This window comes from Neopelma chrysocephalum, unplaced genomic scaffold, assembly GCF_003984885.1.
Source record: "Neopelma chrysocephalum unplaced genomic scaffold, ASM398488v2 Primary Assembly neopelma1_24, whole genome shotgun sequence".
Classification (NCBI taxonomy): domain Eukaryota; kingdom Metazoa; phylum Chordata; class Aves; order Passeriformes; family Pipridae; genus Neopelma; species Neopelma chrysocephalum.
In genome coordinates this window covers 19348365-19420453 of record NW_020897693.1, presented here as the reverse complement: position 1 = coordinate 19420453, position 72089 = coordinate 19348365, and the positions used below count along the sequence as shown (strand labels likewise).

Sequence of the window (72089 nt, the reverse complement as noted above, 5' to 3'; positions counted from 1 at the left end):
CTCAGCGAATACAACATCCTGAACAACTCTCAGATGATTATGCAGGCCTTGCAGATAGCAATGCAAAGGAGAAAGCAGAAGATGTGCTGATCACCCATCCAACTGCTCTTATCTTCTCAGAGGGGTTTTTCATGTTCTAGGACACAGAAGGAATATAGCTTTTTCAACACTGGCCATTCTGCACTGCAGAAAGAAACTACCCCAGGTGGTGCAGTGGTTTGTTGAGGGTTTTTTTTATTCCAAGAAGCGGCATCTATAGGCAAAGATATTGCCTGAGAAATTTTTACATATGTTTTGTTCTCTAAAGTAAGATTGTCTGTAGAACATTCTTTATCAAAAATACTTGTTAGATTTTTAAAATAGAGTGTTTTAGGCCTAACTGATTATAACATGACATAAAGGAAAATAATTTTTTACCACCAGAGTGCTGCAGTTATGCAATGCAGCCAACACACCTACAGGCCGTAAGAAGGGAGTATAAACTTCTGCTCCCACAATTCTTCTTCATGGAACACAAGGTACAACCTGGAAAACAAAGAGAACCTGAGACACAACTGGAAGCCGGTGTTGGATCTCTGGGTCAACTCTGTTTTGTGAGCATCTCGAAGAGCAACCACAGAGGTTGGAAATGGAAGGAGAGACAAGTGTGTGAACACAGACAGCCCTATGAATTTCATCCACATCCTGGGCTCTCTTGGGCTGTGAATGAATCATACATGATGGGAAGGAGCAACTTAGGAGGAAGTGGCACAAAACTTTTCACACAATTTTTTTTTTTAAGCAAAGGGTGTAATTTGGGCACATCAAAATTTCCTGTGAATTTATGTCAGTTTTGTTTTGTACTGAGATAGTATATAAAATCTCAACATTTTATTTCAAAGTTTTCAAAATAAAACACCCTTAATTTTTTTTCCCAGTTGAATTACTTCTCATATTAAAATACCCTTCTTAAATTAAAAAGAAAAGGTGCTTGAAAATATTTTACTTCCAATAGATAATGAAAACTTTGTTGTCTTACTCAATGCAAACAGTTTCGGACATATGCCTATCAACAAAACTGCTTATTTGTTCAATTCTTCCTGTACAAACTGTGTGGAAGTGAATCAGTAATCTGCAGCAACTAAGACTATCTTAAAACAGTCTGCACAAACCGTCCATGTCCATGGGATCTAGCACAAGATCATTAACAATATTTGTTGTAGTTTTGCATTTTTAAACTTTCTTCCTCTTTCCTTTTATGGGAAGTATCTTTTTTGAACTGTTCCGAACTGTGCTGAAAGTGTAAAAATTATAAATCCATAATAACTTTCGTATTCCAGGAGCAAGTAAAATTAAAAATACACTTTGTTGTCCTAGCAACAACTGCAAAAATTTTGAACAAAGAGACTCTTCAGTAAAAAAAAAAATCTGTCAACTAGATGTTATAATCTGTGGCTAAAACAAACCATGTAAAATGGTTGGGTAAGTTGAAACATTTCATGTTGATATTTTACAAAACATCTTTGTTTTGAAACATAAGTTCTTTTTAATAGACTGCCTACCTCGTCAACCCAGGGAACCCAACCTGAAAATAACAGGTTTCATTTACAGCCAAATAATGTTTGACTTGTTGCAAAATGACTCTCTGAGGATTTTTGTTTTGGCAAGAAGCAATGACAAATTATCTTACAAATTGGTTCACAATGACTTTTGCCAACACTTTTGTCATTCATGATGTCAAATCAAACCTTACGTTTTTGTGCAACTTTAGCCTAATGTTACAAGCCTAAAGATCACAGGATAAATATTAACATTCAAAGCTCTTTAGGTTTTGAATGACTCTGAACTTCTGCTGGTATCTTTTTTGTTCTATGGTAGTTTCACTAGTCATAATCAGAAATAGGATGCTATGTGCTCTGGCTATAACTCTGGGAATTGCCTCCATTTTTACTTGAAAATCCTGTTGTGAAAATACAAACACAGTTTTTAGCCATAAACTCATGCCGCCTCCAGTTCAGATGAAATGTTATTTGCATGCAAATACTTTGTGTATACAGTACTAGACAATAAAGGCTTGTTTGCAAAATGAAAATTCTGCCTTGCTCCACATATTCAGACATTTCAGTAACATGGTCCAGGTTCACAGTGTATTCCTTGTTCCTGGAAAACAAAACTGTTGTTATTTCTGCAAAGAGCACACCAAATGTTTGCTGTGAGCATCGTGGATAAAGGAATGTATCAGAGACAGTTTGCAGGGGTATACAGTGAGCCATGGTCCCTCCTTCCTGCAGGGGCTGTCTCTGATGTGGATTGCAAACACTATTCATGAAAATGAGAGTTTTTTGACCCCTGGCACTGTGGGAGTTACAGCCTCAGATTCCCAGTCCTGGAGGACAATCTGGTTTATAGCTTTGCCCTCCAAGGAAGTGTCATTATAAAGCACCATCTTTAACCATGACTGAAAGATGCTGATGTTATCTAATGAAAAATGCATTTCATCAAGCTACATCATTACAAATGGCACACAAATGAAACATGCCATATATGTAGACATAACCCTTTGTGGTGTTATGAAATACCATAACCTATGCCAAAAATTTATTCTACCAAGTTAACTGTGATGACTGTTGATGTTATTTTGCAGGGGAATATGCAAAGGGAAACTGGCTGGTGGCAGCATTTAACCAGTAAGCTCAAGTATACTCAGAGAATGAGCACTTTTTGCTCATAGACGATGTCCTGGGGGAGCAGGGAAACAAAGGAAGCTCCTCTCCCAAAGATTTTGTCCTGTTTTGACCTGTTGTAGATGCAACAGTGTTTGGCTGTCTTTTTTAATCTTTTTCTGGTGAGTTGGGAGTCACGCCAGTTTTGGTGGCATAGGAGTCAGCTGGGTGCTCACAGGGGCAGGTGTACTGCTCTGGCAGTTGTTTCACAGGTGTGATGAGGACTTTGAGGAAGGCAGCACACGGTCAGTGCTGAGTTTTGCCTCTGGCTGGTAGATTTCATTGGGTCAGATGTGGGCACTTAAATGCAGTTAGTTTGCAGCTGGAGTCAGTCTGAGCTGGAAAGTGATGCAGAAATATTCATGGTGGTGAAGCTAAGCTGAGGAAAGTCATTCCTTGAGGACTCTACATCTAAGCATGTAAGTTATAATAACACGCCATAAGAAAGAAGAGGAAAGGAATACAATGACTTTAGGATAGACCCAGCCCTGCTGGACCTAGGTTGAGTAGATATAAACCACCATACAAATGTATCTGTTCTACATGCCTAGATCTGGGATTATAGGGGCATATGGTTCAGAAAGTCTTAAACTGGTTTCTGCAATAACCCATTTAGGCTCAGAGCAATAGTACTGTGTCTCTTTTTTTTTCATTAGCTGTTTTATTCTATCTGCTTACTGTCACAGACAACCTAAATTCAATTTATGTACTTTGCTGTATCTTATTATAGAGTATGTACTTCTGCAGACTTTGAGGTCTTGCTTGTTTGAAAGTTCAGTGCTCAGATAAAAGGGCATCCTTCTCTTACCATTAGTTATAAACCTGCCATTGACCAGTACGGAGCAAAGTGACTCAAATACCATACTTCCACACACTATATAGGCAAAGTTATTTTTTCCTACTTATTTGACCACAGGATTCATCTTCCTACTGTAAGAAAATGGGAGGGTTTAACTGGCTTTAAGAAACCAGTCAGAGGTGGGGCTCTGAGTCAGTTTATAAAATAGTTGCTCACCTGCATATGAGACATTTGAACTATTGGTGTCTGTGGAAGCTGGGAGACGTGAAATTGCATTGCCGCAGATAACACAGGACTTGCATGTGACTGTAACCACAATGGAACAAGATGGCCTTTTGTCTCAGGTAAGAAAGGTACAGAACAAAGCAAGGCATCTGGGATCTCAACTGATTACACTGCATGCAGTGCAAAGATGATACTACTTTCTTGACCTACCATTGACTATGATAATTCTGCATAGGATGAAGAAAGTCAGTGCTTCAAGATCTCAATATCGAAAATTTAAAAGTTATAGTAAACCATAGGAAGGAAGTGAAAACTGCTTGGAGAGTAAGAACTTATTTACAAAGGGAGTATTTTGAAAATTTAGGGGTTTTCTCAGTTTTGGATATTGTGATATATGCAACCTTAGAATAAGTATTAAATAACATGGAGGTGCACTTCAAGGTGAAAGATTAATGACAGGGTGTGTTTTTGGGAGACGGGTTTGCTGTTCCTTTAACAGCCAGGGGCAGGAGCTGCTTCCCCTCCCCGTGTGTCATGCAAAGGGTGGACCTTAACTGGCTGCTACGCCTCTGCTCAGGCTTACTGGGGCAAGCGCAGCATAGGTAGTGGCACCAGGCACTGCTGGAAACCCCTGTACCTGCCAAGGCTCTACAGCCAGCACTGATCATGGGCTCCCTGTCACTGCAGTTCTGAAGTTCTCAATTCCCAATGAGGATTGCCTTTAAGAGACAGGATGGTTTTTCCAGAGATAACGTTGGCCCTTCTGGTTGCAGGAGCTGACCTCTCAAACCTCTCGGCTAGGAGACGGAACTATGTGGCTGAATCCTGAAGGGGAACAGTGGACTTCTCTGACAAAGGTACCACAAAGGAGAATTTCAAAAGGAAACTATAAAAGGGACTTTCCAGCTGGGTGGAGACTGGGTGAAAACAGATAGGGTTCAGCATCTGCCAAACAGTCTAATTAGCTACTGTAACCCATCCAGTTCCCTCCACGAAACACAGTCCCGCTTATCATTTTGATCACTCCACTTACATAGTCTTGCTTCATGTTAAAGTCCTAATGCGGTTTCCTGTCCTTGGCACATAGGAAACAACCTCTGTTTTAACAAGACTAATATCTTTTAAAGGATGGGTTTGAATAGGCTTTCTCTACATATGTCTTGCTAAGGCACAGGGGCAAAATTATTGCCAGTGTAGATTGTAATAGCTGGGAAATTATGCCATTTATTCTCACAAAGAGTATGGTAGAATGTTGAAGTGGATTTTCAACAGCTGATTTCCTCAATTAATCCCTTCTCTAGCTTCCACAAAAAACTAGTAGTTTTCAAGGAGACTTCAGACATGACATCTTTCCTCTATGAAATGAGAGGACTAGATATGCTAGAAAAGCTTTTTGTCCTTCTCTCTACTTTGAGGTCATTTAGTAATAACTAGGAACTCACCCTTGTTCTCTTTTGTGATGGGGTAATTTGCTGAGCAACTGTGCTTACAGTTTAAGGAACAGCCAACACTTTCTGTTCATTAGTTGAATGGAAACCCCAAAGATGAGAAAATACACCCTAAAATGCAAATCTCTATATGTCTGGGGTCATAGGTTCAGAAGAAGACATCAAACATCTAAAATTTTTTAGGCAAAACTCACAATGCTGAAGGGATTTTGGCCATTTGTTATTTATAGCTCTGTGATGTCCAAGCTAAGGCTCCCTGGTCATGACAGGGCACATCGACAAGCCTGAATATTTTGTTCAATCTGTACTGTCTTCTTGGCACTTTGGACTCATCACATACCATGAAGGTGGCTCCAAGGGACCTGAACCATGAAACTGAGTTAAGCCCTTCCAAGAATTGCCTTCTCCAAAGCCAGCCACTGGCAGCATCAGTTATAGGCTCTGTAATTACTGAACACCTTCTGTACCTGCCTCACTTCTGTGCCTTAGGTTTTAGACATGAATACAAGTGCCCTTGATGGTCTGATCCACAGTTACTCTTTGGACTCTTGTCAGTGGTTTGACATCCTTGATTTACACAAACGGTGACCTGCTGTGCAGCTGAACAGCATGAATGTCATTGGTGACTTTTCCTAGAAGGGAATACTTTAGTTACCTAGAGTCTGATTTTATCTGTTTTTTCATTAGTCTACTTGCTAATTGCCACCAATCTCAATGACATATGTTCATAAGTCCTGGTTGCATGTATTAATACATTCAGGTTAAACATTTTGAGAGACATCAAATGGACATATATTCCACCAAGCCTATGAACGCTGATGCACTTCACTTTTTATGAATGGTAAGCCCAGCACATTATTAACACAGTACATAACAAATTGCTCTGCTCAGACCAACTAGAGCAAAAGTCCTGCTCTCCTTTCCTGCAGTACCTGTGTCACACATATTTCTCAGTGGGTCTAATGAGGTCAGTGTCATGCTAATGCCACTTCAGGACAGGCAATCGTCTTTTATGTTAATTTTGCAGTATAGGAAGAGTATAGGTGGAGTCACTACCTGTGCATGGCCCTGCAGTTGTGACAAACACCTTTTAGGTCTTTTAGAGCAAATTTTTTCTGCTGATTTATATTCCAGCATTTTGTGTCTTTCCCCCCCCGTCTGTGACAGTAGAAATGAAGGGTTGAGTGGAAGTTATTTATTTGTTTATTTTATGGTAAAAGGAGAAGAGATATGAACTCACGTTTGGACTCCAATATGAGATCAGAGCAGCAATATGAGAGGCTAAGAAGTCATGCAGGTCATGAGGTCAGAGACATGGGCTAATATGAAAGAGGAAAGCCAAAGGGAACAAACAAGAATTTCCTATCAGGTGTAAAAGAGTTTGCATTTCTTATATAAAACAGTCCAAAGAAACTCCAGACATGAAGAGTTTATGAGGTTCAAAACTAGAGATAAACTTCTCATGAGAAGATATCAGAGGTGACCTTAGCTCCAGAGGGCAGTTATAACCCTGTAAATGAAAAACACATACACAGTGCATAGCATGGTGGAAAAGCAAAGCAGCAATCTCTTTCTCTGACCTTAAAATCAGTTGGGGGATCAGAGGTCAGCATTTAACTCTGGGAGTACTATACATTTAAAAGAGCAGGAATATGAGAAAATCATATCCCATAGCCCAGCAGACCAAATATGTGTAATAATTGGATAGGAGGTGATTACCATGATGATAATTTTATCACTTGTAAAAAGTCTAAGGCATCTTTTCTACACTGAACATTTAAAAAGCAAATCTTCTCCCAAGCTGGGTCTGAATTTTGTCACCTTATACAACTAGATTATAGATAAGAAGCAAATAAATTATCTAATAAGACAAATCCTCATATCATGCTATAGATGTAGAGAAGTCTTTCTGTCTCGTACTTGATATAGATGTTAGCAGGAGTAAACCTATTGGCCATTTCATAGCTGCATAGAAAATTCAAATAAGTTGTTCATGAGTTGGGTGTTTATCTCTCTTGATCACTTCTGCCTTCTAAATGCTACCTACCTTTAGCATTCATTCCTATTTTTTGTATGTTTGGTTTTGTTCCTGCAGATACAATCGTCTCTGTGTTACTTACTGACTGTAAGAGTCATACGAGCAAGAAATATCCACCAGGCAGATGTATGTAAGTATCTGTAGTGCTCTGTGGAGTCCCATTCACCTTCACAGGCTACTAGCTAGTCCTGCTTCAAGAAAAAGTGCTTTCTAGATTTCTTCCATGGACAGAGAAAGTCTTCTCATTGGTGTGCTGGTTCCAGCAAGGAACATAGTGTGTTGCTCTTCTTTGCATCAGCCCTTGTTCTGTGCAGAAGTAACTCTATAAGGTCACAGCTGTGCCTATCGCACATATTTCTCTGCGTCCCTAAAGGCAGCAGTGAAAGCTCTGCAGTCTGTTGAAAGCAAGAAATGTGGAAAGAACTCCCATGTTATCCTCTGGAGTACATTTATGTAACAAAGAAGACAAAATGGTCGGGATAATGGAGTAAATACTGAAAATCGAGTAGCCTTATTTCAAATTTAGTTTGTCCTCAAAGCTTCCTCAGTGCAAAGTAATACCACAATTCCCCATGTGCCAGCTTTCCCAGGCAAAAGCCCATCAGGTGTTGTTACATTTTGTAGCTTCTGTTATGCTGCCCTGCAACTAAAATATAAGAGAAGATTGTATATTGACTTATGCAGAAATCAGGAAACTTTTTTTAGTGTTTTGTTTGGGGGTTTTTTAATATTCTGTTTGGCTAAAAGAAAAACTATCACTTTGTTTCTTTAACCCTTGCTGCGTTTGTCCTGGATTATTTTATCCTGGGCTAAAGTAATTGCTTGATGACGTAGAAGGAGGAGAAACTCCTTTGATTTTAACATATTTATTGTATCTCTGATCACATCTATTCAGAGAAGAATGTTTTTTCTCCATTCCTATTACCTAAATTGCAATGTTTATGTTGGAAAAATAAGCCATCATGTATCATAGTACCCTGCTTTGAAAACAAAACTTCATGTTGTTCAATTCATTCTTTCTTCTGGAGCAAATCCTCATTTTAGATGTGTTTGTGTTTTTTAACACGCAGTAAGCCAGACTGATTGCTATGTGAGCGTGTGGCTGCCAACCGCTTCAAGTGACAAATTTCAGACTAAAGCCATCAAGAATTGCAAAGATCCAGTCTGGAACGAAACCTTCTACTTCAGGATCCAGAGTCAGGTCAAGGTACTGAACTGGAACTTCCCTGATTCCTGTGATCTAGGGAGCAACTGCCAGGTTTTGTCCTTCTGCAAAGGGGACACAAGCAATTTCCCAAAGAGGCAAGGAGAGATGCAGAAAGATGTGAGAATAAGATGTATCCTTATGGTGGTTTTCCATGACATGAAAGATGATTGTTTCTCTCAGCCACGGGTACAATATGGCATTTGAGATGTCTGTGATTTCATCTCATTCCACCTCATAGGCTGATGCCAACATGGAGTTGATCTTCTCTCCATCTCCTTCCCTTCCTGTCCTTTTTATGTCCTCTCGCACCTCACAACTCTTAAAACAGTTGTCCCCAGGACCTCCTGCTTCTAATAAAACCTTACACATTTTTAAAGTCCTTCCCTTCCTTTCCCAGAATGTGCTGGAGTTAGCTCTCTATGACAAGGATGTCATTACTCAAGATGACCATCTCTTCACAGTGTACTTTGATATAGCCAAACTTTCCCTTGGAGAGGAAGTCTTCATGCACTTCAAGTGTGATTCACAGGTGAGGTCTGAAATAAGAAATGGAATTGCTTGGCAAGAATGTTTGTCTGCTTTTCTGTCTAAAATGTTATTTGTAAAATTTCTCTTTTTTTCTTCTTGTGTATGGGCTGCCCAGCCACATAAAGGAAGTTGCTTTTCAGTCTGACATGAGAAAACCTCTTCACACCTGGATCTGTAGGCACACTGAAGGGTTTGGTATTGGCCACAGGGGCTCATGAATTTCAAGTGTCTTGGCAAAATTCTGACTTTGCTAAGCTTGCCCCAGTTGAGGATTGAGGAGGGTGTCCATGCCAGTGCTTGATGCTTTTCTCATACCATATTACTTAACCTAGTAATTAGGAAGTAATAACTCTGTGATCAGAACTAAGTGTCAAACCAGACTAGTTCCTGATTATGGACTGTGGCATAGGTGTTTAAATAAGGTTTCTAAGCCATGCCTCTCAGCTTGGCAGCAAGAAATAATCCTATTTTGAATGTCCAGGGAGACTGAAAGTTGTACATCTCACCTCCTGGTATGTTCTGTCTATCATTCTCTTTTTCCAGTTTTGTCCTAGTCTCTTGTGCATGTCATGCACCATTCAGTTGAGGAATTACCTTATCTACATGCACCTGAACTCAATCCTGTGGTTCATTGTCTTTAAATGCCTTATTTGAGAATTTCTTTCTTTGCAAAATACCAGAGGAGTAGTGTGTGGACTTCCACTAACCCTTGGTGAAGTTAAAATTCTGTCTGGTTGTAACCCAGCTAATCACTATTTGAGTGGTTACAGGCACCATATCCAAGCCTTTTGTTATGGTGTTCACGCAGCTACAGCAGTTAGAGCTCATACTCTTCAAGCCTTTGTAAATTTTTTTCTCCTGTATTATTAACTTTTTGTTGTCTTTAATTCAGTGGGTAATTTGAGCAACTAAGTAACCCACAGCATGATCTCACTTCACTGTTCCTCATCCCTTTGCCTCCACTTTCCTTTTCCTCTTGCCTGTGCTTTCTTCCCCCTAGGGATTATACTCTTTTCTACCACTCCACAGTTCAGGCCTTCATGTCAGATTTACCTCTAACCCAAAGCCCTCAACCTGTTGCCAAACAAAGTGATTTTCCTCTTCCACAGCTGCTTTGCATGTCACCATTTCTCTTCCTTAGACCAGAAGGTTCTGATTGGCCCCTTCAGCTGATCCCCTTTTTCTCTCTGAGACAGCATCTCTGCCTAGGTCTGTCCCTTGTGCCCCACAGAAACAGGCAAGCCAAACATTTTCTTTGTTAAAAACTGCTATCCCAGCCATCCACAAGCTTCCTATCAATAAAGAATCTTGAGGCTTAAGACTCACAGATGTGAAGTGGTAGGTGCTTCTATTTTAAATGCTCTGCCAGTCAAATATAATGCATGCATACCTATACTATGAGAATGAGAACTTGCATTATGAAGACTTTCAGTAAACTAGTGCCAAAAACATTTTCCTTTCTTTATTTTCCAGAGACAAGAGGAGTTAGAAGTGGGATTTGCCTTGGATAATATGTAAGTAAACTTGAAATGCAACATAACCCATAGCAAAAAGAAACAACAATTTAGAGGCATGAAATAATGTAGTCTAATTGTCTGGAGTGCATCATTCCTTGATGATGCTGTTGATGAACATGGTTTCCCAAGGAATCTACGTTATGAGCTGTGTAACAAATCAGTGCATGCCAGGATGACCTCCCATGAACTTCAGGGAGACAGGAAAAACACCCTAAAACTTTTTCTTTGTCTGGTGTAGTGAATATTATTTAAGACCAAAATATTGCTGATTTGTTATGCATTTGTGTTTGAGATCAGCGTGAGGGTTCGCCTCCCTTGAAAGCACAACATGGAATAATGCACTGGATTTCTGATTTAGAGCCTTTACTGTCCCATCCTACGACAAACTGTAATTTAAAAAAAAAATGGATTTCACGAAACCATCCATGGCCTCAGCTTGGGGCTTGGTATAAAATCACTACATGGTTTGGCCTTGCAGAACCTTTGGGGTTTTTTTTTTTGCTTAACTCCAGGACTGGATGAGCCAGTAAGATGACAACTGTGCCTTGAAAGAGTAGAGTGAGAAAATTTATACCATGACTCTCCTGGGACTTTTCTTTCAAATCCAATGTGCAGCTAAAAATAAACAAGAGGAAGATCAGGGGAAGGGTGTGGCTCATGAACTATACTGTAATTTTAATGAGTTATTATAAATGTATTTTTCTGTTTCCTAGTTCAGGTCCTCCTGAAACCATCATTACTAATGGAGTACTAGTGGTGAGTGTTGTATTTCATAATCTTTCTTGTCCTGTTGCCACACTTGTTTCACTTGACTCCCAGTCATAATACAACATACCCTTTGACTGAGCAAACCCAGCACTGAAACACTGCCATTTCCCACTTCATCACAACACATCCTTGTGGAAGGCAGCACTGGAGAGGCTGAGGCTGGAATAGCAGGGAGATCCCCCACGCCAACATCCCGTTGCTGTTGCAAGGGCAACACATGGAAGTGGTTTAGATCTGAGACATCAGTCCAGCAGTGAATTCTTCCTTTGAAGAATTCTTCCTGAAATTCCCGTATTGCCAAAGCGATGGCACAAGTCATTTCCTGCCTTCATAACTGTGGTTCTTACACAAGGACTTTCCAACCATGACATTTGTTCATTTATTAGCTTTGCTTCCTCATTATTTTTGTCTAAATCAGTCTTCTCAATATCTGTTGGAATCCTCAAAGTGCTGTTTTTCACTTTGCCCTTATCTTCTCCCTTCTGTAAGCCCTGTTCATCCACCCTGCACCCCTACCTTGCCCTGGTTGTATCCCATTTAGATTAGGAAACAGAATGTCAGACTGGAAAATTCTCTGTCATAAGGTATTTTATTGTTCACGTCTCTTACAGTCTCGCAAAATCTGCTGCTTAGAAGTTCAGGTGGTTGAGAAGAAGAAGAAAAATGAGAAAAAGTCTTTATCAAGTAAGGTTATTTGTCCATCAGCTCTTTTTAGCTGATGTGCTAATATTATGAAGACAGTTAGATTAATGTAAGAATGAAAAAAACCCCAACAAATCCAAAATATGAGAACAGCCTTGTGATAGTCTCTGTATGAATCTTTGTTACCAATTTTGACGATAAAACTACTCTGTGTCTGCTTTTACGTTGCTTCCTTAGAGAAACAATTCTCCTTTAGAGTGCAAGGCTCGTACGAGGGCACCCAAGACATTATGCTGGGATCTGATCTGATCTTCAGCTCCTCATCTCCTGCCAAATTCCACTATGCCAGATACAAGCAGCCAACGCTGGATGTTACGCTACCAGGGAAGAAACGACCTCCCTCCTTAGTATGTTCCAACTGAGCTTTATAAAACATAGTAATGACATGCAAAATATCAAGAACCATATATAATAACATTAATTGGCATTGTGGACAGATAGTAACATTCCTTACAATATAAACTTCAATGTATTTGTGTTTTGTCAGTGCTCACGTGTTTATGATATAGGCTCTCCAAACGTGGAACTTCATTCCATTCCAAGTGGAGAAAACATGATCTTAGCAGAGGTGAGTGCCTGCTTTTGTGTAGGAGAGGCTGAGAAACCTGAATGTGAAAGTCTGCAGCCCCCTAATGATTACCAGGGGGCTGATTCTGACAATGAAAGCCTGCAGACAAAAATGACACAACCAAACAGTGGTAGATCTTCTGGCAATTCATTCAGCTTGTGCCTTGTTCTATTTGAATGGATGTGGGAACATGGAGCATCTTGTTACCCCACCCTGATCTTACTTCATGCTAAATTTTGAGGCTCTGTTTTGAGAAAAACACACCCATGGGGCAGCTGAACTGACTGAGGTAGGTTCAGACTCCTGCTGATTCTGATCATGCTTTGCAAAGCACTTTTAGACTCATGGTTAAAAAAAATCCATATAGAATGAAAGGACCACAGCTGTTCTGGGGTACAAGCCACAGAAAGGAAGAAGCAAATGCTTCTGTGTAGAATGGTATTGTGGCTGCAGCCTGGCTGCCAAAGAGAGGTGCTGTTAGTAAAAATGGGTAAGGTATACATTATCATTACTCCGTAAACAGCAGTTATCCTCAGATGTTACATTTACTAGAAAACATTAGGAATTACTGAACAGCTTCCCTTTCAGTAAAACAGTACAGTCAATTCACATACACTGTTGGATTATTCAATTATCCATTGCTAGAATGGCACAAGCTAAAATTCCTCCTGAGGCTGCAGAGCTGAAGTGCTAAAAGCAGGTTGTCACACTCACATTGTTCACATTCTTGCTTTCCAGGATAAAGGATTTGATTTATATGCGAAGGCAGAAGACTGGTAAGAGACTTGGCCACTCTCGGAGATTAACTTGTACTTTGCTGAACTCATCTCACCCTTGGCTCTTTACTAATGAGGAGGAGGCATTCAGAGTAGGACAGTGGGTTATGTGATCAAGTGATGTGATGTTCACATGAGCTGAAAGCAACTATATGTAATGTAGTGTAATACATGCAGATAACCCACACTGAGACATGAATAATGAAAAAGATGCATAAAATAGAAAAAATATTACAAGCCAATTATGCTATCCAGTGTTATGCTCAGCATAGTCTTTTACCATTTCTATAACACTGTGCAAGAGCATGGCTGATCACCTAGCACTGTTGATCATGAAGTAGGTAAACTTTTCTGCTGAATTCAAGACAAATATCAGAAGTTTTTCCTAGCAGCTCTCAGTGCAGGCTAAAATATGAGATAATACAGACAGTAGATGTCTCAGAAATTAGCTGCAGGAATGTCTTTCCTTAAGTTTTCTTTTGATGACTGCTTAGAAATTTAGTAGTCCCTTTTTCTATGATTCTTTCATGCTGCATTGTATACCTGCTTTGGAATTTAGAAAAGGGTTCTCCTGCAAATATGGTGTTTCGTGAATCTGGTTTAATTTATTGTACTGGAAACTCTGAGCTTGTCTACCAATAATAGAACGGAATATTCCTTTTTTCTGATCTCTGCTCCAGCCCAGACCACCTTGATGTACGTTTAGGGTTTGATCTCTGCGTGCAGGAACAAGACTTTCTATGCAAAAGGCGGAATTATGTTGCTCCTGCTCTGAAGAAGGTCCTGCAGCTGCAACAGGATTTGCTGAACCATGAGGTCTGTCAGGCAAATATTCAAAACCTCCGATGAGTGCTTAGCAGTGAGGGCATAATGGCATAATATGACCTCTTTTTCTTCCCAGTTAAATTTTTTCCTGGTGTTTCCTCATCTCAAAACTTATGTACACCTTCAGTAATGCCATACCTCTGAAATCATCCTGCTGTTTGTGCCCATTGCAGTTGCTATCCTGATTTTAACCCTTCTCCTTCATTGCAAGCCTGGCTAAATATTCCTTATATAGAAATGGCTTCTTCCACATCATTACACTATGATTGTTATCCTTTTTGATAATCCTTCTCCTGTCTTCGACCTGTGAGATTTCTTTTTAATTCCTGCCTTTTCAACTGTTTTTTTTTTTCCTCACTGTCTCTTTTGGTTAGAATTAATGCATTTTTGTTTGTTTTTTACCAAACATCTATGTTGAACACATTGGAGACAAGTGTCAGATGCCTTAGCAAAAATTGTCATTGCTTTTATTCCTGTTCTCCTTTATGAAATGAATGGTAGCCTATATTTCAGTAGAAATCATTTAGAAGGAAATCTGTGTCTGGGCACATGTGGTGGTGTCAGGCTGTATGTATCGTGAGGTCTCTGCTGAGAGCCCCAGTCAGCTGCAGCTCACTGTGCCAGCCCTTTCTGTCTGTGTGTTGCACAGACCCCAGTGGTGGCCATCATGACTACAGGAGGAGGGATGAGGTCCTTGACAGCACTGTATGGCAGTCTGCGGGGGCTCAAGAAACTCGGTGTCTTGGACTGTGCCACGTACCTGACTGGCTTGTCTGGTACTACATGGTAAGTAGGACTGGGCAGCTCTTGGCTGGAGTCTTCCTGATGACTCCGATGTGCTGAAGTAGGCCGGGACTGATATACAGGAGTCTATCTATAATATCTTCTCAGCAGTCCTACTTTTTTGATCTTCTTCCAAAATCGACAGATTAAAGTCTTATCGTGGGGGAAAGTCACATACTTTGCAAAAACATAAAAACAAGTGTTCTTCTAAGAACAGTTTATGGAAAATCGCTCAAGCTGTTTTGACAGGGATAATGACTGTGACTTCAAAGGGAACATGACAGTTTCTTAGGGAACTGAAGACAGAAAAGCTTAATTTCAAATCAAGAACTTGAAATAGAAACATAAAATGTGGCTACTGCCTATTTCAAACCTTGATGTACTTTTTCCTCTCTCCAATATGTATTTCCTCTTCCTAGGACCATGTCAAACTTGTATAGAGATGCTGACTGGTCACAAAAGGATCTCGACAAGCAAATCAGTGAGGCTCGAAAACATATGACAAAATGCAAAATAAATTCCCTTTCCTTGGAGTATTTGAAGTATTACAAAAAGCAGCTGTGCCAACGGAAAAGAGAGGGCCGCAGAACAACTTTTATAGACCTCTGGGGGCTTGTCCTGGAGTCTTTGTTGCATGATGGGGTACAGTATGTCATAAAGCAGCATTTACAGGGCTTACAATTTTCAGAAAATTTGTTTCTGGAGAAGATATTTTTCTGTTTCATCTGAGAGCAGTAGTTTGTTACGAGACTGTGTGTATACAAATGCATGGCCATTTCCAAAACACTTGGTGCCAGCCTTGTAGATACTCGCCCACGGTGGAAATCAACATTCTTGCTTGCGAGATTTTGGATGCGTTTTTCTGAGAAAACTCCAAGCCTAACATTCTGAAAAAGATATTGTAATTTAATTTTTTTTGCATATTCTGCAAATTAGTTATTTAGAAATAACAAAATTGCAGACTTTATGCATGCCCATGAGATGTGTTAAAAAACAGACCTGCAGACTTCTGAAAGATGTGAGAGGTCTTACATAAACCTGCAGCATAACGAATTAAGATGTTTTATACCAAAAGTATTGCTTTCTGTTCTTCATTATTTCCTTCCACTTTCATCTTAATGAATCATCAAATAATCTGTCATCAAATTGCATGTCTGCAGGTATTTCAGTAACAGAACACTTTTATGAGAATTTTGAAAAATATGGAAAATTCAGAATATAACACATATTATACATTAGAGGCACAAATTTTTCTGCCCTACAAGCTTAGATGCAGAGAAAATATTCTAATGCTAATTTTTGTCTCAGTTTAACCATATTTCTGGAATCGCAGAAAGACAACCATAGACTCTCTGATCAGCAACGGGCCATTGATCATGGTCAGAACCCACTTCCTATCTATACTGCAGTCAATGTCAAGAACAACTATAGCACTCTGGATTTCAAAGGTAATTAAGAGACTTCTGAGAGTCATTTGTCTTTATATTTAAGGTGATAAACCCTCCCCCCTCATTTAAAGACCAGAACCTTGGCTGATGTGTGTTCATATAATGTCCTTGTGGTCAGGTAAAAGTGTGACTGCCTGTGCAACAGACTCAAAAACATTCCAAAGCCTTTTCATGTTCATGAGTTTTTGTTTGTACCATGCTTACAACTCATTGCTATAGGTCTGAAATATTAGAATTAACTACAAAAATTATTTTGAGGGCTGTAGTACAGCATTGCTCCCTTCTTTGTGTTCTTTTTCACAGAATGGGTGGAGTTCACCCCATATGAGGTGGGATTGCAAAAATATGGAGTTTTTGTTCGCACTGAGGATTTTGGAAGCGAGTTCTTCATGGGACGATTGATGAAGAAGGTCCCTGAATCCAGGATCTGCTTCTTGGAAGATAAGCTATTAAAAACATCAAACGATTTTATTGTTTGTTTTTTTTTGGGGGGGTGTTCTTTTTTGTTTGTGAGCTATATAAACTAAGCACTAATAAAGTATTGGTGCATGAATAACAGGGTAGTTTTACCAGAGAGGATAAATATCTCATTCTTGAACTAATATTTACTGTAATGTATTCAGTTTACAGTAAAAAAGAAAATTCAAAATGACAGTCAAATAGTTATTTACATTTTTAAAGTTAGTTTGAAATAATAATAAAGTATTGCTTCCAGTCTAAAATAAGGTAGTCAGTATTTCATGTGCTCCTTATAGACATTTTATATAGCCTTCATGTTGATTCTCCACTGCATTGGCACGTGTTTGGGCATGCCAGGCGCCCTCTGCTCCAGAGAGCCTTTTGGCCACATGTCACTGCCTCCAGTTTCCACACTGCCCAGGCAAGACTGGAGGGAAAACAGCACAGCCATACTCAAAACATTTCTGCTGTAGACTTAAGTGGAGTGTGGATATGTGTTTTCCAGACAAAGAGAGAAGCTGTCAGCTTGTGACTGATTAGAGATGCAAACTTCTCTTTGACTGGCCACTTCACTTAGCAGGAAGGAGTATGTACTGTACTATTTTAGCCTCAGTCTGTGCTGCATGTGCATACATTTGCACTCGCTGAATCAAAGAACAGCAAGAACTTGTGCCCTGAGGGATAACCAAAGAAATTGCTTCTCAAGCTCAAAAATACATGGTCAAAACTGATCCCTCGGTGTGTTAACAGGCTCATTCTCAAAAAGAGAATCCTACAAACGCAGAGGCTACAAGATCATTAGCCCTTATCAATATAATTCCCCATCAAATCTCTCAGACTGCAACCTTTCATCCATTTTTTTTTATAAAAGCTTCATGATACTTGGGTTTTTTTCCTAAAAACTTTAAATCATATTATTTCACAAAAATTTCTAGCCCTAAGTACCATAAAACAAAATCTGGATGTCAAAAAAAAGGTTTAAAAATCAGCAGCCAAACAAAAATTACACCTCATTATTTTAAAATAAACTATGGAAAAGCATAAACTTCACAAATTTCATCTCATGATAACAGTTTTGAGATTCATTATAACAGTTTTGAGATTCATGATATGTGAATGTTTGAATTAGAAAGCTCTTTCCTTTTACAGGCATGTGGAGTAGTTTGTTTTCATTCAATGTGTTGTATATCTGGAATTTGTCCCATTCGTCAGAAGATTTCTGGCACAGGTGGACCCGGGACCAAATTGACAATATAGGTAAGCGATCACACTTTTTCCTTACTGTGTATTTATTGTTAGATAGACTTGATGTCAGATGTCTCATACTGCAAAGCACAACTGAAAAATTTAAAAATCTCTAGTCCTGTGATCTATGAGGGCTCAACACTTATGTTGGTAGATTATTAAAATGTTCAAAAACAATAAGATTGATCTGTAAATTATTAATAAAGCAAAATGATTTTGTCTGCTTCAAGTAGGAGCTATGTTAATACAAAGAAGGACAACATTTGTCGTTTTCCAAAGCCTGAATTCATTCTGTTCCACAAACGTGTGTGTGTCTGGAGCAGATTTTCATTGCTGCCTGATACCAGATCTTGTTTTTCTTATCCAAGTCTGGATTGTGTAAGGAAGTTATTTGAGTAGTAAGAGTAGTTTTTTATTTTCTGTTTCATTTGGTCATTTGTGCTTGTTATCCTTTTCATCCTAGGCCTTTTAAATAGAGAAAGCACTAGGTTTTATTACTTACCTTGAGTCATGACTTTGCTCTAGGCAGATAGAACTTAACAGCTTTTTCCTGTGCAGAGGAGGAACCTCTCTTACCACTGAAGCTGCACGAACTGCAGACTCGTCTGTTCACCCCTCCCGGCCTCCTCGGCAACGCTTTTCGTAGTGCTCTCACTGACCGCCTCTGCATTTCCCAGGAGCACAACTTCCTAAAGGGTTTCCAAATGCATAATGACTACCTGGGCAACACGCACTTCTGCAGATGGAAAGGTAAAAGTAGACCTCTGTGCCTAGAGAGAGAATAAACAAAGTGAATAAAACAACCCCCCAAATTTGATATTAAACCCCTTCTCCAAGATAAGAGGGAAGATTTGGGAAGAATCACTATTAGATCAATCTATGATTGGCCATGTTTCAGGATGTAATATGGTGTAGTGTTGAGCTACATGCCAATGGTTTGCTGGTGGCACACCTTCTCAGGCTGGGCCACTAGGTCCTGCTGGTGGCTCTCCTTTCCTCTGTTCAAAGACACACTCAGTGGAGAAGCATAATAAACCCCCTTCGTGAACGTTGCTACTGTCCAGAACTGCATGTGACTGGAACTGAGAGGGCAGAAGAGAAGGGATCTGGCAAATCTCCCTTACCAAAGATGGTAACCAGTTAGGGCTCTGTGGCCATGGTGTAAGGGTGGAAAACAGGCTAACCAGTTTTGCACTATTGCACTTACAGCAAGAAAATTCTTTCCTTTTAGATACTGTGTTAGACACATTTCCCAACCAGCTGACACAATCAGATGAATTCCTGTCTCTGGTAGATACTGGATTTTTCATCAATACAAGCATAATGCCACTTTTAAAACCAGAGAGAAAGGTGGACGTCATCCTGCATTTAAATTATAGTGCAGGATCCCAGATACAGGTGAGAGTAATTGAAGCAGTCCCTATTTCTTCTTCAACATGTGTACCTAAAATTTTTTAACACTTAGGTGCTTTCTATATTGCTCTTACTAAAAGTCTTAACCACTAGCATTTTTAGCCTAATGCTGCAGTGTGATACATCAGGTTGTACATATATAGGTTGTACATATTCTCTTTTTTTTCTTGTATCATACAACTGTATTGTGCTAAGACTCAGAAAAATCAAAAACCTTCTCTCCAGTTACATAGTGCTTTCCAATAGGGGTTTCAGAGCTTTCACACAAGAAGTTTGGAAAATGTCCACTTTGTTGCTGGACTCCAAGACTTCCTGAGCCCTGTAATCCTATTTTAAGTCTTAATACTGCTTTGTTCCTTCACTCAGGCTTTGGACCAGACCTGCAAGTACTGCTCTGAGCAGGGAATCCTTTTTCCTAGGGTGGACCTGAGTGAAGAAGACAGGAAAAAGCTGAAGGAGTGTTACCTCTTTGATGGTGCTGAGACTCCAGGAGCACCAATACTGTTATTTTTCCCACTAATTAATGATACCTTCCAAAAATACAAAGCACCAGGTAAGTAATCAAACATGTTAAAAAACATGAACAGTCTATTAAAAGGAATATATTTAATACTCCAACTCTTGAACTTCAATGTTGGATCTTTTCAGTACATCAAACATCTCTGCTGCTAAAAGTTACTTTTTTTACCATGTCAGATTCAATGCCAGGACTATGCTGTTTCAACCCCTAAGCTATTTAGCTTGCAAGTAATTAGTTTGCAGGTAACTTCGATGTACCCATGTAAGCCTCAGGTAGACATGTGTAAGAGTAAAAATCACCATTTTCTTTCCCCTCAGCTGTGAAGCAGCTGATATTCACCTGATCCAGGGACTGAGCTGTCAATTTTAATAAGAATTATTTGGTGGAGTTTTTTTAAATTAAACACAAATGAGTAATTTAGATTGTGAACTCTGTCTGTGGAGAGAAATCTTCTTTCCCTCCTCTGCTAAGAGTTTACTTGTTTATGAGCAGAGTAACTCCCTTCTCTCAGCAGTGATTCTCACTCCTTCCTCCTAGGTCAGAAACGCTCAGAGTCAGAGATGGAAGATGGCAAAGTTGATCTCTATGGCTGCTGTTCCCCCTATTCAACATATTCAATTCAATACACTGAGAAGGCGTATGACCGTCTGGTTCAGCTGAGTGAATACAACATCCTGAATAACGAAGACCTCATTATGCAGGCCTTGCGCACAGCAGTGGCACGGAAAAGGCAGATAAAGAAGTAATGTCAGAAAAGGGGGGATGCTTTATGTCCCTTAACTTGCAGAGAGACTGAAGCTCTTTTACTATTAGCCAGCAGGTTGCAAAGGATTCCTGCTCAACCTTATTAAATGGTAATCTCAGATGAAAAAAAAGAGACTGAAGAGAAACTTTTTTCTCCAAAGAATTTCACTGCAGCAATTCATTGCAATTCGGCAACAACAGTGGAGTATGTGTCATTGTACGGTACAGAGGATGTGCAGCCACAAAGAAGAAGGTGTTAAGATGATAATAAACATGGTGCTAGTTGCCTTGAGAAAGAGCTTTAAATGTTTAAGTTTAACATGCTCAGGACAGGCCACATTAAATGCATACTTTATGAACTCGGCTTGTGTTTTGCGTTTGCAAGGTCATCATGTCTAGGCTTCGCGAACGAAGATCTGGAAAGGGCTCTACCCAGGTTTCTTGCAAGCGCGTTGGTGGCTAAAACGGCCAATACGAGAAAGGCAAGTCCGGTTGCAAAAGACACAGCAGAAAGACTCCTTAGATGGTATACTCTGCAAGGCACGATTCTTTCTGCGTTGTCTTTTCTCCTCAAGGGTGATCCTGCGTGCTTTCTCAAAAACATCAGCAGCGTTATAGATGGTCTGTCTCCAGGCCTCCCGATTGGAGGCCAGAGTGGACCAGTTATGGTGTTCAATATGCCCGAGACTGAGTTGTTGCTTCAGGGAGTCCTTGTATCTTTTCTTTGGGGCTCCTCTCTCGTGGCAGCCAGTGGCAAGTTCACCATAAAGTAGGATCTTAGGGAGGCGGTTTGCAAGGTGGTGGTGAGACAAACAGCATGGCACACTGCATGCAAGCACTTAGAGAAAGAAAGGCACATGCCACATGGAGAGCAGCACTGTGGAAAGGGACCTGGGCATCCTGGTCAACAGCAAGTTGAATATGAGTCAGCAGTGCCCTGGCAGCCAGGAGGGCCAACCATGTCCTGGGGGGCGTCAGGCAAAGCATCACCAGCCAGTCGAGGGAGGTTGATTGTCCTGCTCTGCTCTGCACTGGGGTGGCTTCACATTGAGCACTGTGAGCAATTTTGGATGCCACAATGTAAGAAAGATATGAAGCTATTAGAAAGTGTCCAAAGGAGGACTACGAAGATGGTGAAGGGTCTTGAGGGGAAGCCGTATGAGAAGTGGTTGAGGTCACTTGGATTGTTCAGCCTAGAGAAGAAGAGAAAACAGAGGATCAGGCTAACGTGGAGAATTTTACCTCTACCTTCCCAACAAAATAATGAAGATATCCACAGTGTGCTTGGCTGAGTCGTGTTACTCTGAAGCTTTAAATAGCATCATCAGAGTCTGGCAGAGGGAGTGGAACAATGTTTCTGCAAGGACACACCAGCCAAGGACAATAGTGCTCTGTGCAACTCTCTGTTTTAGACTACAGGGAAGAATAAGTGTCAGTGGTTGGGAGGGGTGTCTGGGAAATGCCTGCCTTGTTCCTGAAAGGGAGCAGTCTGGATATAGTTATGCTTTTATTTCTGTCCTGCTGACAAGTTGCAGATATAACAGTGTGGTTTGTCCAGGGTAGATTCTCAGAAGATACTTTGTGTGGATTATGAACAGGTTCTGGCTCTCAGCTCTTCTTTACTTTACACTTATTCTCCCAGAATTAAAGTCTGAGAATTGATCTTCTGGTAGTCAGGCTGATCTGATCTTCTCATGATCAGTTCACTTTCTTTGCACAGTAAATGTGCACATCTCAAAGAATGGTTCTTACAACTACAAGCATGTCGGATGTAATTTCCTTGCAGAGTATCACTCATGCTTCCAGCTTCAGTCCTTCACATGCCAGTGGGGAGCTGGGTATCTCCCCTGTGGTTCTGTGCTTACCTTTTCTTTTAGGATCCTACTCCCCCCGCCCCTTCCCTCCCCCCCCAAATGGATAGGCTTTTTGAAACCACTCTGGTGGTTTCACTTTAGACATTTTCTGGGGCACGGTATAGCTCAGTCAGGCTTATCTCAAGATTCAACAAGCCTGAAGGAGGCTTTTTACACCTTTCACATGTGAAACCCAAAGAGGAATTTCAACAAGCTGAAATAAGGCAATAAATAAGGCTGAAAGGTCTTAGGAGATGTGAAGAAGGCCTTCAAAGCTGTTGCAGGCTAAAACTAAGCCTAGAGTGATATTTAGGTTTTTGCATCCTTTGCCTTTGCACTCCTTGTTTGCAAGTACATGATAAGCCTTTAGCAAAACGTTGAGGGACAGTTTTCTGGGCTTTCCCAGTCTTGCTTGCTAAATGGTCCTACCACCTTGCACTTCTTTAGTAAGTCCGTTTTATAACACAGAGCTCTTGAATTGTTTGGCTCCAATTAGCTCCTACTATGCCATGGAAGAACAAGGTAAAATAGCAAATGCAGTTTTGTATTTGCACTAGATTATACATGTATCTTATTTCTTTCCATGACTTATAAAGCCCATAATTACCATCAGATCATCTTGTTAGACTTGCTAAATGTCAGACCTGTTACCTGCCATGCAGCTACTTAAATGTTAATCCTGATCACCTGTGGCTGACCAAAGACTATCTTGAAGAAAATGGATCCCTCTTCTTCTACAAATATCAGGAATGGTGAAGTCACCACATTTTATGGAGGTACGTTGTAGTACCAGCAGTAAGTATGCACCTTGTTTCCATCCTCATTTAATTTAGCCAGAGCCTAGACATTAGCATATGTTACATATTTTCCTAGTAATTTAAAAGCTATCTCATGATAGCTCTATTTCTTCATTAGGATCAATTTTATAAAATATGCCAACCTTATATCACAGTTTTCTTTTTGTCAAACCAGTAGATTCAACCATTCATGTTCTGATTACAAAAATCCTTTTATTTGCTATATCCAGCTGTATCTCTGTTTTTGCACTCCCTTCAATTCTTCATTGTCCCTTTATCAAATGTAGACTTCAGTACCCTTTCCACTACTGCTATGCGCCGAGATTTACATTGCTTTGTTATTCTTCTGTTGTCACATATGAGTTACCAGTTTCTATATACAGAATCCAGTTGTCCTCATTTACCTTTAGAGAGTTCTGACAAGTTGTTTGTCTTCCATAAGCTGGTGAATTAGTGTTTTCCACACTACACTCTTCCCTTTTGTAAGGGGGAGTAAATTGTAACATACATTTGACATTTCTTTAATCATAACTTTGCACTTCAGTGCATTAGATTTTACCATGGTTAATCAGACCAGTTTATCAAGCAGGTCAGATCGTTCTCTATAATTGCCCTGTCCTCAGTATTACTCCATCAATCTTTGTTCTACTGCAAATCTGGCAGTCAGAATGCCTTGTTTATTTCCAAAACACTCACAAAAAAAGATAGAGTTTGAGACTGGTAAACTCCTAAAAATTCCTCAGAAGAAAACTTTTTTCAGACATGTTTCTCACTGAGAACTAATTCTGAAATCAGTTAGAAGACAAATTCTTAACCTTAGTAACATATACTTTCTTTTCAATCTTTGCATAACAAAATCTTACTATCTTTGCACAATAGATTACTAGTAAAAAACCCTACTATTGCAGGATAGAACAAAATCTCTTTCTTCGTCTTGAAAAACACTACTTCCTACTGGCTGGCTTCCAGAGATGGTTCAGGGCTTACCAAAATTGCTCATCACTTTTCAGGGAACCCCTGGCTAATGCTAACTCCAGAAATATTTCTTTTCCATGCAGTTATCTTGCATTACCATTTTACTATCCCATGCACCTTACTGGTAGAACTTCCTGTGATTGCTTTGACATCTTTTGCAGCTTCATTGCACTCTGGTCACTTAGAGGCAGATTCAGTACCCTGCTTTGCAAGATGAAAATGTGCGTTCATAGGACACCACATATCAGTTTTGGCAACACACTAGCATCACCTCTATGACATATACTAAGATAAGTAAAGAAGAATTTCTGTACATAATCCAAATATAAGTAAGACTTTCCCAAAGCTTAATAGAAATAGATTTAAAAAAAAGGAAAATAAAAAGAAAGGCACAATTATATCTATCTCTATTAATATCAACTTCCAACAGCTTTCCTGTCCTTTTTCCCTGCTCTTTTAATTTTCCATGTTTCTTAAGCTCTTTACTGAATCATATGGCTAGGCATTTAGTTCATATGCAAGTGAGGTATGTCCCTCATTTCTGCCTTTGTGCAAAGGTCTCAGACATAATTTTTACTTCAAATCTCCCCTGGTGTTTTTATACACACACACATGCACATAACACATACATATATGGAATTTGTCTGGGTGGAACCACCTGCTGTCCCGACATTAAATTGTACTAGTTAATGACTGGCCTAAGACTAAGTAATTACATATCAACAGTCTTTTTTTGGGAAAACACTCCCTGAGTGCAGCTTTCAGTGTATAATTGCTATGTATGCTGAAAGCTGTATGTAATATAAACTTGCATATTAACAAATGCTGTACAAAACATATGAAACATAAATGCTAAGAATGTGTTCAACTTGAAACCAACTCTTGATTTAAAATAGGTATTGCTTTTAACTACTTCAGGAATGATGGAACATTTGGTGTGCATGACTGCCAGCTCACATTTTGAGAAATAGCAAGAGAACCAGGAGTGGTAATATATGATAACTGGTTTTTATTTAGTCACATATTGTGCCCATTATGACAATGGCAGCCAGGGTAAAAAAACTACTGGCACATTACCATATCCCTCTTGCTACTTTTGAAAATTGGCACAATATTCACTTTCTTTTGTCTTTCTGCAGTTATGCGGTAACCCAAGAATTAAAATAGCTAAACCATAGACAGTCAAAAATCTTAGACTATACTTTAGGCACTAATTGGTAAGAATGATCTCTGTTCAGTCTTAATATGTGTTGTATGACTATGCATTGTAAAGCAGTTCATATTCGTTGATGAAACATGTAAAGTGGTTTCTTCCTGAACATGGAATAAAAATGTTTTATTAACATTCCTACCTTAGCAGCATAATTAGTAATTATTTTTCTTTCTATATGAAGGAATTAAGTCCAGACCTTTGATAGCATTTTGCTTTCAACTCATATACATTTCCTTTATATTTGCACATATACATATGTATAGATATGCTTCCTAATGTCACTCTTGGAAATGATGTTTTTTTCTATATTCTTTAAGTTTTGGTTTATGTTGAAAGTCTTGTATTTCCTATTTTCCCATGTACCATGCATTTCACATCCAGCTGCTGCCTTCTTATTAACTCTACAAAAGTCTGGGTTTTTCAGCCAAAATAGCAAAACTGGGAAAGCTCATATCATAACACTGAAATTTCCTCACCTGCAGCAGGAACAAATTGTTACATCTTCAGAGACATCTTTTAGCTCTTCCTGACCTTTCACACTGTTTTTAGCACGAAGCTGCAACGTTGAGCCTCCAAAGCAATAAAGATTTCTCCTTGTCAATCACAAGTTTATTTACCAACAGCCAGCCTGAGCTTATAATTGCCTTGGACTTGTGGAAATACAGAGAATAATTCATTTTCTTTTCATGTTGTATCTGTGCAATGTGATCTGAGTAGGTTTCAGTTGTTGCATCACATGGAGTCAAAATATCAAAACTATGTGAGAGTTGCATGCAATAGCTGTTTTAGTAACATGTGCCTCCCTTACATTTATTATAATGGATATTCAGCAACATTTGCCACTACAAATTTGTCTTCCTTTAATCTGTGTTTTCTTGACCTGACCTAAGAGTCACGTTTGTCTTTGATGTCTGTGAGTTTTAGCACAGTATCATGTTGCAATGGTGATTTAATTTAGCATGTAATAGGATGTGCTTACATAGTTGCCTATCTCGATCTCCCGGAGAATGTTTCTTTCCTTACGCACTGGAACACTTCCTTAAGATGTTTTGCAACTGTTTCTTTAAAGAAGTCTTTCCATGTGGAGCTGCTCCCATAGTTTAATCTTTGTGATCAGCTCTTTTGTGAGTAAGTGGCCACACTAGATTCCTGCACAGGTTTGTATTTTATTCAGTAGGAGCTTGTGGAATGACAGTAAGACTCTTTTGCCTACCAGCCCTAAATTCTCCTATACTTGGCTCCACAGAAAACTGTGAAGCCTTTTGGACTCCCTGAGAAATGGAATTGTTTTTTTGTATCCATATGGAATCAGGTATATAGCATCATTGAGACCACGTCCCATGAGCAGCTAGTATGAGGCATGGGTGATAGCTCAGATAGCACAAAATGCAGCTTTGAGGGATGCCTGTGTGACTCCCAACAGAACCTGGCTTTGTTAAGTACTGCTTATATGACATACCAGGTGGCCTGGAAAGGCTATCACTTCATATTCCCAATGACAATGCACGGTATATAGGGCAAGACTGGCTGCCATGCGCACGGCTTCAGATTACACAATGGGTCACGAGGCTTGAAGTCAACATGGCGAGGGAAACACAGCTTCAGCACATATAGAGAGATACTGGATTCAAGAGCTTCTGAAACAGCCAAGCCTTCCTCATACAAGGAAGACGCACCAGAATTTCAGCACTGAAAGATGAGCTGGAGTGAGTACATCGCCTAATCCTGTGCTTCCTCTTCCTCTTCAGCCTGTAAGTGGGATGGGAAATGCCCACAGCAGCTGGGAGCATTTCTTCATCTGGGTATGCCTTGCCTAAGGATGTCGTTTTCCTATAACTCATGTTTTCTCACCAGGGCTCTCATACTGGAGACAGCCACATGCCCTGCATTGCGGAGGAGCAGGGAGCTGTGTCTTTTAGGGCAGAATCTCTCACCTCTTTCTGTCCCTCTTGGTTAATTGAGAAGGACTTAATTCTCTCACAGTACTGCATCAGAGGTGGGCTCTGGTCTCATAGTGCACTGTGCTATCATCTTCTGTAACAGAAAAGTTAGGAATTATAACAAATCCTGAGTCATTGCCTTGTTGATAAAAGGAGTCTCCTGATGTCTGTGGAAACACTGGCTATGCCTCTCTTGGTTGAAAAGGCAGTGCATTCAGAAAGGTGGCACGGTCACCTTTACACTGAGGAAGTAAAAGTGATCCTTGCCAAGGAAGGCTTTGAGAAACCACCAGAATCAGTGGCAAACCTGTCACCTGCATTGGGGTCCACCTGATCTTGTCTGGGACTGTCAAATCACAGTCCTCTTGGGAAACCACATTTTTCTCTCTAGTCAGGAAACGTACTCTGGTGACCAACAGATTTATGTATGAACTAGATTCTTATAATGTACTTTATCCCTTGGAGATAACTGCAATGAACACTGGAAATTCGAAGTTAATGATAGCATATGATGTGACATATATTAGACAAGAATAGCAAGCTCAAAGATGTACCTAACCAGCACATGCTGTTTTATTAAGATACAAAGATACCATTAACTTACTGCAGCTGTAAATGTTTAGAAGTCAGTTATTTTAGGATAAGTTGCTTTAGCAGTTCCTATGTCTTTTAGTGTTTGGTGGGAAACTATGGTGATGGTGGTAAGAACTAGAATCCATGCAGGGCATGCCTTACAAATATTTAAGCTCCATAATAAAAAAAGTAGTACTTGTGCATAAGCACAGGTCTTCTACAAGTCAGATCAGACTGTCAGTGTTTGTCCAGGACATTAAGTACTTCTTCAACTGTTTGAAATATTTTCTGAATTTACATTTTCTCTGAGTTTGGGTAAAGTTAGTATAAATGTAACAACAAATATCTGTACTTCATATTTGTCATGGGGAGGAGCATACAGAGCCCTCTGAAAAGCAATATAGTACTTCCAGTTTACAGAAACACTCCCTTTTCTGCTGATTTTACTTTACGGTTCAAATTTTGTCAATCCATTTCACTTTTTCTGTCCTTATGCCTTCATCATTTAGCAGTGGACTTGGCAGTGTTAGGTTAATGATTGGACTCAATGATCTTAGACCTCTCTTCCAGCCTAAAAGATTCTATTAATCTATATTTGAATTATAGGTAAACATATTTATGTATACATTTCTCATTATTACATACATATTTATCTTATTCCAATAAGGGGCATATGGGTCACCAGCAGCAACTGTTGGGATCAGAGCAATTGCCATATTAAAACCTGATTCCTCCGAGTGATATTTGCCATTGCTGTTATGGGAATTGTTATGATCTCTTGATTTTCTGACATGAACTTGAACATTTTTGCTTTTATGCAGATGGGCCACCTTGTAATATACTTTTAATGTCTGAAGCATCACACTGATGCACTTAAGCTTCATCTTGCTGTATCCCTGAGGAGTAGAAGATGTCTGTTTCTAGTAAAGATACTAATCAGGAATACACCAGAAGGGCTTTCAGTGAAGCTGGACCATCCCTTTCTCCTATGTTCCAGTAGGTGGTCTGTAAAATCTGAGAGGAAGCTGTACTGAAGTACATGATGTGCAAAAGCCCATGATACAGGGATGAGACATAAAGAAGAGTCTGTAGGCTGCAGAGAAGCTGTGAGAGCTTCCCTCTGAAGAGAGGGATCATCAAGAATGATTGAGAAAAGTAAAAAACCCCCACAAAATCTATCTAATCTTTTGTTTGTCCTTAGCAGTCACTTTAATAAATCTTTGAATAATTATATCTGATCCAACCCCTGTCTTTGAGCATTAGTGTTAAAAGTGGCCTAGCTCAGCAACTGGTTGTAATTTCAGAACATGTTTATTGTAGTCTTAGACACCATCAGACTAGTTCAGAAAAAAAAAGTCATTGCAGAAAAAGCCTTAAATGACAATCAGTTCAAGGCAGAGCACTTTAGGGTGATCTGCATTTAACTAGTAGCTCACCAGCTGATAGACAGACCCCAAAATTGCCGTAAGCGTAAATATCTAGGGGTGGCCCAGCATAGTTTCTCTGTTCCTTGAGCTGCACTAAATGTATTATTTGACCACTGGGGCTGTGCACCACAAGTCAGGAGTGCATTACGTTTAGGGAGTTGTTGAAGTTTCTCCAGTCTTCCCCTCTGACATTCCCCATTTGTCCCAAACTTGTCTCAGATTCGTATAAAGCTGCTGCTGAACTTACACAGATTACAGCCTGAGGTTTCACGGAAAACCAAGCTTACTATTTCTCCCTTACTGCACCTGGACACGAACAACCACAATACAGCCTGTGCTTTATGAACAGCAGTCCCACGTCAGGCTGTCCACTTCATGATCACAGGGGCCTTAGGTGATCCTGAACTGGAATATGGCCGGAAGTTTGTACTTGTACTGATACTTGCTGCATTGAATTTTGCATTCTCTGCCACCCTTGTAATCCCAAAACCTCTTCTTTGTTATTTGACTATATCCCTGAGAGGATTTTTTATTTATATGCTAATAGAGCTTTTGCCCAAGGGTGTTTTGCAGCTTCACATTGTAAGAGGATGAATCATGTGGTAACAACAAAACCAAGTTCCTCAATGTCAGGTTTCTCAGCATCTGTAACTCTGGAAACAAGTGATTAAAGAGGACATACTGATTAATTAGAGTGGGATTCACCCCAGCTACATTCCGACATTCAGAAGTTAGGCATCAAGTATGACCTGGACGTTTGGGCTTCTCCAGAAGATTCCCGTATAGAGGGGTTTAGTCGCTACTTACAGTTGCCATGCTTTCCTTTTCCTCCATTCAGTACAGAGGAAACACAAGCAATCAGCTTCTACTCTAAGTCTAACTTCTAGATGACTTACCAGTCAAGTGTATCCTAAGTGCATGCCTTGTGAAAAGGACGTTTGGCTCAAAAGGAACAGTGCTTCATAGCAAAAAGCAATTTTGAACCTTGAACTAATTTAGGAAATTCAATACCAGTGTCAGCTCTGAGTCAAAGGTACCTTTGGCTGCCTCTGGCTTGAGCATAAAGAATGGGTATTTTATATGTGGAAGGATTGAGTCAGGAAAGAAAAGTTAGTTGTTAGGCAACAAGCAACTCCTGGTCAGCTTGCTAAGGGATGCTGGAGGCTTCTTCCCCCACCTCATTTCCTTTTGTCTTAAAACCAAAGATACACTATGTCAATGTGAAATGAAAACAGGATCTCATGCAAAAACCTCACACCCATTAGCTTCCATACGTCACAGAAGCAAGACCTCCAGCTGATAACCTTTGCGGGGCACACTTACAAAAAAATTGTAGCTAATATTCCTCTGTTGTGGTTCTGTACCTCTTCTAGCATTTCTTTCAAGGATACAAATAGGCTGTAGCAGAAGAAACAGAAAATGTGTGTGTTTTTGTGTGTACAGTTAATTTTCTCTAAATGGTTTCTGGTCACCCTTTTTACAGGGAAAAAAAAAGTCAGATTCTAAAGCTTTTTTTACGGAAGTACAAGTGCTCATATTAAGCAAAGCATTAGCCAAAGCATGGGAGAGGCACGTGACTCTCCTTAAAATATTGCTGTAGATTATCTAATTCTGGCTTCAATTAAGCAGTTCCTGTTCCATCAAAAAGTTTCAATACCATGAAGATGAGAAAGGAAGTTCAAAGCAAATTTTTCACTTGGCCTTTTTGGCAAAGTAAATGTTCTTATTTCATTAAACAACAATGAAAAAAAAGATAATGAGTATATAAAATTAAACCTAAGAAATCAAACTTTTGGAAGGATGAAATACTGCATATAAGATCATCAGATTGTCTTGTTCTTCTTGTAACAACAGCATTTCATATTGATTCCTCAGTTCATATAAGAAAAGTATGTAATGAAACTGCTAGAAGTGATTGGGTTTGTGTCTAGTTTCTGTCAGACAAGGTCCTTGTACAAAACTCATTGCCACAGTCAGAGTGGCTGTGATTTCATACTTATACCTGACTGTAAAAGGAAGCATCATGCTCTGTCATCCTATTAATCTCAAGTTCTTTCGTCAGCACTACTTTTAATCTTTTGGGAGGACTTTCAATACAAACATATGTATGCCTAATAATGCTTGCATAATGAATTAGAAAATTTAATTGCTGAGCTTGCTAGAGGTGTGCTAAGCATATGCAGATCCTCGTGAGATTAAAAAAAAAAAAATAAATGTACAGAATTAGTCGATTAAATTCCAATAATCTGCTAATAGTGTCCAGCTGACTGGTGATTTGAATAAAGTTGCTCCGAAATCTGGATGTTTCTTGCATCAGAAAATGACATTATTGTTTGTTGAAATGCTTCATGATTTTTCAAGGTGAAATGTTTTAATCTCATTTAAATTTGTTAAAATGCATGCCGTATTAAATGTGAAGCCCAGAAATAAGTAACACATTTCAAATGGAAAAAGTGATACATTGTGTTTTAGGGAGCACAAAAATGCAGCTTATCAAGTCTTCTTTCATTTCTTTTGAAGTAGAATACTACAATAAAAACGAGTTGTACACACAGAAACCATGATGCAACAGTTTTTTTCAGGGAAAATATTCCTTCAGAAGAATTCTTAACATCTTCATACATAAATGTCTTCTTTCTAGTGATCATCACCATTGTTGTTTTTTTTAATTTATATTTTATTATGGAGCCAATCATGCATGGAATTCAGGATCTTTGTGTGGAGAAAACAGGTAGATGTGTTTATTAGGCTATTATTGTCCTCACTTTTAGAGGGACCCCTGGTGGCCTAGTGGTTAGCATGCGGGACTCTCACCGCTGTCACCCAGGTTCGATTCCTGGTCCCCCGGGTAGATGGGGCTCGTCAGCCCTGTGAGGCCATCCGTCTATGAGAAGGTCACTCTAAACAAACCTACGTCCTGAGGACCTCACTGCCATTGTCCAAGCTTGCTTGGCCCCGGCAGATGAACCTTAGGATTAAAGGGTGGGCTCAGTTCAGCGCATGCTGTGTCTCACCTAAAAAATCCATTGCGCAGGCTTGAAAGGTAAAAGACCTTTCCCCAAATCTTCGTTCGCGAAGACTGGCCATTATTATTGTCTTCACTTTTAGAACATCACTGTAAGGCTATTTCTCATAGATGATCTCTATCACATAATCAATCAGGTTATTACTGTTATTGCATTTCCACAAGCCCCCAGGTAGGAACCATCTGGTCTCTCAGTTCACTCTGCTCAGTCACAAGACCTGCATGTATGAACATTCATACCCTACAGCAGACCTGCTCTTTGAATAAATAATGTGGGTGGGAAATTTTCCTGTTTCAGAAATCATCAAAGGGTGGAGCTCTGACTCAATCTAATAAAACACCTGTTCATCAACTTCTGACACTCTTCAAGACTGTAAATTTGTTTTAGGAGACACTGGCAACTGTGCAGCCTACTACTAAGGTGCCATTCACAGCAGCTTCTTTTAATGTAGCAGCGATCTCAATGGCATCAACCTCCGCCTTACCTCAGGTAAGTGGAAAACAGAACCAGCCTGGAAGGAGTCTCTGAGTTTTTGATTCAGATTTGTCCCTGAACTACAACAGTTCAAGTGTACTGTTACCTGTAGGACATAAATCTCCAGGAAAACAAGATTGTCCTTTCTTGGATATTTGCATCGACCAGGACTGGAGTCCTTATCTTTCCATATAGCACAGAAACTGCTGCCACTTTCCTGGCAGAATCATTTTATTCACCACTATGAGGAGGTGCGAATTGCCCATTTCATCTGCAATTACACACTGAGGAATTGAAGTAAGTAGAGAAATTGATCTTTACATCTCTCCTTTTCATCCCCTGTTCTTCTTCCCTCAGCAGCACTCAAGCAGAAAATCAAGACTCTTGGAAAATGAAGAAAGAAAGTGGATGATGCACTATGTAGCCCCAAGCGATGATGCTAAGGTACCAACTTCAACAAACTAGAAATATGTGGGACTAAACCAATATTTTTTGAGAAGGGTAGGATATTTTTTCCCCAAAATTGGCTATGAAAGATTCACATGCTTATTTAGAAATAGGAATATTTAATGAAAGAAATTTTTTTTTAGGTGAAACATCTCCATTCCATTATTTTTTTATTCCATTCCTTTGTCTGTTTACACAAAGTGTGTTATTTTCATGGTTTTATTCCTTAGAGAAACTCTTTAGTGAAAATGCTCTCAATTTTCTGTTAAAATGGGACTGACTTTGGCATTATTTTAATGATATCTATCTCTATGGATTTAATGGAGCTTTAGCCCAGAACAAGTAGAGAATGTTGCCAGAACTGGAGAGTCAGAGCATGGGTGTTGTTGATGCTTTGGGTTCTGGACATTAATGCCAGTTTCCACAAAAAAAGCCCACTTCGCTCACTGTGCACCTCATCACAAAAAAAGAACAACTTAAGCAACATTTGAGGGCCTGTGACAGAGATTAATTGCATCAACCACATAGCAGCTATATCAGTGATGATTTTTGTCTCCACTCCTGGTTAACTTGCAACTAGCATTGTGTCAAGCTACCTCAAAGTAAAACCTGGGTACTCTAAATAAAAAGAAAACTTACTTTGTTGACATCTTAAATGATGTGTGATTAAAGCATCTATAGCTCATAGGAGACCTGTATTTTATTTTTTTTTTTTGTAATCAGACTTCCAAATCAACAGAAAACTACAAATGCTGTTTTGATTATGTATGTCATAACCTTATCAAGCTAATTGATCGAACCGATCTCTTGTTAACACCATTCTGGCAGCTCCTAAAGATGGAAATTAGGGTACAAAAGGGTGACAAACTACCAGTGGGGTGTGAAACTTGATGTAAATGGCAAAGTAGCATAACCAAAGCTGACATGACATTTAGGCGTTCGCAATTTGCTCTCTGTGTGTGTCTGTGTGCTAAAGTTCAGCAAGGGAGTGTACTTAAGCAGGAAAAGCAGCTATTCAGGAAAATGACCTAATCTCCTTCGCGGTTTTGTAATGATTTCATGTAGTCATACTGAAGTTGGGTTTTGCTTTAGAATATCCATGGCTAAAAGCATCCAACCCTTCTTTACCACTAATATTGTTACATTTACACAGAGATTGTGATAATCCAGCATATATTTTTGAATGTACTTTAAGTAATATAAAAAAAGGATTTTGTGGCCATAAACTCCTATATATAGGGGCTATGGAACCCTTTCCACAGCTTTAATGTATTATTTGTGTCATAATTTCTCCCTACTAAGGGAACTTCTGAAAGTTCTGTTTGCTACCCGCAGGTGTTTAACAATGAAGAGATTCTCAGACAAACTCCTTGTTTGCCTCCTGGCTTTGAATATTCCTTCTCTCCTATGAAATAAAGCTGGGTAGAAAACTGGCATTAAAGGCACAGGCTTGTCTGAACTGGCCAATTTCTACCTCTTACTGGCATTGGGTTTCCTGGATAGTTTCAGTAGTTGCCTGGATTTTTGCAAGTCATGGCTTGCCATTTTCAACAGGAGGATAATCATTAGCAGAGATCTATTAGAAAGGATAATATGCTTGTACCAGACCTTAAGATTCAGAAGAAGTAAAGAGGGTATAAAACTTTCCCTAATGTGAATGCTCAAACATTTGCCCAAGTACTTGCTTGAGTTTGAGAGAACTTTGCATAGCTGTGTGATAAACTGAATAATTACTGGATTTGGTTTAGAAAAACATGCCTGGGGCTGTGCATGAAATTTAGCTGTGCCTCTTACCTATAGTGCAAAGCCAAATATGCCCCACTACTAAATTTTCAGAAAAATGTACCAACCTTGTAAAACTTCTTTTATATTTTAAAATGGGTGAAATAACCAAGAGAACATCTCTTGAGCTTTTTCAGGGACTCCTGAACTGACAGTTTGCCTTAAAGCAGCTTACACATGAATACAGGAAAGATGAAACATACTAAAGGAAGATCATAAATAGTTATAATAGTCTAGAAAGTTTATCACTGGATATTATTTGTTAGTGCATTGTCTTATATAGAATAATTATTTCTTTCCAAAAATTAAAAAGGGTATTTTCTTTGGGAAATTATCAATTTAAAAAATAGATACTGGCTTATTACCTGTGTATGCAGTGAAAACTGATACGCAGTAATGCAAAGAGCAAGAAACCAGGAAGCATAATCTCAGCTCAAGGTTAGTACTATTAACATAAGCCAGAGAGTCTCACCAAAGTATTCTGCTGGACATGAAATCAGAAACCAGAGAACTAGGAGAATTTTAATCAGTTTTTGATTTCTGTAGCTGATAAACATTAATTATACATATTCCTTAACAGTTTGCTGCAAAACTAGAAAAAGCCATGACATTGCTTAGGACCCTGTCACCCTTCCTTCTTACAAAAAAAGCATCTGTGTCATATAAGGTTACCTTTTGCAAGGGTAACAATGAGCCTTTGAGGGAGGATGCTCAGTCTGCCCATCACTCTGAATTGCAGGGAGAAGTTCAGAGGTTCAGGGTACACAGAGTTATCTTTGTTTGTGGGAACTGCAAGAGGATTTACTCATCTATGTACTGTGGATTCTCAAACTTTTGGTAATAATTCCTTTATTCTAGGCATCAGGAGTTGCTCATGGCTTGGTATGGCTTTTTAAGGTAACACAAATGATAATCAGCAGAGGTAGCACATTTAAGTTTTGGTTTATTAGCATTGTCTAATGTATTATTGCAATGACTAGAGGGAAAAAATTATTAGTTGTATGACTTTCATTGATGGCACCAGGGACTTGAGCTTGAGTTACATGAAGAAGCTATTTTCTCTCTGAATTATCTGCAGTATTTCTCATGTCTGGCATTTGGCCATCAGGAAAACATTTTAGAAAGTAATTTTTCATTAACTTCTGTGAGGAGGATATCTCAGATATTTCCTTTATAGCTAATAGTTTGCTTAATAATTAGCTCTTTTCAAAGGTATTGATGTCTCAAATTATTATTATTGTGATCAATGAACATTGTTCTTTATTTTATGCCCTAAGGAGGGGATGAAAATGTTTTCTAGAACAAAGTTGTTTGTTTGTTTGTTTGTTTGTTTCCAAAGAACTTCGATTTCTGTAATATGGCCATCTAAGTGTCATACTGAGGTGTAGAGGATGACATTTCAGGGTACAGACTGGTTCTGTGTGCTGTAAAAAACCTTTTCTAACCAGTAAAAATGAGGATATGGAGATAAAACTAGTATTTTCATTATTCCTTCAAATTTAAAGTAATCATGTTTTTGGGGGAAGCCTAATAGCAGAAGGGATTTTGCTAATAAATCATTCTGACCCAATGAATAGACCCAGGGAACAAGGCTCAGGCTGAGGGGAAATCAGCTATGACTTGCCTGACTCCATGTTCTCTGCCACAAAACACACTGCATGTATCTTTCAGGTTCCCATCACTAGCTCTTTCCTCTGTTCTTAATTTCTTGAGTCACTTTTTCCATTCTCTCTCTTGTGGTCTTTGTTCCATGACTGAATGTTGAGTGTGCTCCGGCCGGTATCGCCAGCACCTTGCTCTCATAGGACTCTCTAGGGCACTACAGTGAGATTTCCTCCTCGTACACAGTTTACATGCACAGCTCACACTGGGTTTTCTCTTATGCAGCCCCTGCTTAGAGCTCTCCTCCTGGAGGTGTGGAATAATTCTTGCTTCTCATTCAATCAAATTTCTAATCTGCACATTTGGGCTGATTGGGTTCTCTGCCCTATTGTTCCCTTGTCAAGCTCTTAACATCTTTTTGCACCAAGCTATATTCCAGTGACACCAAATATACCTATCCACTTTCTCACCATGATTCTACAAAAATGAGGTGTTTATAGCCTTGCATAATCTTTGACACTGTCTTATGTGTGTTGTAATTTACTGTTCTTCATAGAAACGCTGGATATGTTCTAATGTTTTTTTTGGGGTTTTGTTTGGTTGTGTTTGGGTTTTTTGCCTTCTTAATATAGCCTCCCGTACTTTTTTATCAGTTTGTTTTAATTTGCATGCAAAATATGAGGGTTTTGTGATGCATTTGTCCCACAGCCTGTACTTTAGTCTGCTGCAATGACACTCAGGTACAAGCACACAAACAGTGCTTGGTGAAAGTGTGTCTTCGCAGATCCCACATCTATTTCTGTTTCTGTCATTCTACTTGCAAAGTCATAGTAGTTCATACAGAACTCTGGCAATCTTTAAAAACACATGTTCCAAAATGCTGGCTGAAGGACTGGTGCCATTAAAGAAGGCTAAGAGATCAGCAATACTAAATGCAATTTCTTTAACTCTTTCCATTGTTTCTCCTGAAATATGTCTGCCAAAGTTTTTATGTGTTTCTCTAATTTGAGTACTATTTTTGAGAAAGTTATAGAAACAAAAGGACAAACCCAATGAGTGTTTATTCTTTTAAGAACGAAATAGTTTGAGGTAAGTAGACATGGAGTGGTTCCTTGTTGATGGAAGAGAAATAGTCAACAATAATGGTTGAAAAAATATTGCACAGCTGGTTGAGCCTGTGTCCTGACAACGCTGAGATGTTACTTCCCCTGTTTAGAACACAGCCCTACAAAATATCCTGTGCCCTACACACAACTTGGAGAAACAGTGATTAATTTCTTTTTTTAGTTTTGGAATACACCTATCCAGAAGACAAGATATTCTACCCTTTGTATCCTGATAAAGAGAATGCATTTATTTGGCACTAAGCACTCTTGTTTTGAGTGTGCTGCTTCTGTACCTCACAGCAAAAAGTATTAGCATTTTAACTAGTCAATGCATTGAAGACATTCTGACATTACGATTCCTGGCTATGAGCTTGAGCACATGGGCAAAACTTTCTGGTTATTTTAGGCTAACATCTATTTAAAATGCCTTTCAATTATCCAGCGTTTTAGAAAAAAGTCAATATTGCCACTTCATTGGATTACTTCATAGTCTGAGAATTACTGCATTTTTTTGCAAATTCCTTTGATGACCTCCATGTCTTTCCTCCTCATAGTGATAGAAATTATTTGGGAGGTTAAGCAAATTTTGTCATGATGAATTCCTCATAGTCTAATGCTTTACACACCTCGGCTGATGTACTGTCTTGTGTCATTGATTTCTTATACTTTGACCTTTTTAGCAGTCTTTGACTTTTGTCACAGTAGCAGCATGTGCTTTGTCTTATTTCACTAAGGAGTTTCTCCCAGTCATTTTATTTGAAGTTTCTCAGAAAATAACATCTCCCAATTATTTCATCATCTTCCTCCATTTACTTCAGATAATATTTTCAGAGTTTTGGTGATTAGCTTTCACAACAACTTCTTTCTTTGGCCACCTCTTCATGTTGTTGGTGTTTTGTGAGGTTACCTTACTAAGAATTACTGAGCTATTTGTCTTCTGCCATTATCTCAACTTCTCCTTGAGCTCTTTCTGTATATCAGTGGCTACCATCAGGCCTCCATTGAAGTGGCCACCTAATGCTTGACGCCAATACGTACTGTGCCTTCAGTATTATTTGGCTGAATATTTTTTTGCAAATCCAAAAGTGTCATCATAATAAGTTTGATCATTTTATAACTTCCAAAGACCCTCGCTTTTAGAACTGCAAACTAACACTTCTCTGTTCCTAAATCTGCCTCGTTTTAATGCCATAACATTTTGTTTTGATTAATGCTTTGCTCAGAAGTCCTTAAAAAAATTTCTTGGTACTTCATAACCTGACTATCTCAAGGTGACTTTTTCACATATATGAAATATTATTTATAGATACACTATTTATATCTTTCCCATTTATTGGAGATATCCAATTCAGAATCTGCTTATAACATATTTGTATGCAGATTAATGCTCTTCATGCAGCAGAAGTAGTCTGACCTCAGGATATGACAGAGCTTGCATTTTCTTTCTTGTGCAGAACTTCGTCCTCTGACATTCACTGCAGTCGTTCCGTATTACCCCCTCTATTTAACAAGTCCTGTTCCTACTATAATCATACATCGACTTGGGAACTTATTACTTAATACAGTCTGAAATTCCTGAAATTCCTCATTTTCTTCTGCTTCTGTTCGTAAACAGTGACAGAGGTAGCCATCCCCCCTGCTGACTTACCCTTTTCATTCAGTCTCTTGTGTACAACCACGGTGCAACTCTCCTTCCTTTCTATAAACTTCAGCTATTTTAATAAATCTTCTACAACTGTTCCTGCAGCCAGGATATCAATATAGCCATCTGTGCTGCAGCCATATGGAGCTTTGCCTGTTTTCTGCCCCTTTCTGCCAATACCTTGCTTGCTCTAGCTGCATGATGAGCATGTTCTCTGAAGATGTAAAATCCATAAAGCACACATGATTATCACAGCTTTTGCAGATTAAGGTGGTCAGGCCTGGCACCTTCAACAAGGAATTAGAGACAGCCTTCTTTGAAATTAAGGATTGTAGTCCAATCTATGTACTTCATTATACTACTCCACGTCTATGAATCAGATAAGCACATTTGGTAAGGAAAACTTGTGTTCCCACAAAGCAAGATTGAAATGTTTGTTCAAAGCTGTGTACTGTGTATGTCCTGAGACATTCTCCAAGGTGCTAACACTTAGACACCTACCTGCCATGAAAATGATTCTTTTAAAAACAAGCAAGAAAAGGTAAAAAGACCAATCTTTTTTTTCCTCTCTCCAGTTATCCAAACATTGTACTAAAAGCAGAAACTTTTGTATAGGCCTTGATTCAATCTACAGCACAACACAGGTTGCTGGTGAATAGCCAACCAAATGTAAGCATCTCTGATTCGTGGATTCACTGAATTTTGTCTTTATATTGGATGCTAGTGGTCATGTGTATGATTTACTATAGCTGGCTAACTGAACTTTCTCAGCTTATTATCTGTCTCCACTTTCCTATTCACTCTCTTCTTCCACATCTTCTGTTTGTATGCTTAGATAACTATACCCTTTAGGGGTCAATGAAGTTTGTGGAGAAAGTGCATTTTGCCACCTATTGCATTTTTGCTGTGATGCCAAATGGAAGAGATAGCTTTAGCAGAACTTGGATTCTTTTCAGTGTTTGGTTGTCATTACAATCACTTATTCAAAACTTTAAAATACATCTCCTTTGTTGTTTTTTTTTCAGCAGGAAGAAGTGACACCTTACTCCTTGCTCACTGTGAGAATCATAAAGTTGAAAAATGCTCATCAGGCAGATTTTTGTAAGTATCAGATTTTCTTATTGACATTACACAGCTCTTAAATTACTGTTTCAGACCCTGATTGTGCTAGATACTGTAAATCATACTAGCTAAGAAATCACAATCAAAGGCAATTTCTGCCACAGAATAACTATTTACAATTTCAGACATTTATTGAGTTGTTTGCTTTTTTCTTTACATTTCTTTACATACATTACTTATCTGACAAGTTGTCTGTTTCAGAGGTGTAAAAATATCTTAACATCAGTTTTAATACACAGATGTTTATATCCCATGTCCATGACAAATGCATAGAATATAGAGCTGAAGTCCTTACGCATCAGTCCCTCTAAATTCTTTGCTCTAAAGAGCCCTGCCACATCTCAGATGTTGAGTGAGGTATCTTGTGTACATGTCCCAGCATCCAAGCATTATAGCATCATAACATCTGCCACATGGTTATATCTTGCCCCTAAGTGAAAGATATCTAACAGAAATCTTTTGGAGACAGTAGTACATGATATGTTACAGCTCATATGCAAAGTGCTCTGAAAATGTGTGACATTTGGCCAGCCCTTACCTGGTGGTCCACATTCACAGAGGCTTTCCTCTGAAGAATTTTCTCCTGCCATTCCTATATGTGTCTCATGAATTTGACACATCACTAATAACTACAGTTTTACATATCCCTTTAGCATACATCCATCTCTTGTTTTGCATTTTCTTTCCTTTTTGGGAAATTATGACGAAGTTTGCTGAAGCCATAATATCCTACAGATAAAAGTCTCACCATCTCTTTGTATTTCACTCTCTTTGATGTTTCAAAAACTTGGGTGTCACCATTGCCAATTTTCCAGTCCAGTGGAGAGAAGTGTTCAGCTCACATAGTCTGTAATATTGGGTTGCAGAGAACAGAAAAAATATTATAGGACAGCAAGAAGGTCAAATTAATTTTTATTCCTTTTGACAGCTATGAAACACTGCACGTATGTGCAAAACCTCACCTTCAATCTTTTGAAGTGCTGATTTAATTTCTCTTAGTATCACCTTTGATCTATCATGGAAATTGAATTACAAGATAAGATCCATGATTCAATGACTTATGCAAAGGGATTGCACAAAGTAAAATGATGCTCCATTCTCAGAAATAGTATTACTGTTGTGACCTTGTCCTTCATCCTGAGGACAGTGTGGTTTCTGAGAAAGTCTTGCTTAGTGATATGGAGACATTTTGAAAATTCCCGTTATCAGCAAAATGTACATCCCTGGAGTAGGACTCGGGATGTGTGGGCTCAGTTTCTAGCTCTGTTAATAGACTTTTTGTATAAGAAGTTTAAGTACATCTACACATCCAAACACTCTGTGCCTCTGTCGCCCTGTTTACAAAACATGGATAACCAAATATCTTCTCCCATATGTTTTTTCACTCTTATCTATTTAGGTGATGTGCTCATTTTGAATCTTTTATATGGGTAGAGGGATTCTAATTTAAGATGTGAGGTAAGGCCTAGAAACACTGAGAAGTATCTTCAGATTCTCTTGTTGATTACCAGTAAATAAGATATAGAGACCAGCAGGTAAGAAAAGGATGTCTTTTCTGTCTGTCAGTAATTCCCCAGGGTACTCTGTGACTTCTTAAGGATGTCAAAATTAAGCACTGTAAACCAGCATGCAATTGAACAAGCAAGATACACAAATATTAGATAGCTCTTTGTTGGCTGAGCGGCAACCTGCCCATGCTTTCAAAGAAGCTGGAGTCTCAAAGGAAAAATAATGTGATGTAATGTGGTTTAAACACTTCACTACGATGCCAAAAAGATATATTGTACCTTTTAAGTGACTGATTTTGCACTGATACTAATGTCCTTTTAGCTTAATGTTTTGTTTTTAACATTTTTTTTTGTATGCATTTGCAGTATCACAAAACTAATATAACTACACATGCTAGTGTGCGCTAATGAGAATTACAAAATTGTGTTTACCTAGCCTTTCTCAGCAATATGATCTTTCTCCTGGAAAACCGATAATAAGCAGCTGATACAAGTGCTATCTGACTGTGAAATATCTGTGGAAGACTGACAACTTTTTAATAACATATTTCAGATTTCCCTATATTTCCATCTTACCTTTATCAAATCCAGGAACAAGTCACCTTTCCAACCAAGTGCAGCATATTCTTTGACTTGCTTTTTCTGTCTGCATGCTGACTTCCCATCTTTTTTGGCACACGCAATTATCTGCTTGCTAGAGTTTCTGTTCACTTCATTTTGGCTAAAAAATGCTCTGTTCCAAGTTTTTCTCTCAGTTTGTTGCAAGTACTGCCACACGAGGTCCTTTGGTCACAGAGTTTCTATGTTTTTCCCTGACTTACTTGCCAAATCTTGGCTTCAGGGAATGCCACTTCTATATATTTCCACTGGTAGTCCTCACTGTCTTGTGCACCCAACTTAACCTTGGCTGTTTGTCATGGTTTTAGCAAGGCCCAAAATCCAATTCTGATTCTTAGCCCCCCACCCACATCTCAACTCCATGTGAGATGGGTTTTCCAGACAAAAACACGAGACTCATTGTGACGGGGGAAGGAATATATTACAAAGACTATACAAATAAATAAATACTATAATACATTGCATACAATCTTAACTCTATATCTATCTCTACCATGACAATAATATTTACAATGGGCCAAATCTCTTCTCCCTCCAAATAAAAGTCCAGGAGAGAAGAAGAAGAAAAGACCCCTTCCAGTCTCTGAGCAACAGGTCTTCCTCTCTAGGCAGCAGGTTCTCTTCTTCTCTTCTACCAGAAACAGTTGCTGGTTCTCTGCCAGCACACACGAGGGAGGTTTCCAAGTCTCTCTTGGCCCCTGTCTCCAAACAAGGGGTCTTTCCATGGGCTGCGTAACCCCAGACACGGCCGCTACACCATGGTCATATCACGAAGCACCGGGGTCTTCGTGACGGTCTGGTATCTTCAGGGGAAATCAAGCCCCTGTGCAGAGCTCCCATGCTCTGCCTCAAAGATGGCTACCAGCTTCTCTGAAGCTGGAGCAGGGGGGGGCCAAGGTCACCCCCCCCCAACACACACATTCCTTCGGCCGTCCTGGCTTATCTCTCAGGAGGCCATGAGCTTCCTAGCTCCTCTCAGCAGTGCATACTGCACTTTAGGACTCCTCTCAGTCCACCACCCCCTCCTCTTTCTCGGAGGGGTCTCTAGCGAGTTTGGGGGTTTTGGTTTATCCAGTTCTTACCCTCCGAAACTCTCTTCCTGCTGCTGGCTCGGGTCTCTTGTCCTGCTGCTGCTTTTCCTTCTCCTCAGACACCTCTGTGTCTGCCTTAGCTGCATACCGGCTTGTGTTGCTCCTTTTGGTCCTTATCAGTTGGCTCTTTGCCACTGCTCTTCGGACGCTGCTGTCTCCGCTGCTGCTCCGTCGCTGCTCCCAGCGTCTCCCACTTCTACTTACAGGGGAGAAACTCCCCCAGCTCCTAGCCACAGGCACTCAGTCCAGCCTGACACTGTTCCGAGTCCCTGCAGCCCCCCAACCGGGGGCTGGGGGGGGCAAAGGCCCCCAAGGGGCCGGAGCCCCTTCTCCTCGTGGCCTCTACAACATGGCCACCTCTTCTTCTTAAGAAGTACCACTGCTTCTCTTCCGGTCTCCAGAGATATGTTTATATTTTGCAGGAGCACTGATTGGTCAAGCCCCAAGGGTCACCACCCCCTGGGGGTTACCACTATCAGCTTCAGGGGGAAACCTGGTTCAAACCACTACACTGTTTTTTAAACTTACACCTCAAGATCCATGGGATGTGTGTTTCACAAGCCTGGGTTAAGGTCCCAGCTTATCCTGAAATCTGATGTTACACCTTTGCCTGTAGACAGCACTTGCTGGTGGAGTTTGGCACACAAAGAAGAAAAATTAAACCAAAAAGAAAGCAGCCCACTCCTCAATGGATCAATTAACCTTTTCATATACTTACTGTTGCTCCACCACTTTTGCAGTCTCCTCTATACTTAGGTGACGTTCCACTCCAACATTTGTTTTGTAAATACTTCATATAACTGGTTTTCGTCTTGTCTTATCATGCAAATGCTCTTGGCAGACCTGAGCTAATTATTTTCCACTGTACTTCTAAATAACCTTTATGCCAAGTAGTACTCATGGGTCAGACTCAAATATTTCCGGCACTCCCTGTCCTGACTGTGGGCTCTAGAAAGGAGGGTGCCCAGATAAGATCACTAACACTCATCCTGCTGCCCTGCAGGCGCTGGCTGTCATCACCAGGCTCCGATGCTATATGCAGTTAGGCTGTAGAGGTGCTGGGCGTACTAGAAAGGAAGCAATTCCATTGAAGTTTATGGGTCTCTTATAGTCTGGTATCTGCTTTGTGGTGGTATTCCCCTCCTCAGTCTGGAGCTGCACACAGCCTTGGGTAAAAGAATTACTTTTTAGGTCATTGGTGTGTCCATTTGCTCCTTCTCAGCTGAAGGTCAGTGCCAAGGGCCTTTACAAAAGCTCATGTTTCCTAACTCTATTAATAGTATCACTTCTTCTACAGAATTTGCCATGTGTGGGAGGAATATCTGGCAAGGATGGGTGGCAGGGAAAATGGTGTATTAGCTCCTTTCCTTGCTGTTAACACCCCTTTCAGTGACTCTGCTTCGCAAAAGAATGAGAAAGGAGCCAGGTGAGAGGAGAGGAGGACCATGGTCACATAGGCTCTCCAATACCTTCCAGCTGCTCTCCTTAAACAAATGAGTTATTGGGTGACCACACAGAGCTGCACTGAACCTGGCCCACCTTCACCATCGCTAGTGTTTACTTGTTTTATGACAGCCCCTAAATCCCACAGCTGAAGCTAACACCTTACCTTGCTCCCATGGACAAACAGACCATCAGTGAGGGGATCAGCCTCATCTGGCATGCCTGAAGCCCAAGCACCAAGAGAGGAGATTTGCCCTGAGATGCTCCAAGTGGAAGGAAGCCTCTCCCAGGTCCTTAGACAACACAGGTGATAGACTTGTAGTGGTGTGGTCTCTCCACCACTACTTAGTGCCTTGTGAAAGAGCAAAACTCTGTAGGGCTGCACTGGATCTCAGGTAACTCTGAAGACCTGAGTAAAGAGGTCTCTGTGACAATACTGCTCTCTGAAACTCTGGCAGCCTACATAGGTACTAGCTGATTCCAAATTCCAAGAGCTGACCTTTGTTGCTGGAGAGTATGTTCAGGCTCATTAACACAGATGGGGTGAAGAGTGGTGGTGTCAGGTCTGGTTTGACATATTTGGCCTCGGTGGTGCTGAGTGTTAGCAATACTCTGTCTGGACTACAGAGGTGAATTTGAGATGTATGTCCAATGAGAAATTACTTGGAGTGAGTTTCAGGCTGATAGGTGCTTTTTTTCTGGAAGATGATAACTTCTCTGAGAGGATTTGTCTTGCCAGATCAAGAGGCTGTGAGTAGAGGCATCCCTGTGAAGCAGCAGTCAAGAGTTGAGTTAGGAAACTTACAGTCTTGAATTGAAACATGACTGTGCATATCAGGTATATTTTGTAACTGTAGAAATCAGGAGCATGTGGAAGCGGTGTCACCTGTGGAAAGAAACCTGCTGGTCTTAACTGGGAGGTCAGAACAATAATTCCTCTCCCTCTACTCTTCCTTTTGTTTTCAGACCTTCCTTTTTCTTTTTAGATCTTCCTTTTGTTTTTCATCTTTGAATGAAGAGAGACCTTGCATATTTATAAATGAGGGGCTCAGAGACTTTGTCCTCTAACAACTTATGAAATTATTTTGTGGAAGCTCTTATTTTATCCTTTCAGAAGAAACGAGTCAGTTCTGCGGTGATACACTTGGAGTCTTTGCAAATCAGAGTGGTTCTCCAGAGATATTAGGTTGCTACAGAAAAGAAGCACAAGCAAATTGGGTAGAGTACAGCTAGTGCAGGTTATACTAATGGCCCTGTTGCAAAAATGCAAGTGGTGCTGGTGGGAGCACAGTGGTGAAGGAGGGAGAGGTGACCCAGGGTGCAAAAGGTTTGTGCTGTGACTGCAACAGGTACTGCACCCACTGAATCTGCTCCAGGGAGAAAATCCTACTTTGCCACTTGACTTAAATGGCTGAACAGGGTGGAGGATTCATATGGGGACTCCATTCATCCCTGGTAAAGGACATCACTGATTAAGCTTTTCTTATTTCCACAAGAAAATTACAGAGAGTAATATTGTGCTTACAGAGGAGTGTTGCACCTGAATACTTTTAGAGGACTGAGTTCAGTTTAAATCTTGTCTCAGACAGACAAGCAGTACAAGGTAACTTCTTAATATTGTTTGTATCATGTTATGCTGGACAGGAAAAACGTTCCCAGAGACCATGTCCAACGATTGAGGAATGGGAGTGGCTCTCCTCCTTCTTTTAGGTGAACTGCAGTAAACTAGAATTCAAGGGGAATTGTGCAGGTGGAGAGGATTTCACTAGGAGAAAATTATTTCTTTGTTTGGATGTTATGAAACGCAGTAAAAGGACAGATGGGACTTTACAGCCTACGTTCATTGTTCTTATAAGACTAGTTTTTCTTATATGCTTTGGTTTTCAGTGCTGTAATTTCCTTCTTACTTGTGATGGAGATGAATGATTTTAGCATGTGATGGTTCATTTCAGGTACAGCTCACAAGGCTGTACTCTCACAGGGTAGCAAGCAGCTGGCTGTAGTTCTGAACTTCTTGTTTCGGTCTTGTATTTTTAACCCCTCTTTAGCTTGAAGACAGAGATGAGAAACAGTCCCACCAATATACAAATTGAATCAGAAGTTACAAATTGTGAAAGGATATCAGGGTCACTTAGTGCTGACTTTCAAAGAGACTGTGAGTTAAGAAGTCTCAGCATGCACATGGGGTGACATTATGTCATCAGGGAATGAAGCTGCAACACATGCACTGAAGTTAGGGCCTGGCATGGCATGGAACTGTTAATGAAGCCCAGCAACTGCATTACAACTGGAGTACGAAGAAAATGCAAATACGACTTTTTTTATTAGCTCTCAGGTAGCAATGAATAAACTGGAACATTGTCAGTAGCTCTCTTGTATGCTTTTTTCAGGGATAAGAGGGAGCAATATAAGCTGGTTAGCCATTTCAAGGGTTCCCATATAATGAAGGTATCATAGTTTTCATAGTATTCAGCAGACATTCAACTGTCCTGTTATTTGATTTCTCTCACTGTTTGCCTCACAGTTTAGCCTGGGTTCAAATGAACTGCAGCTTTTAGAGAAAAACATAAGCTCGGTTAAAGTCAAAGCATGGGGATACTCTTTGTCACATGAAGGATGGGAGTTCAGATTTTTGCTCGTCAGTTCCCCAGGAAAGTTGAGACCCTGGTGTCTGACAGTCTGTCAGCATCTGGTAAGGCGACCCTTCACAAACAGATTCACAAGATGGTAGGATACCTTGACCTCCCTTGTTAGAGGGAACTCAACAGAGCCAGGACCCTTCCGCAGGTCCCGCCAAGGTGTTATCCGCTGCTGGCAACTGCAGGACTTACTTTAACAGTTTACGGAATAATACTTTCTATTAATACAAACTGTGACAGATTAATAAGGTTAGAAGGTTGTTGGTGACAGTGTCTACTGAAAAAATATGTTTAAAGCAATCTACTGATACATATATTAAGCAAGCACAAGCTCTGATACAAAGCAATCTAATTAATATGCTATGGGGTAAGCACAAGCAAAAGCTCTAGTCCTAAAAGCAGCATTTAATGCATGTAGAGCATATTTCTCACCCAAGGCATCCCTCGGGGGGGGAAGAAGGTGGACTCAGCCCGTCGACTGATCCCAGCAGTTTCAGTGGAGATCTTCTCCCCCTTTCCCTTTATCTCCAACTTACTTTTATACTATTTTCTTTATGTTTGGGTGGAGTTTGAGTGTCTCTAGTCATAAATACCTTTTATTTCTGATTGGTGTACCTAATGGGAGAGGGGTAGTGGTTGTGGTTTGGCACCTGAGGAGGAGGTTCGACATGGTTGTTGGCTTCAGCAGCAGAACATCTTGATTCTCCCTTATCAGGCAGGTACTGTACAGTCTTAGTACCAAAACGTTCTCCCATTCTGCTGGAATTAGAAAGGTTCTGTTTCTCTGAGTAGATGTTTATTGTTGTACTGGAGAGCATGTTGACCTCAGGCCATCCAGGGAGTTGCAGCTGCTTTTTACCTTAAAATTCTTAATCCCCTCTAGATTTAGCTCTATCCATCATTCCACACTGTACAAGGAAAATATGGAAAATCAAAGGAATCCTATGGAAAACAATAACCTCTCCACATCAGTAGTGACTGTAGATTAATTGTGACAAAACCACGTGGCATAGTCTCCTTTCTTTACAAAAAGAAAGCATGCTTTTTCCTAGTGGTATCACCTCACGTCATCTTCAAGGTCAAATTTGCACACAGTAATTACTAACCATAATATGTAATTTGGCTGTGACCAACTAACCTTGTTATTGCAGAATGACACAAAGTGGCTGAGGTGTGAAGGCACCTCTGGAGATCATGCAGTGCAGCCCCCTGCTCAAAATAGGGTCAGCTACAGCAGGTTGCTCAGAGCCATGTCCAGTTGTGTTCTGAACATCTCAAAGCACAGAGACTTCACAACCTTTCTGGGTAACCTGTGCCAGTGTTTGACCACCCTCATGACAAAAAAAAGTTTTTACTTATGTTTCAGTGGGATTTCCTGTATTTTGGTTTGTGTCCATTGTTTTTTACCTTCCACTGGGTACCACTAAGGAGAGTCTGACTCAGACTTCTTTATTTTCCTCTCCCCCACTCAAGTATTTACACACATAAGACCTCCTGAGCCTTCTCTGCTTCAGGCTGAAGAATCCCAGCTCTCAGCTTCTCCCCATACAGCAGATACTCCAATCCCCCATTTTCTTTGTGGACTTTACATCCTTACCTCTCTTGTACCGGGGAACCCAGAGATGTGGCCTTGCCATCACTGAGTAGACAGGATCTTTCCATCTGCTGGCAACACTCCTTCTGATGCAGCCCAGGGGACTGTTGGCCTCGCTTGTCACAAGGGCACATTGCTGGCTCGTGCTGAACCAGGTGTCCACTAACATGCACAGGTCCCTCTCTGCAGAGCTGCTTTCCAGCTGGTCAGCCTCAGCCCATCCTGGTGCATGGGGTTATATCTCCTCATGTGAAGGACTTTGCATTTCCCTTGATAAACTTCATGAGGCTCATGTTGGCACAGTTCTGCAGCCGGTCCAGGTCCTTCTGAATGACAGCACAGCCATCGAGTGTGTAAACCACTTTCCCCAGTTTTGCTTCACCTGCAAACTTGCTGAAGCTGAACTCTGTCCCATCACACCAGGATAAACTCTCTTTTAACCCTGAGGAGCTGCCACAAGACCTGTGCCATGCTTATACATAGTAAGTGTTCATCTCTCCCCTCATGATGTGGTTATCTCTGTTGACTGTCACGGGACTAGACTTCTCTTTTCTCACTAAAGTCTGTGTTTACACAACAGAATGGATCTGTTCCAGTAGCTTCTGGAACAGCTCCTGTCCGAGGTCTGAGAATCGGTTTGGTGTTCACTTGGTTCAGGATCTATGGCAGGTGGTACCTTACAGCAAGTGCAGGCTCACTCCCTTCATCCCCAAGATCCAAATCCTTTCTGCCACTTCATTTTTCCTGAGGAGAGATGTGAAGTAGGAAATAGCTTCAAGGTCTCTGAAGCATCAACAAATGCCTGGAAAGGGCTCCAGCTCGCTACTAACCTCATGAAGCAACAACTGTAGTGCTGGTAGGCCTCTCCCTTCCCACCCCATCTAGGGAGACAATGATCAAAGTGACTTGAATAATTAATTTTCCATCATGAAGAGTTAATAACCAGGTATACCATATATTTACTGTCTGAATCAGACTGAAACCTCACTCTTTTAAGATTTCTCACAAAGTTAAGTTGCCTCAGATACAACTTACGCACAATCCCTCTCAGGGTCTGAAGCTCACACTGTGCCGCCTCTGTCGTGATTTCTCCTACCCAATTTCATTGGTAAGGAGCAATACGAAACTCCTGGCTATACATACTATCCACTAGCTAGGACTGTATTTTTAATTTTAATGTGTGAGATTATGCATAGTTATTTGAATAATTTGCTTATTAAAAATAGTTTTGTGAGGAGCAAATTAATTTTATCCAGCTATGTGATTTCTATCTTTCTGGTTTCGCCTATGGATATCAGAAAGTACTGGCCACTTCTCACCCATGTTCAAGCTATGGAGCATTTAAATGTTTCCACTGCTTGTGTTGTGATTCCTCTGACAGATTATTTTGTGCCTATGTTTCTACAGTAAGCCAATCTGATTGCTATGTGAGCCTCTGGTTGCCAACCGCTTCAGATGAAAAACTCCACACCAAAACCATCAAAAACTGCAGAAATCCCGTGTGGAATGAAAGTTTCTACTTCCGGATACAGAGACAAGTCAAGGTACACAAACCAAAACCTCTCTTCTTCATTTTGTCTCTATGTAGCATCTTTCAGTTTAGAGCAAAACAGGAGGTCATGTCTTCTAATGCCTTTCTGAGTTTACTTAAAATTCCCCATGCAAGCTGGAGCAAAACAGTTCTGGCTTTTGCTGGAATCCGCTTTACTCCCAACAGATAGTTATTGTTTATATATGGGTAATGTGAGTATGACCTTCTTGGGGAAGGCTAACGGGACCAATGACAGTTACAACAGAGAGACACTATGAAATGAAAATATAAAATTACACTATAACAGAAAAACACATCTTTTCCTGAGAGGACATGAAATAATGGCATATCAATGCCAGGAAGCTGCCAAATTCTAGTAAGATGAAGGTATTTACTCAGTTTGCTGTTGATGGTTACACTACACTCAAATGCCTGTGAACAGGAGGCTGAAAGCAGAATGAATGTCCAAGGATCTGGAAAGGTGACTATTGATATGAAGTATCCTTTATTGCCCCTGTTGATAGGAAACAATATAGGAATATGGCAATCCATACTCCTCCCTAAAAGATTGCGTTTTTCATGACAGCTACTTAAAAGCATAAAAGGTGACCAGAAAGATATCTCAGTTCAGCTTTAACTGATGAGACTAGAGCTGTTTCTTATAAAGTAGATAAGACTCACTTTCTTACTCTTCCTTGTGACATTTTTTCATCAATATTTTTCTATTTCCTTTCTGTAAAACAGATGCTAAACCTGCAAGAGCTGCAGAATATTATACTTCTTGAGTACATCCTAATGAATTGGTTATTTTTCATGTCTTTTTCCAGAATGTTCTGGAAATTACTGTTTCTGATGATGACATTATTCATGATGATGACCATGCAATTGTGCTTTTTGATGTAGCTAAAATCCCCCTTGGGGAAAGAGTGTTTACAACATTCCCTCTAAATCCACAGGTAAGAGCTCAGTCAGACATTTAGTACATCTTAATGTCCATTCTCTCCCCTCTGATTAAAAAGGCATGCTGTCTCTTCTGTCTTTTACCACCAGGACCAACTTGGTAGTAAAAATGCAGCAAAATTTATTAAAATCCTAGAAATTGCATGCCAGTGACAAAACAGATAGCTTTCTCAAATTCCTCTTGCTTTCCTCTGGCACAGGTCATGGCCAAAATCCCAAGCCCCAATGTAGATGCAATTTTAGGGAAGCTTTGCACTTTTAATAATCTGATAGAAAACGACAATTTATGTAACCCTCACAAAGACTATGAAAAGAATAAAGAAACAAGGACAGGAAAACAGCCTGTTTCCACAATATTTTACTAAACACCAAGTCTTATCATACCATGTTCAGCACATGGAAGCTGGCAAAGATAAAGGTTTAGTAGGGAGACTTGTAAGCACCAAACACACTTTAGTCTGCTAGTACAATTGAAATCTTATCCTTGGGAAGAAAAAGCTGTCTCTGTCCTTTAAAGCTGACAATAGCAAGCATGAAACAGAATATTGTTACTTATGAAAACATAAAGGAAACTGTGCTTGCAAAAATGAAGGTCACTTTGAAAACCTCTGCACATGCTAATGGAGATTGTTTCTTTTTTATTTTCAGAGGGAGGAGGAGTTGGAAGTTGAGTTTGTACTGGAGAGTATGTGAGTAAAACCCCAGTATTATCAGAATAATAGCTTGGAGTGGTGCATTAGTGCAGGGAAACCTTCTGTAGACCCAGTATCATGTCAATAGCCAGATTCAATCTTTTTCCAAAGTTGATGTGTGCATTAACAAATCATCCCACGAAAGGAAAATGCCATGATGTGGAGGAGAGTTCCAAATTTTTAATCCTGTGACTTTTTAGTAAGATTTATATATTTCTTACATAGTTCAGAGTTGGATGCTAAATCCCTCTGCAGTAAGTCTATAGATTTACTGGACAGCATCCTCTGGGAAAGTCATGACTGAGGAGAAGGTTGCTACCCATCTTGTGACATACTTGTGCTACTAAGGCTGTTACAAGCACATTCCAGGTGCCTTATTGCAATTTAATCATTTCTGCTGGGTCATTATGTGGCATATAGCATAAAGGGAGCATACTTCTGGAGACAATAAGAAAGAGCAAATAAAATAATCGTAATAAAAAAATTAAGAGAGAATAGTGTGTCCTGTTCAGGACAGTATCCAGAATGTATTGTTTGTAAAATACATATTATTTATTCTTGTTTTCTAGCCTGGATCCTCCTGAAACCATCATCACAAATGGAGCAATTGTGGTAAAATATTTGTTTTGTTCTTTTGTGTTCTTTCCCACATCATTCCTTACTCTAGCTGACCATAACATCAGTGACAGAAACGTCCCCAGTCTTCATTCTTTAGTGATACTTTCTCTTAGAAGCTTTATCTTTAAGGAGGCCAGCATGATCTTACAGAAGCTTTCTGACTGTTATGATTTCCCCCTGTTTTGTCCGCATCCACTGAAAATTGCAATGTGTTTAGCAGAGCACCATCTTCCCATGTGACAATGAAGTGAATTCTCACTTTCACTGGGTATGGCAAAAGCCTCCAACACAGTTGGCCCCCGCATTCAAGCAATGCCCCTGCCAACATCTGCCAGCATGTGTGGTGAGGTGGCTGGATGAGTTCTCTAATTCTCTGTCCCCATTATGCCTACTGTAGTGTCGCGAGGAAGCCTGCTTGGAAGTTCACTTGGACAGCAGAATGCAGAAGAAGCATTTTTCAGGTAAGCTTATTAATTGTTTAAATGAATATTATTGATTCTACCCACTCTAACAAGGCCTAGAAATTGAATCATAAAAATAATAAGGTTTTAATTGATCATATCAAAGGTGATTTGTAAAAATTCTTCAGTGGAGAATGCCACCAGTCCTGCAGCAGGTGTAGGCTCAGGGTTCCAACTTCATGGGGAGCCTTGTGCCAGAGTACAGAAACAACATCAGGTGCTTGTACAGAAGGTATCTAGATCCCAAGCTGAGATTCTGGAAACCTCTGCTATAGTGCTGCTAAACCCTGAAGAAGCCTAATTCCTCAGGCACAGTACTCCATAACCTTAACTTTCCTCAGCATTTCTGTCAGTTCACCTTCTGCATATGCATAGCAACACCTCATTTTTTGCAGGGGTTAGCCACTCAGCAGCTGGCTCCTGCCTGACCCTGATCAAGATCCAGAATCTAGAAGTTCCTCTGCCCACATCCCATGAGAGGCTGGATCTGGTAGGCAATCTCAGAGCATGCGTAATGCACACTGGCAGGATTAGCTAATCTCTTCATATAAATAGGGTCATCTGCTGCAGAGTAATACCTTATTTTAGGGGACTGAGAGCTTCTTTTGCTCATTGAGATGAGGATAATTTGCAACGCAAAGTACCTGTTTGTATTCATTGTGTCATGATGCAATTGCAACAGAAATGCATCAGTGCCATTCACATCACACTCTAATCTGACTTCTTGCTCAGCACGTTACAAAGAGATGTTTGGGATTTGGATCACTTTCAGAAGACAGCTTTCCAAATATAAAACAAGAGAAGGAATTTGTTCAAAGCTACCTTTTGCTTCTTTTTTCCCCCGTTCCTTTTTTTGCAATTATAAGTAATTTTGTGTGTGTATTTTATCTCATTGTTTTAGAGAAAGAGCTAACATTTACAGTGAGAGGATCCTTTGAAGAAAGCCAGACAGTTTCAATGCGCTGTGATTCCCGATCCCCTCTCCCAGATCCCACTTTCTTCCACTATGCCAGATACAAGCAACCCTCCCTGGATGTTACGCTCACAAAGAAGAGGAAGCTTCCCACCTTTGTACGTTACCTCAGAACATGGTAGACAACACAGACAGTCCTATGACCTGACATTTACATGTGAGTAGGCAGCAAGAGAAGAACATTTCTGTCTTAACCAAGAAGCACTCCATGCTACTTTTCAGTGTGCTTGTGTGTCATGTGAAGCAAGGAGGAGAAGCATCCCCCTGACAATCCCTTTGAAGTCACTCCCCTCAGAGCGGGAAGTAGTTGGTGAGGTAAGTGTCTACTGGCCATAGTGAATCCTTTATAAGCTTTTTAAAATTGTTTGTGATTATCAAGAAGCAGAAACCGAAGACCACTTCTCTCTTTACAGACACAGTTGTTTTCTAATCCCCCTTCAATCTAGGGCAATGCATAATGAAGTGAATTATTTGGAGCAAAATAAAATGGGAAATCCAGGGGAGAAGGGGGAGAAGGAAAATGTCTAGGCTGTTGCTCATGCTCCTTCTATTCCACATGTACTTAACCATGTACTGGAGTTCACTGGGAGCCACTGGGAAGAGGGGTGAGGCTGCAGCCTGGTACACTGCTACAAGAGGCAATCCATGCCACAAGTCTGGGGTGCTCAGCCTTTTTTTTCTTCCCCTTGTATCTGACATTGTTATATGAGAGGGTGTAGTTTCAAGGTTTCAAAGTTTAGTTGTGGACTCTTCCAGGGAGGTGAGGTGTAGCACTGCAGCTCTCCTGTTACTTATTTGTGTAGCAAACTAGTACCAGCACAAGCCATACCTGAGTTTCATAACAGAGAGAAGATGTGGACTACAGACGACAGTACTAAAGTCTTAATTTGTTAAATCTGTGCACACTCTGGGTACTAGTGAAACCTTCAGAGGAGAGCCTATCTTCCCAATTTCAGTCGATTGAGATTCAGAGCTTCGTAGATGTAATGATGACCCAAAAGATCTATGTCTCAGTCTTCATGGGGGAAAAGGACTGTTTTAAACAAAATATCAATATTCATAATTTCATCTTTTTAATTTTCAGCACAGAAAAGTTGATTTGCGCTATAAGGTGAAAAAATGGTAAGACATCTCCCTGGTTCTTTGTATTCAGGTAGCTGTCAATCAAGTTCCAATCCCTTGGTTACTGACTTTGTGTCCTGAATGATGGTTTATCCTCATTTCAGACTATAAAATTAAATTAACTCAGTACACAACACAAAAATTTTCAATACCTGTGAATTTATGTGATGGGACAATGAGTTAAGAAAAGGTTTTATAAAGAACACATCAATTTTCTATTTATATTGTGCTGCAATCAATGGTATGGGCCACTCTGATACCTCTAAATTTATTGCCAAATTCAGGTTTTCAATAAAAGCATAATTTCAAAACTAATTGAAAGGAACCTTTCTGTTTCCCAAGGGCTTTCTTTCACTGTTTTCTTTCACTAAAGGACCAAAATCAGAGTGCTCTACAATATGAAAAAAATTGAAATAATCAATGTACCTTCATTTTTTTTTTCAATGTGTACTCAAAGAGATAAATGCAAATAAACTCAATCAAGTGATGCTTATTTCTAAACCAAGGAAACACATTGTGTATTTTGGAATATGGGTAGGGCCTTAGTAAAATTTATAAGATGAATATGTTGCATTGTGTACCACATTGTAACAGAAGAGAACTTCCAAAAAAGCAGGTACATCTTCCATCGTTCTGTTTATTTTCAGTAAATATGCTATGAGATATGCTATGAGATATACATACCATTAAAAACTTCCCTACCACATCTAAGAAGAATTTTCATAGCAGCTTCCAAACTACAAAAGTAGTGCTTATAAATATAGAAAACCCATCTGATCAGGTAAATCTACAACTTCAGTACACGTTTCACAGGTATGAGTGGAAGTTTGTGCAACTTTTAAAAGCCACCTTTAAAACACTGCCCTCTGCAGGCTTCTGAATTTATGTTTAAAAAGGAACAATTATGTTATATGTAGATATATTTAATTTCAGGTACCTTTGACGGGGAGAAAAAAAAAAGAAAACCCCTCAATTCAAAGAAAGATGGACTATTTTTCTCCAAGAACAAATTAGAACATTTAATATCTTTCTGCTTTGCTTTATGTAGACCTGGTAATGAAGGCATGTCTATTTATGAAGTAGAAGAAATTAAAATGCTGACATAAAATACAAATGTCATGTAAGACACTTGATATTTGTTCCAGTCAGGAAGACCTAGATGTACGCCTGGGGTTTGACCTGTGCGTCCAGGAACAGGATTTCATTCGCAAGAGGAAGAAGGTGGTTGCAGCTGCTTTGAAGGACATTCTCCAGCTGGAAGAGAACTTGCAGGATGATGAGGTACCTGAGACATAGTTATTCTCTGCTTTCTCCACAGATGAGTGTCAAAACATATCATTGATGTTTACATTTTCCTGGACACAGTGTACAGTTTCATGTACAAGCTATGGCTGACTTCTTTTTTCTGTGGCTGATTTCTTTATTCTAGGGAAGAAATGAGTACTCATAGGAAACCTTAATAAAAACCTTGTAGCCCTGTTGCTACAGAATCTAGCCTTGTGTTCACTAGCTGTCTGCACCATAATGCAGAGAAGGGCAAAGTGCTCTCAGAACCTAAGCCAAAGCCTCTATTAGGCCCCATAGGTATCTTGGCCAGATCTAAACTGTTGATTCAGCACTTCATTCCCTCACAGTTAAAACTGGACTTCATTTTGTTTATCTTTTGTGCCAGCATTTAGGTTTCTGTTGTGTAAGCCCAGCACACTGCCAGTCTGACTTCATCACCTGCTGTAGCCTATGCTTGCTTGGCAAATGGGATTAATAACAGAGGTTCCAAGGCAGGAGGAAATCAGGTTTCTCTTTTTTAGTCGTGTGCCCACGACTGCAGTGCGAAGCCTGAACTGAAATGCAGAGATGACAAATTTTCCTCATTTTGACCTAAACTGAGTTTAGCTCTTTTTGCACAGCTGGACCTTTCAGACACAAGACCTTGCTTTTAAATTCCAGCACTAAGCTATGGGCCATTTCCTTCCCCTCAGATGTAGAGGCACCCATACTTCCCTGCAGAAGAATCTCTCTAGATTCTCCTGATGATTTGTACATGAGACTAATTCACCCCAGTGCATGGTAGCTGACTTTACTGTTAATGCAGCCAATTCATATTCACAAATTAATTCTTTTCCTAAGACTATCAGTCCCTGGGTTTCCATATGATCACAGAAAGAAGTAATTGCAGCTCACTTGCATACTTAGTATTGTATATACACATGTGGTAGGTGGAGTGAATATTGCTTCTCTTTCCCTACAGCAATTGTAAAAGCAGATGGCGTCACCAGCCTCTGGTCTCAGGCGTTCTGAACTGCTCTGTCCTCTTAAATCCATCAGTCATGACACCTCTAGTATGGCCTGTGAAATAACTATACAACAGTAGAAACTGACCTTAGCAAACTTCAGGAAAAGAGAGGTTATTACTGCTCGCATGGAAACTGTGAGATAGCACCGATGTTTTCTGGTCTATTGCATCCCATAGAAGTCTGACTCAGATGGTAGGAGGTACCATTTCCTCTAGTTTTTTTGGCCAGATTGTGTTAATAATTTTGCAATAGATCACTGAAAATGTGATGTTTGAGAAGATGGATTTCATGTTCTAATGCACACCTGCATGCCAGAGGAAATATGAAGTATTTCTTACTCCTTATATGCCCCATTATTAATTCAGGTTTTTCTTCACCTTGGACTGCTGGCATGCAGAATCTTCACTACTTTATCAGTGGTGTAACTTTCTCTTTCTAACCGAAGATGTCTCTCTCCCTTCTTAGACCGTGTCACTAAATGCATGTATTTTGGGATTGAACAGGTACCTGTGGTGGCAATCATGACAACAGGTGGTGGAACCAGAGCTCTGACAGCCATGTATGCTCACCTTCTCAGTGTGCAGGAAATGAGCGTCTTGGACTGTGTCTCATACATCACTGGTTTATCCGGCACAACATGGTAAGACCAAGATATGCAAAGTCATCACAGGAATTTTCTATATATGACATCAAGAAGTAATCTGAAGAGTTGTATGATCTTTACTATCAAGAAAGGGCTTTCTTTTTCTGCTGTGGCATTTTTTGTTTCTTCCAGTGAATATTTTCCCACATTTGGAATTAATTAAATATGTGGATGGTACCACATACATGGTATTTTTTCATGTAAGACATAATACACGAGCCTCCATAACTTCACAAAGCTCTGCTTCATAAATCACAATAACTCACACTTTCCTTGTGGTTTTTTGGTTTTTTGTTTGTTTTTTTTGTTTTGTTTTGTTTTGGGTTTTTTGTTTGTTTGGGTTTTTTTGGTTTTTTTTCTCTTTTTCAGGACCATGTCAAACTTGTATGAAGATCCTAACTGGTCCCAAAAGGATCTCAAGGAAACAGTCAATGATGCCCGAAAGCATGTGCTCAAAAATAAGTTTCTTACTTGTTTTGCAACTGATCGTTTGAAATACTATTTGAAGGAGTTGTACCAGAGGAAACAGGAAGGACACCAGCTATGTTTCACGGATCTATGGGGACTCATCATTGAAGCCATGTTCCATGACAAGGTACAATAACAGCACCTTTCTCTTCAGATTTGAATATTTAGTGAATACAGCAGTGAGGGAAGACAGTAAATCAAAAATTAGTTGAGATTGAAGGGGATCCCTGGGGTTCATCTTGTTCAAACAGGACCAGGAAGGGCAGGCTACCCTGAACCACGGGCTTTGAATATCTCCACAGGTGAAGACTCCACAACTTCTCTGGGCAACATATGTCAGTGTTTGACCACCCCTACAGAAAGGGGGTTTTTTCCTGGCTTGTTTGTTTTTCATATAGATACTGGAGAGGGACTTTTCACAAGGGCATGTAGTGATAGGACAAGAGGAAATGGCCTTAAGCTGAAGGGGGTAGGTTTAGATTAGCTATTAGGAAGAAATTCTTTACTCTAAGGGTAGTGAGGCACTGGAACAAGTTGCCCAGAGAGGTTGTGGACCCTCCATCCCTGGAGGTGTTTAAGACCAGTTTGGGTGGGCCTCTGAGCAACCTGGTCTAGTGGAAGGTGTTCCTGCCTATGGCAGGGAGGTTGGAACTAGATGATCTTTAAGGTCCCTTCCAACCCTAAACATTCTATGGTTCTATGAACTCACATGTAAATATTTAAATGAAAATCCTGCTGTTCTTTTAAAAAAGCTGCACAATATGACAACAAATGAATATCACAAACCAAACACACTATCTCTGAGCTATTAATGGGATTATGCTACCCTGTAAACACTTCCACCAAAAGGAATGTTCAAGTTCTGTTTTAATCTTCATTAATATTTCCCTCCCAAAAACATTCTTCCTATAATATGATTAACCCCGCACACATCCACGTCACAGTGCTAGAGACTCCCTGGGGGTCTCCTCAGCAGGAAGCTACGAGTGTCCCTGCAATGCCACAGCCCTGTCCCCTGACCAACACAGCCCAAGGGAAGTCTAGTGGCCCTGGTGGCACAGCCATACTTCCAAGGGCTGCTCTGGTGAGGAGGAGCACCTTCAATTCTGCTTTGAGAAGGATCTGAACTGAGCACCCTTTCAAACTTTGATTCTACTCCCAAACCATCCTGCCCTTTCTACCCTGCCTGAGCAAGCTCTGCAGCAGAAACACTAAGGGTCAAGGCTCACTGAAGACTAACTCTGTTTGAGCCTTGTCTCTGTCACAGGTCTGAGGAAAAAAATGTTTCTCTGGGCAGTCAGAGAAAGTTTTACTCTTTTGAAATTAAATATTTCTGTTTGAAAGAGCTTTTCAAACTTTTCCAGACATTTTTTCTGAAACAAAAATGCGAATAACAACATTTTCTCCCTACCATTGAAATCTCATATTTTTTTCAACATATGAACTTAGGACTATTTGTGTGCTCAAGTGCTGGGGCAGGGGAGGGTAAGGGATAGGCATGACACTTTGAACTAAACAGGTGGGGAGCATCCCAGTTGGAGTCTTGTATGCACTGTGTTGTCACCACTCAGGGTTAGATGAAGTGGGAAGCTCTTTGTGTCATCTAACTGTCCTCAGCTACTGTCCTTCTTCAAAACAGGAGGACTCCCATAAGCTCACAGATCAGCAGCAGGCACTAAATCAGGGTCAAAATCCCCTGCCCATCTACCTCTCTCTCAATGTGAAGGATAAAATCAGCGACCAGGATTTTAGAGGTAATTATACTCCAGAATTGCATTTAACATTTGTTCCTAGTTGGGGTCAATTTAGGATTAGGTGAAGAAATCAATTCAATGCACAAATACATTAAAAGGCCAATCTATTTCAGAGGAGAAATTTAATAGTTAATTTTTTGAAGGCCTTAATATGTTTAGCTTGTGTTCAGGATCAAAAGTTGGATGATGGAGGACATTATCTGTATGTATTTCTGTAGAAAGCTTCAGAAACTTTGTAGAGACATTTAGATGTAAGAGGAAAATTGGCTCTTAACGTTTACCACCGTGAAATGTACAGTGAATAAATGTCTTCTTGCAAAGTGTTATTTAGAAAGCACTCTGTCTTAACCTGGCCAATATCATATGTTTTATTCAAATAATTATACCTCTGATGCTGTAATCAGACTGCCTTGTTCTTTTTCTTTTAGAATGGGTGGAATTCACCCCTTATGAGGTAGGATTCCCAAAATATGGAGCATTCATTCGTGCAGAAGATTTTGGCAGTGAGTTCTTCATGGGTCGCCTCATGAAGAAAATCCCAGAATCCAGAATCTGCTTTTTGGAAGGTGATTTTTTGTTCTAGGGAAATGTAAAATAATATAATCTGCTCCTGCACAAACCCTTCTTCTGAAATGAAGCAATTAGTACTTTTTTTATCTGCCAGGAGCAGTATATGGTAAAATATTAGAACTGATAACAGGTTACCATCTGAAGGACTTTTGTTTTCTCTCCGATTTTATTCAGCTGAACAGATTTACTTGATTTCATATGTGGTTATGCTTACTGACATGAGGCCTTCGCAATACTTGTATATCTTCATCAGCAACAAAACTTGTGTATCATTGCCACGAAGTTAAATCATCAGTTTATTCTGCAACCTGAGTCTCTAAAATACCCACTTTTATCTACAAAGTTCCTGTCACACCTAACCCTGATTAATTCTTAGGATAACACTTCCATTTCAGAGTACAAATAGGTCATAATATTTGTCTTTTTTCCCTCTTGCACAAGAAAGTGAAAGCAGTAAGGAAATATTTCTTCCCTTTGCGAAAGCAATCTCTTGCCTCATTGTTCTTCCTACTTCCACCAACTGCATGAAGGAAAAAGGAAGATTCGGGGGGTTTTTTTGAGAAGTTGAGACTTCCTGCTTGTGTGGAGATTTCACTATAGCTAGTTGTGAGGTGTAAGGAAGCAACTCAGTATCTTTCTCTCCCTGGCTGCAATTTCAGATAAGGTACTCAGCTCTCCTCTTCTGTGGTCAAAAATGCTGGCAGGTCACCAGCCCCTTCCTACACCTCCCACCTTGGTGCTTCCTTCCTCCCTTCTCTAGAGCAATGCTGGGACATTTCTGCCCCTGTTCCCTGACAGAGAGCTAGAATTCCTCCCCTCATACAGGCAGAGTCCAGCAACACAATTATTCGAAAGGTTTTCAGCAAATTCCTTTGCACCCCAGCTCCTGAACAAGGCAAGGACTGATCACACAGGTCCTGCGGTCCTTTCCTGCATGGCCAAACCCATCCCTCTGCCTGCAGGCTGGCATTCCTGGCTCAGGAGAACACCAGGCTGCTCAGGTGCAGCCTCTTCCTCCCAAGAGCACCAGGTACAGTTCTGCAGTTTGAAAGGTTCAGGAAGGCACTATGGGATACCTGGCACATCCAAGCATATCACATAATGATGTTTTATTAGGCTGATAGACTGCAGATAGGTGTCAGCCTGGACTGGTTAGTAGACGAACTTGAAAATGGAATGCAGATATGCTCCAAATCCTAAAAAATTAGAAGAAAAATCAAAAGACTCATACATTTGCACTTCCTATTCTCAAAACTTTTAAGTTGGTTTCCTCGTTCTAAGGCATATTAGCATATGAATCTTGAATGTTTTGTGATTGATAGTCCTGCATGATAACTGCATACCTGTAACAGAATTGTGCTAGAAACAAATGAAACCTTTAGAATTACAAATGCTGGGAACTTGGGGAGTAACAAATGATAAAGACAGATGGAAAATACAGATGGAAAATACTAAGATGAACTTGACAGAATGTTATTTGCCAGGTAACAAAAATGAATGTGTTAGCAGATATACTAAAAAAGCTAACAGCCCTCTTAATATATGCCAATAAATTCAATTCTTCAAATACATTTTGGATTCCTATACCAATTTAGAAAGACAGTCCCTTTCATTTGTGCATTAATATAGTATAATGAATTAGTATATGTGCTGGTTTAAAAGTTAACCAGCAGGGGAAATGAACTCAACTCAAAAGAGAGATTTATAAGTCAGAATAACAATTTATTAAAATAATACAATAAGTACAATTATACAGACAGACAATTGGTTTTAACCCGCAAAACCCAAATGTATAACTCAGTACCCTGGGGTATGAACAAAAGTGGTGTTCCTTGCCCCCCCCCCCCGAGTCCAAAGTAAAGGGAGAGGGGAAAAACCTGCTGGTGGGAGAGCTGCTGCAGTTTAGTCAGAAAGTGGTGATTGCAGTCCAGTTGAGGGTGGTGGTCTCAGTCTGGTTGAGAGCGGTGAGCTGCAGTCTGGTTGAGAGCGGTGGTCTGCAGTCTTCCTCTGGATCCCACGAGAGGTGGAAAGGTTCCGAAACTCCCAGTTTATATATTCTCCAGTTCAGGCGGGAGTGCTCAGTCCCTCCCTCAGAGCAGAGAATTCCATAAAAGGGCATGAAGATGCTCAGTCCCTCCCTCAGAGGGGGGAATTCCATAAAAGGGTATCAGAGCGGGGAATTCCATAAAAGGGTATGAGGACAAGAACATCTTCCCACCTCACAGGCCTCTACTGACAACAGTTTTTGGGAAATGGCATGGAAGGCTATAGAATACACAGTTTTGGGTTACACCCATCCAGTGATGAATTGGTCCCAGACGTTCTAACCAGGACAGTATAGTATAATGAATTACATTTGCTAGAGAATGCAGAAGATACCGAAGGTGAATAAAAATGCTTTCAGGTCTTTACCAGTTTATTTTCTATCAAATATATCCTATGCCACAGGGATCTGGAGCAGTGTATTTTCCTTGAATCTTATGGATGCTTGGTATATATCTGTTCATTCAGAAGACTTCTGGCACAAATGGACCCAAGACAAAATTACTGACATAGGTGGGTTATTCTTACATGATTATGTTATTTTATTTTCCCTCTCTTCTTTTTATCTCTTTTTATATTTTTTTCTTATTGTCTGTGCTTCTATTCTCTCACTGAATTTTTCAACGCCATTTTAGAACTTCCTTTTCAGGGATTTCTATTATCTACATGGAAACCAGGAGGAAATTAATGCCATGTATTATAGTACGGCAATCATTTCAGTTGTGTAAGAAAAGAACCCATGGAATATGTCACAAAAAAAATAAAATAAAAGAGAGAATGGCCCTCTTATGAGATGTTTTCTGAGCACAGGTGCAAAACTAGAGAAAAATATCTCTGTAGAGAAGAAGAGACTAAAAGCCTCCCGTAGCATTCCACAATCTCCCAGTTCTTTTCTCAGAAGTTGAAGTGTGGCGTGAAGAATCACAGAAGCAAGAGCAAACATCTTCTTTGCATCTCTGAAGTCTACAAAGCATTGATAGAAACTTCAGTACTACTGGAAGTCACTCCAAACTAGTTATAAGGATTAGATTAGCTAAAATATGCTAAAAAGTTAAGAAAAATCTGCAGAGTGGGATTTCAAAGAGAAATACAGAAGACAGACATGCTACAGAGAAAAAAGATGAGAAGGAAGAGAAGTGTAGCAAAAAAGATTATTTATTTTATCTTCTTGCACTTGTAGGGTGTAGTTTCTTGTTCTTAAAACAAGGAGCTTGCATTTGCTTGTGAGGAACATTAATTATGGTTATGTGGCTGAGAGATTGTGTTTATGTGCCTTTTTATGTGTGTGTCTGAGAAAGAAACTGTAACATGGAGTAACAAAGGAAGACAAAGTAAGCACAAGACATTTAGTGCATAAAAGAGAAAAGCAATGAAATTTGTAGTAGGTGAGGTGGATTCTTTTGCAGTACAAATAATGCCTTTATCACTGTGAAGTGAGAAGAAGAAAGGGATTTTTCAAAGCTTACTGAAAAATTGATATTTGTGGAAATCCTGGAAATAAAAAGAGAAAGAAGTTAAAGTTTTGCCAAATATATTAAACCAAATCATGGCTGCATAGATTGACATCAACAATGAAACCGCATACAAGAACTGTTGTTCTTTCTTCTGCAGATGATGAAACCCTATTTCCTACAAGACCAAATGAGCTGGATACTCGAGTGGTTTGTCCCACTGACAGCTTTTCAGACATTTTCCGAGATGTTGCAATGTTACGTCCAGCAGCTTCAGAAATCCATAACTTCCTGAAGGGCCTCCAGATGAACAACAACTACCTAGAGAGCGAGTTTTCCAAGTGGAAAGGTACGGTAATAGCACCCTGCTTTGAGTTATTGTTTAAATGATCCTTATGAAAGAGAAACCATGCTTAAAAGATTATCTATCTGACTGCTGTTTTGGTTTTTGCCCATGTTCTGATAATATTTGAAACTGTTTGCACTGAAAGCTGAAATTAGGTAGCAGGAGAGGCTTCAAAAATAAGTTCTTAAAAAATTTCATGAAGTTTCATGACCAATAGATGAGAAACATCTCTACCAGTCACTCAGCATATGTCTGCTGATATGCCAGCCATCCAGCCTGCATGCTTGTGACGTGGCACTGGTGCCATCAAACACTGTCTCTTGCCTGGCCAATACTCATGGGATGTGAGATGGAGCCCTATTTCCTGTTACGTTTTTAATTGTAAGTAAGACACAACCTCTGTAACAGTATTTCCTCTTATCCAGGTTGGGAATTTTCATAATCAAGATATTCCAGATCTTCCACGTACCATTGCAGCTCTGTGCCTGTTCTCATAGCAAGCAAGGCACCAAATGTCTTTAGTCTTTAGTGTGTTGAGACAGTGAGATGCCATTTTAATTTGTTCTGCATTAAAAAAAAAAGAAACAAAACAAAACAAAAAACCCACCAAACCCAAAACACAACCCACCCCCCCTCCAACCTGATCAGAGTCACACATAAAAGCAGGGGATGGAATTAACGCTATTTCCCTGAGCCCCAAATCAACCCCTTTTAATCAGAGGAAAGCCAAAGAAATTGTAGAGTAAATAGTGAAAAGAGGAAGCCAGATGAGGAACTGAGAAATGACTGAACTGCAGCCATCAGCTGTATAGGTAGATCTAAGAGCCAAGAAAAGTTAAATTCTCTTTTTGTTAACAATAAACTTTCTTCAGCACTTCCTTTGCCTTGAGGTACCTCCTTTGAAAAACTATGCTTCTTTTCTAGACTGTGAACTTGACTCTCAGCCAAACCGCCTGACAACAGCAACAGATTACCTCATCCTGATTGATACTGCATTTGCCTTTGCTACCAGTTACCCACCCCTTATGAGACCAGAAAGGAAAGTGGATGTCATTTTGCATTTCAACTACAGTTCAGGCTCTCAGACAGGGGTGAGCCTTGTACATTCTTCTTTATTATTTTTCTGTTTCATCACTGAATTCCCAGAATAGCTGATCCTCTACTCATAGAGTATCTGGGAAGTGTAAATAAGTTAACAACTTACCAAGATTACATATATTAATTGAACAGTACAAGTGTTATCAGGAAGTAATAATTGAGTAAACTGAATCTTCCCATTTTTATGTGTAAATGGTTTCAGCTGATTTGAAGGCAGTCAGATGTAGAATGAATGAAGCTAAATGCCTCTAAACGTTGCCAAGATTTCTTGATGCAATCATACATATTCTTATGCATAAGAAAATATACTCTCAGGACAACATAACTGTAACAATAGAAGGATTTGATGCAGAAGGCCAGATATGCAAATAAATGCAAGAACAGTTTGTATTTAGGAATGTTAAATTCCTTAGGAATAAAACATCATCTAAAGACAGCTTTTTTCATATCCAAATGTGGCATGTAGATTTTCAAAGACAGGCATTTGGACCCAAATCCATCTCACTTGACTCTGGCCTTCCAGGTCTTGGCTCCATAAACAATCTACACCTAAAGTGGGTATGTGCCATAATATGTCTGTACCTGTCCCTTACCTCACAAATATTCCTAGTGAAATTAGGTTTTGGTCAAATTCAAAGTTCTTCCTGTATATTCTGATGTTTTCTTTTGTTTTATTTTCCTATTGTGGCAACTAGCCCCTGAAAGAAGCCTCTAAATACTTTGCAAAACAGGGAATTCCATTTCCTACGAAGGTGCCAGATGATCAGGAAACCCCACATCTGAAGGAATGCTACATTGTTGGTGATCAAGAAAGCCCAGAAACACCAATTGTGGTATTTTTCCCTCTAGTAAATGACACCTTCAGGGAATACAAAGCACCTGGTAAGATTATTGTTACCCATCACATTAACAGAGGCAGCAGACACTTTCTTTTTCTTTTTCACTGGCCAGTATCTGTTCTTCAGATCATGCTGTAAGAACAGACTTGGACTCTCTTTGCTTAGATCTGAACCATATTAAGAAATAATTAAAATATGTGATTTGTCCTGGACAGTAGAGAAGAAGTTGTGATCAGCCTTTGGCCCATATGCCCCTCTTCAGATTTTTTTTTTGGCTTTTCATATGTAGGTTTAGAGTTTACTGAGCAAAAGTATATTCTGTTTATCTGCAGTGGCAGAAATAAGCAGGGTTATTTCCTCTCATACTTGTCATCCTTTCCCGTTAAAGAATGCTCTGGGGAATCTAAGGATTTCATTGTTTAAAATAATTTCCAGGCTTACAGTTAGGCAGATAACCTTGAAAACAAAAGTGCAAACTAGCAAAGTGATGAAAATGTAACTGTGAAGCATAGTGAAGTGATGAAAGTACAACACAGCCATGCTGACAGTTTCTGTTCATTTCAGTGAGTTTTACTTTGAAATTTAAAGAGTTTCAATAGCAACATTGCCAGTCACTTCAAAACAGATGAATTCTAAGTCCTGGTACCATATCTCACATGCCATACTACTCTCTTGGTACCAAAAGTCTCAGATACTCCTCCAGATGCTACAATCCCTAAGTCCAGTTGTGAGTTCACTTCAAAGCCCTACAGTATCCTGAAAGCCAAAAGTTCTAGGTTGGTATATGGTACAATAAATTTAAAATCAAAACAAATGCAGAAAATATTGTCCCAGTTGTATCCATCCTTATCCTTTTATTTTAAATAAGTTTAAAAAAATCATATGGTACTTTTGCTTTGTCGATATTCTGGATTGAGTTCATTGCATATTTGATGTATACAACTGGGGTTGTGAACAGGATTCAAATAGACTAAGGGTATTTATGCAGGTACACACACCGTTCTACTCCAGCTTTTTCCACAGATCAGATAACTGAAAGGTTAGTTTCTGCAGCTGCCCTTTGTAACGGGAATTAGGGAAAAGAGAAAAGGAGAAAGAGCTAGAAGAGTAACTGAGAATTAACTTCTGAGCTGCTCTTCTATAATGCACTCTGTAGAGCTCTTCTAGCTCTGTAGAGCTGCTGTGTGAGGGAGTTTGCCTCCCCTCTCCCTGTCAATAATTTCCAGAACTCATAATTTCAGGCTCATCATCTGGAAAAAAAAACATGCTGTCATGAGGCTCTTGCTGCTGCTGTCTGCTTTGGGAGAAGGAGAGGAAAGAGAGAAAGAGTAATTGCCATTTACTTGCACCTTGGCTAAAAGTGTAGGGTGCTGTGGTGGCTAGGAGGCTGCAGCAAGGCAGAGGCTGGCCTGGGAAAGTGTCAGCAATGAGGGGAACGTGGGGACTATGCTGACAGCTCACTCCAGAGCTAGAGGAGGAGGCAGGGAATCTCACCCTCCTGAGCTCAAAAGAACTATTCTACCTGTTTTGGCATTTCCAAGAGTACCCAGGACAACTCCTACTCAACTCATCACTACGAGCTTCTCTACTCCCTGCTGCCAATCAAATATCCCAGCAATAAAACATCTATGAAGGGAAAATTTTGGGTTGTGATCCACTACTTTTGCATGCCTGAGAAACACTCAGACACTAACTGTTTTTTGCAAATTAACCAAGTCATTTTTTGTCCGTTAGGTGTGAAACGGAGTCCCTCAGAGATGGCAGACGGTGATGTTGATGTTGCAAAAGCCTGTGGTCCATACTACATAAACAATCTGAGCTATTCAGAGGAAGATTTTGACAAACTTGTTAATCTAAGTTACTACAATGTCCAGAACAACAAAGATTTGATTCTTCAGGCCTTGCATACTGCTGTGGAGCGGAAAAAGCAGCATAAGAAAGAGCAACCTCTGCAAAAAGCACCCGATGGGTATGGTATGTGTGTGCCTGACAGAGGGTAACCCAGCATTTGGCTGACTGCCCAGCACTAGGGAATATGAAATAAAATATCTATGAGTCCTGTTAATTAAGAAGAAAATTAATTTTATTAGAAAGTGAAGAAAAGCCAAAGAATGCTAAGAATAGCACTTCATTTGTCATCAAAACTGCTAAAGCTTGCCTGTCAGTGGAGGGAATAAACAGAAAAAAACAGAGCTCTTCTTTAATAAACTGATGCGCTTCCCTTGTTGAAAATCTCAGGATTGTGGCTGGATGAGGCTGTGCTACATTTGTACTTGCAGAATTGACCTTCCAGACGAGGGCCGAAATGTGTGGACAAAGAAGCATGAGGAAGTTCACACTGACTGTGTTTGTTCTCTACCTGTGCTATAAAAACAGAGGATTGTCAGTTCAGAAATGCAGCAAAGAACAAAATCCATTGTCTCTAAAATAAAATCAAGAAAGTCATTTGTGAACTAAGGAGACTTTATATGACTGTAAATAAATCTTAAATTTATATAATAAACCACATTTTTTGAGTAAGAGTTACAGCAAATAAACATTTTTCATAGCAAATACATGTAAACGCCATTTTTTTTAGGTGCTTCTTCCTCTTGTAGCAAGACAATTAAAGCCAACATGCAGACATTTCATAGCTGTTGAAAAATTATTGAAGAAGAAACTGTACCTGCTCCAGACCTTGATGTAAACTGCCCCAGAATCCTGTGAATCCCTTGAGTTTAGGATTACACTTATTACATTTAAGATCCATCTGCACAAGAACCGACTCATGCTAATTTATTTTTTCCAGCTGGATTAAAATGTTACTGACACATAACAAAGGTTTAAAGCTTTAAAATTTTTTGAGACTATTACATTGAAAAGACACAAGAAACACAGACAAAGCAGAGCTAAAATTGTATACCTAATACCACTCATGCAAATGTGATTTTTTAACTTGCAGTAGAATATTGCAACTGAAGTTAACTAATCATCAGCTTTCAGCTTTCTAGCACTTTGGTTGTGACATTAACATGGCTACAAGGAAGCAGTCTGTTTTTTTTGACAGATCGAATCCCAACTCTCCATTTATTCTTTTTCTAAGTTTTTTATTCAGTGCTATTGGTTTATTTATTAGACATCTTGTATCTACAAGCCCGTGTTTCCAACAGGTTTCCCCACTCCTCAGTTCTGTTGTAGCATTCTTTGTCAAGAAATCCTGTTACTGTGGGCCAAAAATGGAATTCTTACAAATTTCTTTGCCCTCAAGGTTGAGGGTCTCCTCCTAGGTGGTGCATAGAAATGTAATCCTTCTCTTTACCACTTGAACACAATTTACACATTGTTTATCACTGTGAATGTTTACCTGCACACTGCCGGATCCCATACAGCTCCTGTATGGACTATACGCCCAATATTTATCTCCCATGGAAATAAGAGACAGCAGTCGTGCTGATGAACGCTGGATGTCATCATAATATAGAACAGGACGCAGCCAGAGGGCACAGCCAGACCTGGGAATTTGGAAGCACTCCCAGGTTCCCATATACAGTTAGAGCTTTATTGTCTGAAGGGCAAAAATTATTTCACTGACAGCAGGAAGCATCTAGACAGGAACTCTGAAGACAAGCAGAACGAGGTGTGTGAGTGCAAACACTTCCCTGCCCTTTCTGCTGCTTTCCAGCAGATACAAAAGGGTCATGGAGAACAATGAACACTTTACCCCATTTCAAAAAGCTTGCATGAAATAATTACTCAGTACCTCCGTTTTCTATATTCAACGAGAATACAGAGGAAAACGACAGGGTTGATCAAGGAGCTGGAACTACTTACACACAAGGCACGAATAGATAAGGAATCTGCAACCTAGAAAAAGGACAAGAGGCATCAAGAGCAGAGAAGAGAGACATAGAAAATCTGAAGTGCCCTGTGGAAGATGAACAAAGAATGACTGTGCACCTCTCTTCTAAGACCAGACCTGAAAGAAATCAGACAAAACTATCAAGCAGCAGGTTCAAAGTTAATAAAGTGAAGTTGTTCTGGACACAACATGTAATTAAGTTACAGACTTCTCTAACCCTGGATTTTCTTGTTGATAAAAGTTTATGCATTCAAAAACTGACTGACGCATTCACTGGAATAATTTTAGGGACTGAAAAAATACAAAGGTTCTGCATCTGCCTCAGTCCTGCACCGAATCATAAATCTCAGAAACTAGGAGGACAGTCTGAGACAATGCCTGCCCTGTGGGGTATGTGAGATATGTGACGTTCTCCAGTCACTAAATACTGGATGCAGAAAAGACAAATGGGAAAGCAGTCTCTCTGCACACTGCTGCACTTCAGTTTTCCACAGCTCAATCAGGAGCAGTCAGACCTCCTAAAGATGTGGTGATACAAGATTAATTTAAAAGAAATTACTGAAGTAACATGGAGAAGATGTAAGTAATGAGAAGGATAACTTAATTACCTATGAATTAACCCATAGAGAAATACAATGAAAATGAAAGGACTACAAAACCTAACTATAAAAAGGGGATTTCAAAAAATGAGGAAGCCAGTCAGCACGACCCTACATGAAATGGTATAAAATCTTTAGACTCAGCATGGAAATTGCAAGAAAAGAGTTGCAAAACATATCCATGGCCCTAAATAAAATGCCA

The 72089-nt window shown here is 39.8% G+C and overlaps 3 protein-coding genes across 3 annotated transcripts in view; all 3 read left to right on the top strand.

Moving 5' to 3' along the window:
- The window catches only part of LOC113963256 (cytosolic phospholipase A2 epsilon-like), a 32997-nt gene extending 32907 nt beyond the window's left edge, over positions 1–90 (top strand). Inside the window, exon 21 of the mRNA XM_027674221.1 lies at positions 1–90. This exon is cut by the window's left edge and continues 119 nt beyond it. Within this exon, the coding sequence (XP_027530022.1) occupies positions 1–90 (90 nt within the window).
- A 4406-nt stretch (positions 91–4496) lies between these two features.
- On the top strand, positions 4497–20722 carry LOC113963292 (cytosolic phospholipase A2 epsilon-like). Its single transcript, XM_027674251.1, has 20 exons — positions 4497–4583; positions 7270–7342; positions 8283–8419; positions 8817–8948; positions 10421–10461; positions 11178–11220; positions 11844–11921; positions 12114–12281; positions 12422–12502; positions 13241–13278; positions 13947–14094; positions 14753–14889; positions 15306–15528; positions 16220–16334; positions 16638–16773; positions 17941–18050; positions 18597–18788; positions 19270–19436; positions 19818–20004; positions 20509–20722. Exons 1-20 carry the CDS (start codon positions 4539–4541, stop codon positions 20715–20717), a joined length of 2460 nt encoding a protein of 819 aa, XP_027530052.1. The 5' UTR covers positions 4497–4538; the 3' UTR covers positions 20718–20722.
- Positions 20723–32345: 11623 nt separating this feature from the next.
- Positions 32346–69807, top strand: LOC113963255 (cytosolic phospholipase A2 epsilon-like). Its single transcript, XM_027674220.1, has 22 exons — positions 32346–32363; positions 32907–33008; positions 33354–33437; positions 40598–40673; positions 50995–51131; positions 51946–52074; positions 52727–52767; positions 53340–53382; positions 53786–53849; positions 54751–54920; positions 55045–55137; positions 55907–55944; positions 57090–57225; positions 58742–58878; positions 59251–59476; positions 60989–61103; positions 61532–61669; positions 64122–64229; positions 65328–65516; positions 66438–66604; positions 67307–67493; positions 69185–69807. The coding sequence occupies exons 1-22, from the start codon at positions 32346–32348 to the stop codon at positions 69448–69450; spliced, it is 2664 nt and encodes an 887-aa protein (XP_027530021.1). The 3' UTR covers positions 69451–69807.
- The last annotated feature ends 2282 nt before the right edge of the window (positions 69808–72089 follow it).

Excerpts from the sequence above, each read along its gene's own strand:
- LOC113963292 (XM_027674251.1), top strand. The coding sequence starts at position 4,539 with ATGTGGCTGAATCCTGAAGGGGAACAGTGGACTTCTCTGACAAAG. Across the intron at positions 18,051-18,596 it reads GGACCAAATTGACAATATAG|AGGAGGAACCTCTCTTACCA; the intron begins GTAAGCGATCAC and ends TTTCCTGTGCAG. Across the intron at positions 18,789-19,269 it reads GCACTTCTGCAGATGGAAAG|ATACTGTGTTAGACACATTT; the intron begins GTAAAAGTAGAC and ends CTTTCCTTTTAG.
- LOC113963255 (XM_027674220.1), top strand. Across the intron at positions 52,768-53,339 it reads GAGTTTGTACTGGAGAGTAT|CCTGGATCCTCCTGAAACCA; the intron begins GTGAGTAAAACC and ends CTTGTTTTCTAG. Across the intron at positions 53,850-54,750 it reads GCAGAAGAAGCATTTTTCAG|AGAAAGAGCTAACATTTACA; the intron begins GTAAGCTTATTA and ends TCATTGTTTTAG.